General features: G+C 35.3%; 1 non-coding gene across 1 annotated transcript; it reads left to right on the top strand.

The window, feature by feature from the left end:
- Positions 1-34,845: 34,845 nt before the first annotated feature.
- On the top strand, positions 34,846-34,937 carry Trnay-gua. The gene is given in 2 exon segments: positions 34,846-34,882; positions 34,902-34,937. It is a non-coding gene; the product is annotated as a tRNA-Tyr (tRNA).
- Positions 34,938-72,089: the final 37,152 nt, after the last annotated feature.

Here is a 72,089-nt window from a genome sequence, read left to right as displayed (position 1 = left end):
AATATGAAATAGAACAAGCCCCGATTCCAAGGATTTGTTTTATCCAGAGAATTTGAGCGGATTTACTGAATGTACTGAATACATGTTTCAGTAGTGCATATATTGGTAAATGTCAAGTTAAATTTCAGACATCGTACTTTGGAAAGTATTTTATTATATTGAATTAATTCCTAATAATAAGAATTAGTTTTTTATATAGAATCAACATTTGCTTAACCAGATTTGAAATTTATCTGGCCAAAATATTAATAAAATAAGATAAATTATGAAAAAAATTGTAATTAGACCTTTTTAATGATCAAAAACAAGTCTACAGAGTTTGCAGTACAAATTAAGGTATTTTAACCGTTTGAATTAAAATTAGTTTTTAAAATAATTTAAAGAGGTATTTCAATTAAATTTCAATCATTATAAAAATAAAATTTTCTTTCTGATAGCACAGCAATAAAGTTGACAGTCACCAACGTTTTTGGAGCTTCCAATTGTAATGAATGCCTAAGTGATAGGAAAGCCCCTCACTCGAGAGGCTGGACAAATTCATTTTCTGTATGTTTGTCCGCACACTTCAAGAGTGAAAGAATGAGTAAATATTCCTTATAAATAGGAAACAACGAGGTAATGGTGGTGCATTTCATTTGGTGTTACCTTGGCGTTCAAGTTGGCTGGGCGTTAGTGAACATATTTAAAAATATTTGGTCCTATGGGTAAGTATGATGGAATTAGATTGTAGAATAAATATATTTATAAACAAATTAAGTACAATCACATGACTTTTCAATCTTTAAAGTTGCAAGACATGTAACCTAACTAAAAAAACGTATACCTCAATAATTAGTTACGTAGTATGTTTCTTATACTTTTTTATTTAAACATAAAACCTTTATTGAGAGAGAACTTAATAAACAAAATGTAAATTCTACCTCCTACCTTGTTGCGGATTCGTCGCGCCTTCGTTGTTGTACCAATATAACAATATAACATCGAAAGAAAGTATGCGTTTTTTATTTTAGTATGATCAAAATGATAGCCACACATGAGGATCTAAAATGATAACCAAATATCTTCCTTTCAAGTGATATTTCCTTTTCCACTACGTATTCATTTGGTGTTTGGCCTTTTGTTATGACATTTTTTTAAATCCACAGAATAATCATAGTTTTATTATTTGATGTTTCCTATTAATATTGAAATAACTTCGATCCTAATAGGTGGGTTGTTTATATTTTAATCTATCCTATTTCCATAAGCTACAATAAAATAAGTAAAAACAGTCTTGCAATATTTTGTATTCACCTCGTTTCAAAACAATTCTGACACAATTTAATCTTTAACTATTAAAAACAATTATATACAGTGTTCCAAATAGAGTATTTTTCGGTTTACCATCTGTTTTTTTAAAATATTCTTTTACATTCAGGTCGAAAATTTCAAGCAGTTTATTGTGCTGACGATATTTCGATGTTTTGTGACGTGGGAAACTTATATAACAGTCATGAAACCGTCTCTTCTAGCATAAGAAATTTTTCTTTTTTTTAATATAAAAGGAGAGGCCGATCCACTTTTAAGCCTTATTCTGTCCGTCCTCATATGCCACTGGTCTGTGCGAGGATCTTATCAAACAGAATAAAGGGGAGAGTCGATACAGTACGAGGTTGATTGTACTGATAAAAAGTGCAACGGTCACAGACAGGATTTGAACCTGCGCTATCTCTAACTCAGACCCAAAGTCCAACTACTTAGACCGCTCGGCCATCGGAACTCAATTGAATAAAATAAAAGTAATAATAATATGTTTAGGTACACGTTTTGTCTCAAAACGACACATTTAGTACAATGAACCAAATTAAGGAACTAATCATAATAAAATATGAAAAGAACACAATAATGTATAATAATTAAACTGATTTTTAACAACTGATATCTAGTAATTTGACTGTCCATCAGCTAATCATAAAAGTACTCCGGTTCACACAGATTTACAAAGTTTAATGTAACGCCATGGTTAAAAATGTCAATACACGTTAATTTAAGTGAACAACTCGAGTTTTTGACGTTGGAAAGAAATCTTGTATTTAAGATTCCGTAATATGTAGAAAGTATGATAAGTAAAGAATAAAATCCGATGTTTTCTTATATGTTACTTCAACAATATTACACCATGTTGTTGACGGGATAGAGCTACAGCATATCAAACCTCAATATAAATGTAGCAATATATTTAGATCTGAGATGTAATCCACGTCGTCGTTATTTTCTTATAGATGTTAAACTACCATGCTCAAGAATTGTATTGAGTTATCTGGAGGCTCTAAAATAATGGTAAACGATTTTTGCTGCTAGGCAGTGACGTGCGGTGAGTAAATTATTGGGGTAAACACTTATCTCCCTGACAGCGAGGGTGGGTTGGCCTGTGTGTTATGGAGTACTCTTCAATGGAGTGGAGGAGATTGTCTTAGGAAGTGTTTTTACATAAAGTTGTTTTTTAACTCCGTTCATAAATTAGAGAGATACATTTTTATCTCATTTGCCTGAGAAAACTTACAGAACGAATATACTGTACAACCTATATTAATAAAGCGTATATGTTAAATAATGCAGGTTAGAAGGACTCATATTGTAACAATCGCCTGGATGAGCACTAATACTTCCCATCTGTAACATTACAAATAAAGAATCCTTACTGGCAAAAAATTATTTCTACCTATTACTGCTATTTAAAGTAACTACTAACAGGTGATTGTTATACTGGCTGAAAAATATGGGAATTACTGCTACTAGTTATAAATGTTATACTTGTTATGTTGGCCAACAGCAATTATTGTCAACTGATATTTACTGGTAATATTAACAGCTACTTTTTATATTGGCTACATTTATTATCATTATTGATATTTAAAGCTGCGAATTATACCTTGTTACTAATACGTCATTTCTACTTTTTATATTGGCTACCAATTATGATAAAATAGTGGTATAATTGACCACATTTCACGAGAGTTTAAACAATTTATTCTACCTTTACAGAAAGAACAAAAAAAAAAAAAAAAAAAAAAAAAAAAAAACTGAAAATATAACGTAATCTTATATACTGCTTCAGCTTCTTATGCCATGTGTTAAACATTCTTAAACTTCCTCTCTGTGAAGCTTTGTAGGCAGGTTTTGTATTCATAATGTACATGACATGTTTCAGTTATAAAATCACGTTTAAATTCATAAACAACTTTATAATAATTCACAAGTAATATGTATTAGTTTGAAATTTCAGACATAAATTATTATATCAATGATTTCTTTGTATATATTCCAGTTTTGTGTACTGATAACGACTATATAGAATATAAGAAATAATTAAATTTAAATATCTTAGCACATTTTAACGGACGTTATAAGACTTAAAGAGCAAACTAAGTTACACAAATATTTATTCTGATTTTAGTGCCTAGTGGAACGTATCCTCGTCATTCAGGTATTACTGACTTAGTTAGGGACTTAATGAAAAGGCCGAGTAGGGAGGGGAGGGTGTGTAATGGACATGCCAGTAACAGATGATATATGGAGGTAGGAGCAAAGGTAGCCTTGATTAGTACGGGTCATGTGTGAACGTTTAATCTTGCTATTTTTTTAATTCCCTCCCTAGTTTCTAGTTACATACCAGCAAAATATTGTTAAAAAACGGTCTAATAATAAACCTAAAATAGTTTGCTCATATAAAAGAGTTAAAATACATTAAAATTATATCGTGATCAAAACATAAATAACATTTATAACAGAGAGTGTTTTGTGCTGTTTAACTTAAGTAAAGACCTCCACATCCATGGTGGATATAAACCATAATTGCCATCCATTTATCTATTATCGGGGGCAAAGTGCACTGGTTAGGTAGAAACAGGAGATACCGTAATGTAATGGGTCTTACGTGGGCCTGTCCAGAGTTACTCATATAGATATAGACATTTAAAATGCAAAGAAATTAAAAAAAAATGTTGATTAAAATAGTTTGCTATAGCATAAAATGTTTACTCAAAAATGAGCTTAGCTGTCATAGACAGCTTTTTTATGAGCTTAGTTGAAACTATACATTTTTCGGTAGAATTAATATTTTAGCGGATTAACTAACATCAAATGATCGGTCTAAAAAAAAACCAACATCGATTTTAGAATACATCTTAACTAAAAATGTTATTATAAATTGGGTGCGTGCATGAAAAAGGTATAGCCGATCTTTGTATTAAAAAATATGTTTTATATTCAAATATTTACGTTTATATAAATATAAAGTTTTGCTTTGAAACAATATTCAAGGAAGTAGAGATTTTTTTGATACATAATAATACACTTTTAGGACAATTATATCAGCTTGAAAGCAAATTATTTATCTTTGTCTATGTAATTTAAGCCAAATTATATAAACTGAAACGCATTGGTCAAATCCATTTGAAATGTACACTTTATTGAAAATACTAACCTAACTATTCATAGATTATATAAAAGCCAATGGAAATAAAGTATGTAGCAAACACATTATACCTTTGTTTGAAAATCTCTTATTAAACAATTTATAAATTTACGTAATGCATTTTTAAATTTGTATGTCCATTCCTCGCCCCCTTCGCTTTTTGAATTATTACGGGACATTTTATGATTATTTATTGTATTAAAATATTCAGAAAAATAAATATTAGACTATTAACAATACATATCCTTCCTATGCTATAACAATCTTAAAGCATAAAGTGAATACAGCATAATTTTGTAAATCTTTTGCTCTATGTGGGCCAGAAAAAGTATTTTTGTATAAAAAAACTATTCTTATTTACTTAATTCATTGCTCATACGTTTTTACAGTAATTTACGCTAAAACACGTTTTGATGCAATTTGTTTTGAAGCAATACTATAAACATATTCTTTGAAATAATCATGTAAACTTTAAATTTGTTTTTTCTTGTGTTATGAAGGATTATAGGAAACTTTTAGTGTTTACTGACCATTACTTGGTTGGAATTCCCTTGATTATTACATTTGGAATTAAATTTGAATATTAAATAGAACAAGCAGTATCCGTAAATTTCTATTTACTTTTATCATAGTGTAATGTAATTTCTGCTAATTTAGCGCATTTGTTTATCAATCAGACTACAATCCAGAACAAATAAGTTTGCTCCAAATCAACTAAAAGATAACAGATTGTTAATAATCCTATAATTTGATTACTACAACATGTATCATCCTGTAAAAATTTTTTCATAAAGGAATATTAATCTTTATCAATATGCAAGTAATATGAAAGATTATAATATGAATATTCTTATGGATAATTACCAAAGCTTGGATATTAAATTATTTTTAACGATTTGTGGATTTTATAACTTGCTAATAAATTAAAATAAATGGTTCACTTGTTGAAAATAAAGAGTTTATTATTCAAAATAAAACTAAAAATTTAACACTTATCGGTATATATATTTTAGTAATTAAAGTAAAAAAAACAATAAATTAAATTTAAATTCTTTCTCACTCCGTGTAATTTGTAATAAATTTCTGCTCTCTTTAACTTAAGAGGAAAATACTTCGATATTCGTTTACCTTAAGTGTTTATTGATAGATATTTTTTAAAATTTTACTTTCATAATTTTTTATACCTATTTGATTGAAATTTCTTGAAAGTACACACATAAAAAATGACAATTTACCAAAAAATCTTACACGATTTATAGCAGATATTTATAAAATGATACACTGTAACATTTTAAAACTATATAACATCAAATAATGGGGTACTTACAGATACCCAAAAGTAAGACGCAATATACAAAATTAATAATATTAATCAGCAGTTACCTACTCGGTTAATTTTATTATGGTAAAGGTAGGCAGTCCTCAAATGGTGAAAGGCGAAAGCTCCAAATAACACAAACTCCTCATACTGTCGCCTGGGCACGCCTTACACACCGAACAAGTTTTAAGATGGAAACAAAGACTAAAAGAACCTGGACCTAACAGAAAACAGTTTACCGCTTTCAATCAATTTCTCGCCACCCCCCCCGGTCACGAAATAGCAAAGATAACGGCAGCAAACAACTATTAATCATGTAATTTGAATATTTCCTCTTGAGAGCCTTATTTCCTAAGGTAATCGCAGTAAAGCAGGAAATCCTACACACTACAGTTACGTTAACTATACAATCGATACAATATTTTACTTGTTTTCAACACTAACGTTAGAGTTCAGGTGAAAAAAAAACCAAGAAACGATCTTGCTCATATATTGGAATGCTGGTTATATATTGGATATGCCACTAACAGATGATGTATGACAATACAGAAGGAATGGATGGCTATAATATATCTATACTGGTTGGATAGCCTAAGGTGCGCTACATATATTTTGTACAGTTCGTGAAGTGTTTTTTTTTTTGTATGTAGAAAACATTTTGTATTATAAAACCTAATGTGTTAATATAGTAAAATTGTTACTTAAAACTCGTTATTGTATGCAATCTTAAGATTTATGAAGACATCTATATAAGGAATATAGAAAAAGTCAAATTTAAATTTTATTAGTTATTTTTTTAACGGCATTCTAAATATAAATTATTTAATAAATTAAATTTACTTATTTAAAAAGCGAAGAAGATTTTGTATATATTTACTATAAGAAAGTTTTTCAAAGTTTGACGGATATCTGGCAGAAGACACGTAATCTGTAGAGTATAAAAATAAATATTTCAATGCATGGCTAGTAGTACTTTCAGCCAAGAAAGGCCGTCTATATTTGAGCGTAGTATGTGTAATTATTGAGAAAATTATAACTATATAATGATGATAAATAATAATAATTCATTGTCTAAACACACATTGGGTATATTAAAGAAAACTCATCTAACATTTTTCTAAAAATTACAACGAAGTATTTTAGGAAGTGAAGTTACAATCTTATATTTCAAATGGATTAATTTAGTTCTGTCATATACTTATGTATTTCCTTGTGTCGATATAAATTCATAATGTATTAAGTTAAAGTTATATATTCCTTGTATATATTTAGAACACATTATTTTAATTGTTCTAACTCGTATTATTAGACTTTCCTTAATAATTAAATAAGTTTGGATACAAAACACAATATGTATTATTTTATAATTACGATGTTAATTAATGCTTTTATTTATCTGATTCAAAATTTTGTAGGGATGTTAAAATAAAAAAAAAAAAACACAGATTTTCTAACGTTTGGCACGTTATGTGTTAAAAACGTGACTAAACTACCGCTACCAATTCCCCTTATTTTCTGCAAATGATTACTACGGCAGTTAAACTGACAAATTACGTTATTTTGTATTCCGCTGTGCTCTGGCGCCCTTTGAGCTCATTATTCGGTGTATGAATTTCAGATAATGTGAACTTATCACGTTGTGAAATTATTATGTAGGGGAAGTAGGAGCTAAAGTACCTTTGTAACACACACTCTAAGCCAACTGAATTCACATTCAAACTATATCCAGTCCTTTTTAATGAATTTTTAATTTTGTCTGTATATTTTCGAAAATCTTACTAGTACGTGCAGTAATAATGTATATGAAGTCGTACATATACATTATAGTAGTACAATTCCTATAATTCTAAACTGACGCTAGTAATTTAGTGCACGTTATCATGTGATGATGAATTGTTGCTTGACTAGAAATAATAAAATAGTTGTGCATGTAACTTGTTGAGAAATAGGATAGTTAAACGAATTTTCTTTCAATAATATAACTTTGTGTATACTATCCCTTGAAAATTTTAGATAATAGGTTAACTTTTGTTTGATGGAATCATAACCAGGTAATATGTAAACTGATATACGAGTATAATTACAATTATTGGAAAAATTACTATAAATTTATTACTTAATTATTAAGAATCTGCTGTAGTAAGACAACCTATGTGGAGGGAAATAATGAAACACATGTATACTCTTATCCTAGAACTGTGGGAGACATGTCATTTTAAAAGTATAATTAATATACACCAAAACGTTATTAAAAGAAAGCGATCTAGCACATTATACGCCATTCAAATTTCAAATTCATAATTTACTACATGGAAAACAAAAGTTTGACTTCAAAAAAGTAAATTGTAATTTTTATATCATATTACGCAAATAACATCCGTTTTATTAATTAAGTTGGTTAATAAAGTGAATTATTTTTCAGAGAAAACATATGTTTTTTTAGTATGCAAACTTGACAGTATTATCATATTGAGTGTAATAAAAAGTAAATACAATTTTTAAGTTTTAATTTTGTTGTCGCGACCTCGGCTTAGCCTCGTTCGTAAAACACTATTGCGTGTAGAAAACACTACCTCTTTTGCTCCTAGTGATGAAAAATACTATTTTTAGTGTATATTTTGTATGAATTAATATTATATATTTGAAAATTAAGTTCTATTATTTCAACCATATGCCGAAAGTTAAGTATTTTCAAGGATTTTAAATTGTCGTTTAGGCCTCATAGAGTTTGCCCCTACGTGGGAAATCGCAATGAAAAAAAAAAAGAAATAATCATGAAATTAACTACATTTAAAAGCTTTCCATTGTGTGCCTGAACGATAAAACAGTTTCGATCAAACTAGATTCTTGCAATTACTTTAAAATGATTAGGGGTTCTAAAATACCTTGGTTCGCCTCAGGCTAAGAATGAATGAGATAATTATTGAGTAATGAAGCTGCAGTTTCTATAGAGAAGGAAATTTGTTATTACCCAGAAATAGCTATATTTGGTAAGAAGTAACGCCCTAGTTCCACAGCCGTACACAATCACAGCTCTGCCAGAGGTGACAGCTGTCAGCTGTGTAACTCTCATTGCGGTTCCAACTCTCATCGATTATTTCCTCAGTAAATCTCACCGTTCATCGCGACGTCCATTAATATCCATCGTCAAAGGATTTGGGCAATCCAACTTGTCATTAAAATATACTGAACTAAGCATAAACTGTAAATGTCAAGTAGTGAACTGATTAATTTCATTCTTGACGTTAGAGGTTGAGACAATATGATTTCTTATCTTATATAAGAAACCATATTGTCTCAAATGCAAACTATTAATTTAAATTAAAAAAATAGCATATTTAGTAAACTGTTTGTGTGTGCAATCAATTTCTTATTAACTTTCTTTGTTCGGGAGTATAGATGCGTTTCCAGTTTGCTGTTCCATTCTTATGGGGGCGAAGATGGGACCTCAATAAGAGGGGGGCTTTTACGAACTATACCACTGAAGTGGCTTAAATATTGTTTTTTTTTTTTTAATTTTAATTATAATACAAAATATAAATTCATGTACTTTAATCACCTTTAGTGACATGCATCATCATCGAACTTGATTTAATTTTATAAAAAATGAATCTTCATGCAAAAGTTCAACTCTATACATTAGTTAGTTTTCAAGATATTGGCGCAGAGGTAGCCAGAGAGGCAAACAGAGAGAAATTGAAATTGTTGAGTTTCTCTAGTGATAGACTTCACTGACAAACTCTCTCGTTTAACAAGGTTATGTGCCTTGCTCCCCACCTCTCTAGGTGACTGATCTGTCACAGATTTCACTGGTCAAACTGTCTCATTTCACTTTTTTCACATTTATAAAAGTATACATATTCATTTAAAACTATTAAACTGCAGCTCTATTTGTATTAATATAGTAATATTTCACCATACCAAGACTTAATTGACACCTAGTATAATACATATACTTTAAAAGCTATTGTTTTATCTATATTGTCTAACAATATAGATATAGATATAGGATGTCCTTTTTTATTGTTATTATGTACGCAATTATGTAGAAGAACGTCTAATATGTAGATTACAACCAGGAAATTGTGGTGTATTTCACATGGTATAACATTGGGAGTTGGCTGAGCGTCAAGGAACATTGCGTTAGTCTTAAGGGTAACCATGACGGCTACTAGATTGCATAATAAAATATATTTGTAAACAATCCGAATACAATCATATTAAGTTTTTAAAAGTAACATGACAACATATGTAACCTAACTACACCAAGACGTACAATATAAATACTCAGAAACTTGGTTTGAAGTCAATCCTCATTTAAAAAATTGATATGAGACGAAATTAATAATCGTGTCGTAATCAATGTAACATATATCATCTAGCAGGACATTTCTATATCAACTTTAGATTTTGCATGAAACTTCATTTCTACGCAGACAAGAATGAGTTGTATGATTGTGCATGCCACCCATCAGGATTAAGTGATCGTAATAGTAGCCTATTACTAGTATTATACCACAATATTGATTGGAGGTGAGTTGTAAATATTAGTTTTCTATATTTTTTTCTTTATTGCCTCTCTGTCTGCAGGGCAGCTAAAAATGGAATGAGTTATATGGATGTGTGACACACTGCAACATTATTTTGGAGTCGTCTTTTCATCATTTTTGTGCCATCAAAATATATACCGTATACAATAAATATAACCAAAAATATGCCATTTAATGCCAAAATATGTGTTTGGCCATCCAATATGAAATGTTGAAATCCAAAGAAATATTATAGTTTCCTCATTTGATGTTTCTTATGAATATTTAAAGAATTTTAATCTTAAAAGGTGAATAGTTTAGATTTAAATCCATCCTATTTCCATAAGCTACCATATAAGTAGTAGAGACTGACTTAATAAATAATGCTAACACAATTTAATCTCAAACTGAAATGAAATATAATGTTGTCAATAAATCGTTTTTGCTTGCTTTTTTGTTTGGTTAAAGTAATTCTATACAAATTCAATGACATAATTGTGCTGAACATAACTTGATGTGTTTTCTCCAAAGGAACTTATAAAATATTCATGAAACCGTCTCTTCAAGCCTAAGAAGTGAAATAAAAATAAAAAAGTAATAATATGTTTAGGTACAAATTTGGTCTCATGGTCTCAAAATATCACATTTAGTACACTAAACCAAATTAAGCAACTAATCAAAATGAAATAATAATAAATTATGCTGACAGCAGTTCAGTAAAAAAATAGTAATGTGTAATAATCAAACTTATTCTTAACAACTGATATCTGCTTATTGTGACTGGCCAATAAACAAACTACTCAGGTTACTATACATGTAATTATACAATTCTTTTAAGATTGTACTAAAATATCAACACAAGTTAGTTTAAGTAACACCCCGATTTTTTCATTACGAAAGAATCCTTTTATTTAAGATTCTGTAACATGTAGAAAGAATGATTTTAAAAGATATGATGTCATGTTGTTGACGGGATAAAGGTAGAGCATAACAAACCTCAATATAAATGTGACAATATATGTGGATCTGAGATACATTCCACGTCGTCGTTGTAATCTGATCTATGTTAAACCCCCCGCCTCGAGCAATGTATTGAGACATCTGCAGTATCTACTGAAGTGTCTAAAATAATGGTAAACGATTTTTGCTGCTAGGCAGTGACGTGCGGTGAGTAAATTATTGGGGTAAACACTTATCTCCCTGACAGCGAGGGTGGGTTGGCCTGTGTGATATGGAGTACTCTTCAATGGAGTGGAGAAATTTGTTTTAGGAAGTCTTTTAAATAAAGATGTTTTACCTTCTCTCATAAATTTGGCTGATTTAATTTTTAAAACTCATTTGTTTGGGAAAACTTACAACCAAAATGTACATCTTAAACAAATAGAGCATATAATAAACGCTGTGTATATTTTTATTAATGCAGGTAAGAACACATATTGTAACAATCGCCTTGAATGAGCAGTATACCATCTGTAAATGAAAAATACACGGTCTTCAGTTCTATTACTGCCAAAAAACTACTCACTATATCTGCTATTTACTGTAGAAAGTAACAGGTACTTATTATAATGGATGAAAACTATTATTATTAATTGGTATTTCCCGCTAATAGTAACTGCTACTTGTTATATTGGTTAACAAGTTAATATCAATAACTGGTATTTACTGTTACGAGTAACAGCTACTTGTGTATAGCTCCAATCAGTTAAAGTGACTAATCACCCTGGCCGTATGGGTAACTAATTCAATCCTTGAATATTATTTCTATATACGCTTTGGTCTGAATCATGCATAATATATAACAGGTATATTGCTTTCCAAGCAGTTTCACATATGAAACCCTTAACAACCTAGGTTTAGCTTTACGATATTTTAATAGTTAATATACATAATTAACTACATTTCACATTGTATTCTACTTTTCAAGTTGTAAGTTGTTAGAAATGTTTAACAATTTATTCTACGTTTACCCTTAACCAAAACAAATTCTGATGTAAGCTGATATAGCGGTTCTGCTTCAGATACTATTCGTCCACCAATTTATAAATTTTCTCTCTCTGAAGAATAATAAGCTTTTAATCTTAGCTTACTTATTATTAACTAAACAATCATGCCTAATAAATTAAAACTTTATAATAAGTCACATGTAATCTCACATTGTTTCTGTTAGTGATATGCTATTCAAATATCAAGACTATTGGTAATTTAATTATTTAATACAATTTTTGTATACCTATTACAACAAATTTTTTTTTTTAATTAAACCAAATTCTCAGCTAATATTTTGCATGGGTCTGATGAATTTAGTTATTTCGATGGTTTTGAAATACTTCTAGTTTAATAATTGATTTGTCAGGCAAATATTAATTACTGGATGTGTCTCATGTTTGTATACTAGATGCGTGAGCATTAGATTTATTGGACATCTTTACTTCTTTATGAAACAAGCAGTGCCTGTGATTCCTGGATAACATATATATTTGTAAATAGAAAAACGAGGAGACGAGGTGTGTACCAGTTTTTCAGGAACCATTATGGTTTATCCAGTCTGCTGGAATCGGTCCAAGTCGCGGTTAAGCTCCAGACTTGTTCCAAAAAAATAGGAATTTTGATCTTTCACCATCCCTATTATTTAAACCACAAATAGATTATTATATAATTAACTTTTTTGTGTATTCCAGTTTTTACCCATAAAGAGTAATATGTTATAACGAATTATTAAATATGAATATTATTTTAACACCTTTTAAAGCAAAGTAAGATAACATTTATTCTGATTGTAGTGACAAGTAGGTCACGTCCACATCTTTCAGGTATTACTGACTTAGTTAGGGGACTTAATGAAAAGGCCGAGTAGGGAGGGGAGGGTGTGTAATGGACATGCCAGTAACAGATGATATATGGGGGTAGGAGCAAAGGTAGCCTTGATTAGTACGGGTCATGTGTGCACGTTTAATCTTGCTATTTGGTAACTCCCTCTCTAGTTTTTAGTAACCTATTAGGAAAATATTGTTCTAAACTATCTAATAAATCCCAACTAGTATTTACTCCCTTTCATTCATGTCCTTTGTCTGAAATTGAACCCATGCATTGTTTAATTAAATTAAAAGTAACTTTTATTTGAAATCTTAATTCTGTCTTTAATAAGTGCTAATTTTAGAATCACCAGTTCTGACAAAAATACATGTAAAAGATATTTTAGTATCTAATGATCCCACTAAACACCATTCGTAATACTTTAGAGAATGCCATACCTAAGCTTTGCTTTAAAGTAAGGGGGGATATGATCTATTAGGTACATATAAAGAGGCATAATTACGTAATAATTAAATAAATTTTTAAGCGCAGGAAAGTAAAATAGTATATGGTCTGCTTATTTGTAGAACTGCCAAGGCAAAAGTAATATAATAGAAGCTTCTCAAAACTTAGCCGTAGTGGGAAGGCTAAGTTATATAGCCGTAGTATAAATGCAACTAAACTTAGCATTCAATGCGAATGTTAAGTTTAGTTACATTTCACTTCTGGATTAGTGCAACATGAAATTAAATTTGAAGTTCATTTAGTTTTCTAGATATCTTGAGGACAGGCAGAAATTATAATTTTAAAGCCTCACGAGTTACATGCTCAACTAAGCTCAGCCAATACAAATCACACTTAAATTTTGAAATCCTATCTTAATGCTGTGTTGAGACGTCTCTTACACTGCATTCTTTGAATCATTAAAATAAAAGTAGAGAATTTCTAATTTTATTTGGTGAAGTTAGTGCTAAGAAGCCCTCTCTAGCAATTAACCTAAGAACCAACGGCTTAAATGTGACTTCTGAACCACCATTATCGTCCACTCAGCGGTAACTAATCCAAGCATCATCATTATATAAATTCTGTAGAAGTTAGTTATTATATCTGTAATTCCTAGACGGGTGATCAAAAGAGATTTTTGATGCCCTCAGAGAAATTATCTTAACTATGAGTTTAAAATAGAAATATATTTTTCCAACCAAACCAAAAAAAGCCTTCGTATTTATCTCAGCTTAATACACAATTGATAGTATAAGTGTTAAACTTAATTTAAAAGTACAAAAAATGGTGTACACAGGGCAGACATGTAAAACTGCATATAAATAATGTACTATTTAATCCATAAAAAAGGACACATACTTATTTATTATTCTTATTTATCTTCCCCTTGCGATGAAATTCATAGGAACACGTATGTTGGTCCACTGTTTCAAAATTCTGAAAGTGGCGGACACCAGAGCGATTCTAAAAACTATAAATCTGATTTGTAAACAAATTAAGAGCGACCAAATAAAATGAATTAAAACAATCAAACCTATGACTACATAACCACATGCTGAACACACTATATTAGTTCCTTACTAAATCCACCATATTTTGATTTATCGTCTAATAAGTTACGAATATTATGTATTTGTCTTTGAGAACTTTATTTCTATGTTTTTAACACCTGAGGATATAAATTTCTATCGTGGAACATAGTGATGTATATTTTTATAACATGTAAGGATGACAAATGGTCGCAAACCTATTATCCTTTGAATTTTGTTGTAAAATCAGTTAGTAAGAGTGCTAAATAATTAAGACTTTTTAACGAATTTAAAACCGATTGCATTATGGGCAAAAAATCATAATAAGTGTCTTTCAATTTCTAAAAACTCTAATTATTTTGATTACATGACAGAACATTTTTGTCTTCACGTTACGCTACTTAAATAAAGTCATAGTTTAAGAATTGTTTAAGCTCTACTATAAAACATTCTAAAAAGTACAAAAAAAGCGTACGATTACATTTTCTACTTAAAACCATGACAATACATGGTTTTTTTGTAGTAAAAAAGAAATTCGGACACCATATTGCAAACCCCAGTAAATTTTTAATAGTTCAATGGAAATACTTAAACTATTCGTAATGAGCTTGTTTAAAACTTACTCTGTTCTGACTTTTAATAATTGCCATATTGTGTGAAATGCACCACTATAGAATTTAATGTTGCTTCTTTAGAAATGAAGAAAAATTTCAAGTTAGTTTAATCTTATTATTAAGATATCATGCAGACACACAGAAATAAATGTTTTCAGCCTCTCGAGTTAGCTAACGCTCAGCCAACGGCATGGTAATTGAAGTTGGACTGTTAAACTGGTAAAATAGTTTGCGGACAGGACTAGCGTAATAAAGCTGGAATACATTAAAATTATAACGTGGGTGAAAACCTAAGTACTAATTTATAATAGAAAGTTTTTGTGGTGGCGAAAATTAAGTAAAGACCACATCCATCGGACGTTTGGGTGGAGATAAACACTAATTGCAGTCCATTTATCTATTATCGGAGGCTAAGTGGACCGGTTAGGTGGAAACAGCAGATACCATAATGTAATGGGTATTGCGTTGGCCGTTCATATTGCTGTCCAGACTGATATAAATAGATTTACACAACTATTGGTATTCCTAAAGGTATTAAAAATACACAGAAATGTTACATTTTGGTTAAATCCATTTGGATTAACAAGACCTTTAACTCGAAAAATGAACTTGAACTAATAACGACAAAAACTATAACTATAACTATACACTATAACTATAAGCTATAAACTATAACTAGTAAATTGTAAATACTGTATTTACAATACAGTAAATAGCTAATATCAAATTTGAAAAATCACAAAAAACCTGATAAAAATTTAAAATAAAACTAAAATAAAAAAGTGTAATACAAAAATTACATGTATTACATAAAAAGCTATATTAGAGCTATGTCTTCAAATATATGTTGTAAATTAAATGTTTATTTTCAATATGGTTAGAAATGTTTCATTTCAAAAACTTTCAAAGATATAGAGGTTTTTATTTAAATTAACACATTCTTAGAAAAAATAGAATATTAGGTTTAAACATTAAATTTATTATTTTTGTATATAAAATTCAAACCAAGTAATATAAACCAATAAAGTATTGAAGATTCTTGGAGCATTGGTAAGATATCAATTTATTACTAGTAACTAGTAAATTATTCCACATTCTGAAATATACATTTTATTTCTGCGAGGCCTTTCAGAATGAAAAACTCGAACATCAGGCAACTTCGTTTATGGCCCGACAACGATTTTATGAGTCACACCAATCACCGACTATATTCGGTGGGGGGGTGGGGGGGGGGGGGGGTGGGGGGGGGGGGGGGTGGGGGGGGGGGGGGGTGGGGGGGGGGGGGGGTGGGGGGGGGGGGGGGTGGGGGGGGGGGGCGCCTTTTTAGAGATCAGCCTGAGTTATTTTTATGGCTCCGTCAGACCTCAGCTAATTCGCCCCTTAGGAAACAGTAGGCTATTCCATTCTTATAAATTTTTAGGCAGTACGTTACGGAACTTTCCATTGAAGGTAGTTCGTAGTGCCCCATTCTTTCAAATTGAACAGTAACCATGGTGTTTTCACGTAAATTTATAGTGAACGTAAGATAACAATAACTGTAAGTATTTTTTGAAAAACAGGTCACTTTTTGTGATCTTTACTTGGTTTTGTTCTCTTCTGCTATTTTTGCACTCTCTTACGACTCTCGTAACATATTAATTTCAAACTCGGCTTCAAAATCTGTTAATTTTAATTTTTTGAACTTTCCACATGAGTGGTGTTCCTTTTTAATATAAAATCTATTAAATGAGATTTCTCCGTAAATGAAGCAAATAAAATGTGTTATAATAGTATAATAATTTAAGTAAAACTATAGGGAATTTTAATCTTTATGCAACGTATTTTTTCAATAATTTATTATATTTTAAAGATGTCATAAGATGATCTGATGTGCTGGAGGTGTGCATATATTCATACCAAGGTTTGGAAGCATTCCAAAAATATTATAAGATTATATTTATAATTTTTCCACAGATCCAAGAGCTATGTTCAAGTACATAATAAATTCATGTTATATCCGAAATTTCCATGTAATAGATACGTTTAGGTTTAATGATTACCTTAATATGACATAGCCTGCATTTAGAGGACGCTTAGAGCTCTTGTACATTAATGTTTTAATAACAAAAGACTTAATTATATTGTGTACAAAAGTTCAATTGTTATGCAAATTGTCAATTTTTACACAGAGTATATATTGTAATCAGAATATTCAAATCGGTTTTCCCATGTTGGATAACTGAAATTCAATCCACGGACAAAAATCAGGAATAAAAGAGGCCCAAGAATCGAGATCTGGGAGACAACCATGAGATAATTATGTGTATTAGTTTATTAAATTTGTTCTAGACAATATATAACATTTTAAGGATTTTTATTTACGATGGAAAGTTTAAAATGATTAACAGTATTTTCGGATATTTACCATCGTTATAGGTTAAAAAAGGTTTTATACCACAACGTTTTGAGGACTGGAATCTATCCTCTTCGTCCAGGGCGATGTCCACTGCACCAGGATGCAAGTCCCCTGGAGCACAAATCACAAGTTCGGAGGATCACAATCACAGGATCACACTAGCACAGGCTACAGTGGTTACTACTTGCATCTTGTGCAGTGACAAAGCCTCCTAATCATGCTTTCGGGTATGGTTTGACACCATTTCTGTCCCTTTTTTACTTCTTTCAGTTTTTTTAATTTTGTAATTAGATATTGAAAAACTAATTTTACTCAAAACCACGGCAATATCCAGGACTCCTGAGGGACTGGCGAATCGGCTTCTTTCCTCCGTAAAATTTTTCGGGAATTCTTCTTTCAGGACGGATGCTATTGGTTTTCCTGAGAGACTGGAAAGTGATGCGTTGTGACATGAGCTACGTAGTGTCTGTTTTACAATTAATTCCTATCTGTTAAAATACCTTGATATTGTTATGTTTGTTTTTTGTTTTATTTCAATTGTATACTTTATTACCTATTGTTGGTTTCATTTCGGGATCTACTTGTAATGTTTGTAACATTGGTGTAGACCCGTTGAAATAAATAAAATAAATTATCTAAACATCTACACGCACTGGTCTCGATCTCTCACGGTAAAAAGTGGGCCCTAAGAGCGGGAGCCCTTGTATACATCATTCCTCAAACCGATGCAACAAGACAACATGGTGCAAAACAAACAAATGCTTTAGAAAATTCCAGGAATATTCTTAGTACATGTCCTCCCCCTCCATACCCATCAAAAACATCATCAAGAAGATAGATTCACCGCGTAAATTTTATACTTATTTTATCTGAATCTGTATTGTCCGGGATTTATAATTTCATTGTTTTCTAGAACAAATGCAAGATTTTCAACGAAGTTAATGTTGTTGTACGTATAATTAACTACAGTTCACAATCAGAAACGAAATGATTACTGTTTGCCCAAGATTTGCACCAAATATGAGCCAAGTTTTGTTGTGGACTGTACGAGAAGCCAAAATATCAAGGATGGATAAAAGCCTCCCTACTCTTACAATTTACACTATACAAAACAACCACTTTACGTATGATTTGTTGGATTTAGCCCGTTACGTTAGCTAAAGGCTCTAACGACTATTAAAATAAAACAATTATTTATTATTTTTACGCTTAATGATGTTTTAATATTTCTACAGTTCCAAAATAATTTTTGTCAGTATAACCAGTTTCAGTTACTATCAATTTGCAAATTTGTAATCATAAGCTGTTACGTGTTATGTATTTTTATTACCTTTTAAAAATAGTTGTGTTGAGTTGTTTGAAGCATCATAATATTTACAGAATAAGTTTTATTTACATTAATTTTTATACTTGAAATTGAATATTAAATGAATATAAACAATTATTTTTCAAAGATAATATGGTAATATGGTTAAACTTTTATAAAAATCATGTAATGGTAACAATGGTTTATCTAAAAGAACGGCCGACAACAACATTGGTGTATGCTTCTGTCTAAAATAAAAAACGGTTTTACAATTGTTCATTGATAATTTTCAGCAAACAGAAAAGAAAAATCTGGCTATTATTATAAACAGGTTCATCGGTAATTATAAGATGATTAAAAATTATTTAATTAAGTGAACAAAATTAGTAAGTAGTAAGCCGTGTATTCATATTCTTAAGTCCTTGTTTTCAGCAAGATTTAGTTTTAATTACTTTAGTACACTAGTGAATTTTATACAAACAATGAGATACAATCTGAAATAAAAGTTAATAGTTATCCATGAGCTACCTTTGGAATAAAATTATGAAGTAAAATATTTTAAAACCATTACTAAAAACAATTCCCAAATTTTTACATTGGCTGAAGAGTTAGTTTTAATTCATTTACGAATGTACTATGTTAAAACGGGTTCTTCTTAGACCAAGGTATGAGTACATTACTCATCATCTAACAGGCTTCACTCCTAGTACTCTACATCCACTATCAGTTTGTTATGTTATCCTGTGAAAATATAGGACCAGGACTGACAATTAGAAGGTAGTGGTAATCTAGAATTTGGAGAGTAATGTTATATTTTACCGTTTTATTTTATATTTTGATTTTGTGGTATTTATCATTGTTTTTATGTACCTTAAAATACTTTAAAATATAAAATGCCTTATTTGGGCTATTCAAAATAGTCAAAAAAATGAATTTTCTGCATTATAATGACAAATATTTATAAAGGCATTCCTGGCTAATGTTCATGTCATAGATGTATACGTGTCATCTATCGTAGAAGATAATTTTAACGGATAGTTATTTTAAAAACTATTCTTTGTAGGTTGTAGTAATCTTCATCGTGGAAATCCTGAAGTTTACATGTACAAACCTAAACGATGTGGTTTTGTGATTGCCCAATAAAAACCACGGATCTGGCAACCTTCCTCTAAGAGTTATAGCGTTATTAGTCTTATGTTTACGACCCTTGTTTCAGCGGAGCAGTAAAGACGTGGCTTTAGCTATCGTTTTCTTTGTCTATGGTTTTTATAGTAGTAACTGTATTTCCATTAACGGTGCTGTGAATTTTAAAATATGATATTTTGTAATGAGAATATTTTGTATATACAGCACGTGGGCAGGCCTTCTCCCCAATTACCCCCTACCCCCAAACATCGCTATTGTGTCTTTCTTTAGATTAAGTGTCATAGGAAGAGATTCCTGTCTCCCAGTCCCTAACCTCATACAGCACGTTGTGTATGTACATTGTTATTCCTCTTATTCAATTTTCATTTAAATTTCGTTTAGATAAACAATTACAACAATATGCAAAATTAATTGTTTAACCAAAAGGCAGGTTAAGATAAAACATTAAACAACAAACATTAGTTTTAATAATAGCAAGTATAAATTGTAAAAGTGTAATAAAAACTAGCTAAGAAAACAAAATACTACCATGACATTGTTCTTAGTTCGATTAAAGAACTTGTATATCGGCCTTTAAATTTTCCATCATGCTGACCTTTTACTGGATAAACTCAGATATACTTAGCAATGTATTTATACTTGAAAATTTTCCTGTTTTAAGTTATAGCCAATGACAGCCTTTGATTAGATTTTATAGAATGTTGTTGTACTGCGAGACCCTTATTGCTCATGGTTTTTGACATTTGCCATTTTATTGTCTTAATTTTAATAACATTTAAAACTTTTAAACAATTAAATTTCTGTATGGATTTGAAATCGAAAAATATCCTAAATCCTTCATTTTCTCAATTAATCCTTCCGAATTAATTCACAGAAAATATTTTATTATATTAAAGTTTTGGACAATAATTATTTGTTTTTTTGTTGGTTGTGAATTTATTGCAGTAGTTCATTGTTACAATAGCCACTAAATAGATTCTTTTACTACCTCTGTTTGAATTTCTGTGTCCATTGCCGTGGTCAAATAATAGAAAATCTGGAGTAGAAAACACTCAAGGGGAAATAGCATAAATTACACTGTTATTTCTGCTATTATTTTGTCAGTTCTGGTATTGGATGCAGCATCACGATTCTTGAGGGCAACCACTACGAGAAGTTCTGGGGTTACCATTTTCTTACATGATCAGTTGTAGTGGACATCATAGGGGACACCGGCTTCACTGTTCTGTAGGACTTTTCATTATTTAGGCAGTGCCGGAAAAATCGCCGATTGCTGTCATTTCACTCAACATTAAACCTACCGATATCCAAGTAATTAAAGTGCTGTACAACGTATTCCTCATGAGTTGGAAAAATCATGATTTCTTCATTAGAAAATATATCCATACGGGTTGAAATGATGCTGCAATCCAAAAAGCAACTATATTTAGTTTCTAAATTTCAAAATGTCCCACAAAGACGAAATTTGACACCTTCGCATCTTGTTCTCTCAAAAGGACAAATAAAATAGGGCATGAAGGAGTACCCCAACCATAGGGGTTTATATTAGGACAGAAAAAACCCTAAAAAGGTGAAGATTCAAATGACAAGAAGTTACACTTTTGACCAAAGTATGAAGATCTTTTCAGAGCATCTCCCTTGACCGGAAAACAATCATATTGTGTTATACGTAACTTAGACCGGAAGAAGATTATTGTAAACTATTCAGCTTATTGGATGATTTTTAAAGAAGATTCAAGTACCCATTAGAGGTTTTAAAATGAGTTTCATCTCTTAGAGAGAACAATATGTTTATTTTTTACCATAACTTGAAAAAAAGTTTTATCTTATTAATTCCAGATTACTAAAAATCAAATTTAGTAAAACCATTGATTATGAGTAACTACCAATTAGTAACTAAATCTCTAGTTACTTCTGTATATATTTATAATTTTAATATTTGTATACTATGGTGGATGAAATAATCTAAATGTGTTTAAATTACGTCTAAAGTATTCTCTTAAATAACGTTTTTCTTTGCATTAGGATTTTCAATGTAGGATTTTCATTGGTTGGGAATTTAAAGTGAGAACTATTATTTTAATAAAACGTATTTATTCCATTGTTAAAAAGAGCTGCTGACGCTTTAATTTGATGGTTTTTTATCTTGGCATAAATTTAATTTAATAACTTTATTTGGTATTAGTTCTTTATAATTTTGATTCTTCAAATATTTATTAAATTTACCTTAAAACACACACACCTTTAAAAAGCTACAGATTTTACATCGTAATTTTCTAAGTAAGACAGGTCCCTTATGACATTGTCATTCCTAATGTTCTAATTTTAAGCAAAAGCACGCCGCTTACACGAATCCTGCTTTTTTGTTGTAGGAACAAGCCTTCACCATTTACAAAACTCACTTTCGTACACGTTCTACTGACAGCAATAAAGAAAACAAGCATAATTCTGCCATTATTTATTTTTTTTCCTTTGGTTATTTTCACCAATAAACTGTCAAGATATATAATATGTATATATTAATTAGCCCTTCACATTATTATGGCTTTAAATATCAATCAATAGTATAATATTTTGTTATTGTTAATTATATTATTTGAAACATTAACCATGGGGGGGGGGGGGTGGGGGGGGGGGGGGGTGGGGGGGGGGGGGGGTGGGGGGGGGGGGGGGTGGGGGGGGGGGGGGGTGGGGGGGGGGGGGGGTGGGGGGAAACAATATATACAGCTATTTTGTGTAGATTGAATAGTTTAAGGTTGAATTTGTAGCATTGTGTTCTTCTAAACCCTTAATTGTATGTAATTAATTATATGTAATCTCGACCTATTTTTTTACATTTTTTCTGATTCCTTAAGGCCGTATAAAAAATAGCTACCGATTACAAAATGAAATTTTATTTTATTACCTTATAATTAGAAAATTGTTTTCCCGAAGGGTATGTTAGAGGACTTTTGAAAGAAATCCTCTTTATTTGGTAAGTGGGAACACAAATAAATGCAAATGATATGTTTATTTATCTGTTAACGGAAAAGTTTACATTAAAAACTATGTAGGATTTGTTTTCCTCATAATCTCTGGAGAGTGAAACATAAAATTGGAAAAAATGTTAGTATGATTCGCTTAATATATTAAACTCATCAAAGTATTTGATTTGCTTCTATGATTTTGTTATGTGCACGCAACACATCAATGTTTCTAGTGTAGGCCTTATAATACTTTTTGACTATGATAAATGACCATTACATTATTAACCACTTGAGGACGTTGAGGGATATCTCCCTAGCCACCTAAGGACAGGTCTATTGAAACTTACCTTAAGGCCTAATGAATTTAGATCGGTCAAACTAAGAAAGCAAAACTTATTTAAAACTAGCTGTTTCCCGAGGATTACCACACAATTGCGGAAGTTTTGCACCTGTTTAAGCACTTTTTGTAATAGTGAATTATATTTCCGACGCCAATTTCGAGTTTGCCTAGAGCCACGATCAAAAAAATACGTAAAAAGTTTTATATTTATGGCCATTTTAATTAACTTTCTTCTTAAAAATGTTTTGTTCCATACTTCAGTTTTACACATACGCACGCACGTACGCACGCACGTACGCACGCACGCACGTATGCACGCGCGCGCGCGCGCACACACACACACACACACACACACACACACACACACACACACACACACACACACACACACCCATTACAGATCAGAGAAGCCTACGTCTGTTAAAAGTGAAGTAAAACGGATTTTATATTTAGATTTATTAATCTTTCACTAAAAATGTACAACAAAGTACATTAACAATGGACATTACGAGTTTGTTTCTTAATAAACTGAAGAATAACGTTAATATTCTAGGACAATTCGAGCTGTATTTGGTACATAAGTTCAAAAGCATAGTCTAGCGAATTTAAATTTAGCGTAGTTCTCGGCGTAATTCTGATCATCTTGTTTTAGTACATTTTACAAGGTACATGAGTACTTACCTAACGCTGAAATCTAAAATAGCATGAATATTAATGGTTACTTCTTATAGGATATAATCAATATAACGTAAACAAATTTAAAATAATAAGCAATGTTTGCACCGAACAGTTTATTATATATTCATGGTATTTTTTATTAACACTTCTCAACATTAGTGACAAAGATGGGATTTTTCACTAATTTAAATAGCAGTGAGGTGATGCCTGGAGGGAATTTCTAAATAAGAATAATCTTATATACATCCCTGGAACCTTATTAATGTTCATATACAGGGTGATTCATGAAGTTCTCCCCCCACTTCTACAGGACATTGTACTAGTAAAAATAATGAAAAAATGTTATATAAACATAGGTCCGAAAACGCTTCGTTAGCGAGTTACAGCTAGCGAAAGATTTCGCCTGAATTCCTGGGTAAAGAGTAAAATAAAGCCATACTGAACTTTTGGAAAGGTAAATTAAGTAAGAAATATCGTGGATTTTTATGTATTTTTACCTGATAAAGCTAATAAAATAAGTTTCAGAACTGTACCTGTAGTAGTTTTTGAGGGATTGAGGGTTAAATGCAAAAACTTGGGGCACGAAACAATGTTTTTTTAAGTTTGATGTACAATAACTTTGTTAAATTGTTAATAAATACATAAAATCAACAAACATTAATTGTAGAGAATTTAATTTTGAGAAAATTGATATAATCAAAGTCTAAAATAAAACAGAAATAAGTACCAAAAATCGATTTTATTCAGTATAATACATTACTAGCTGTAAAGAAATACCGTACGGTATTTAGTTAAAATAAAACAAAAACAAAATGTTTGTTCCTTAATGATGAGATAAATTGAGAAAACAAGATTAACTGTTAAATAAATTTGTTTGTAAATAAAAATATCATGTTTTATTACGTTGTATTTTTTTTTTATTAAAAATTTACATCAAATGTTCGAAAATAAATGAAGCAAACATTTTCCCATTATTGTTTACTAATCATCGAAATGCAGTTTTTTGTTTTATTAATTTCTAAGTTGGTAACGCACGAATAACAGCTGATCAACTGTATTCTGTATTATTCTGTACTGTTACGTTAGAACTTTGCAAGCTATAGCAGGAGATCGGGTTTTGTGAATCGTGTTATTAAATGCAATTTTTCTGTGAGTTATAATTCGATTGTTTATTCAGCGAAAAAATGCCGTACTTATTTACATCAGAGGAATACGCTGATATGGTTTTTTATTTTGGGTTACTGTAATGGTAATGCTAGAGCTGCTGTAGAAGAATATGAACTACGTTACCCTAATAGGAGGATTCCAGATACCAAAACAATTTCAGGAACTTTTCGTACTCTTCGAGAAACAGGATCACTACCAAGTACTAGAACCAATTATGAACGAGCTGTCCAACTTGAAGATGATATTGTTATTAATGCTGTTAATCGCAGTCCAGGTGTAAGTACACGACGTATTTCTAGGCGGATAGGAGTTTCGCAGTCAACGGTGTGGAGGTCACTTAATCGAAACAAATTTTATCCGTTTCATAAACAAAAGGTTCAACATCTACAGCTAGGGGATGGTCCGCTTCGCTTGGAGTTTTGCAACTTTTTGAATATTAATAATCAACTCTACAAGCGTATTTTGTTTACGGATGAGGCACAATTCACTCGGGATGGTGTCAATAACTTGCACAATGAAAACTCATGGGCAGAAGAAAATCCACATGAGGTAGTGGAACAGAACTTTCAACACCGATTTAGCGTCAATGTCTGGTGTGGCCTTTTGCACAATCGGCTGATTGGACCTTTCATATTACCTGGACGCCTAAATGCTGAGTTCTATTTGCATTTCCTTCAAGAAGAGTTGCCGCAGCTGTTAGAGAATGTTCCTTTACATCTCAGACAAAATTTGTACTTCCAGCATGACGGAGCACCTCCCCACTTTTCACGTGCCGTTTCTGCTTACTTAAATCATCAATTTCCTGGACACTGGATTGGTCGTGGAGGGCCTCACCCTTGGCCATCAAGATCACCAGATCTATCTCCATTGGATTATTGCATCTGGGGATGGATGAAAGACATTGTATACAAGACAAAAAGTGAATTCTCGTGATGAATTAATTGCCCGTATTATGGATTCGGCTGTGCAGCTACAGGGAAGTCCTGAAAAATTAAGAAACGCAACAAAAGCAATACACAAACGTGCTGCAAAATGTATTGATAATTATGGCCTCATTTTCGAACATCTATTATAAAAAGGTGCGTACGGTTGGCCCAACCTGATTAATTTTGCTTAAAACTAGCTCGATTTTTGGTACTTATTTCTGTTTTATTTTAGACTTTGATTATATCAATTTTCTCAGAATTAAATTCTCTACAATTAATGTTTGTTGATTTTATGTATTTATTAACAATTTAACAAAGTTATTGTACATCAAACTTAAAAAAACATTGTTTCGTGCCCCAAGTTTTTGCATTTAACCCTCAATCCCTCAAAAACTACTACAGGTACAGTTCTGAAACCTATTTTATTAGCTTTATCAGGTAAAAATACATAAAAATCTACGATATTTCTTACTTAATTAACCTTTCCAAAAGTTCAGTATGGCTTTATTTTAATCTTTACCCAGGAATTCAGGCGAAATCTTTCGCTAGCTGTAACTCGCTAACGAAGCGTTTTCGGACCTATGTTTATATAACATTTTTTTATTATTTTTACTAGTAAAATGTCCTGTAGAAGTGGGGGGAGAACTTCATGAATCACCCTGTACAATTTCAATACAATGTGTCGAATACTTATTATACAGTTAATAATATTATTAATATATACTCAGTATTACTATTAAAGTGTTATCTCTCTCCTATTTGACTTATTCCTTGTATAATATTCAAGCAAGTTGACTAAATATGTATTAAAATCTCAGTTATATTAATTTTCGTTAATTCTACAAAGAATTCCAGAGGGTATTTTATTAATTTAGAGGAGTGAAGTAATCTAAAAGTTTTAAGCAAGCAGCTAGTTTTTCAAGTTAATTACAAAAGTTTGGTGTATCCTAACTCGATTCTTAGTTTGTCTCATTATTTAAAAGTGAATTAATAAAACTGTAAATATTGTTCAAATGCACAAGATATTTATATATAATTAAGCATATACAGTTAGAAAAAGCATAATTTTAGAATGGAATATTGTGTTTAGTGTTTTTATTTTTATTATAAGTTGGTTATATTTATAAAAAAGTTTTCCAAGTACTAATACTCATATTGGTAATGATTTATAATCTAAATTCAATATAGAGTTTCTTTTCAGAGAAATATACACTTAATAAAAAAACTAAAGCATAAAAAACTATTATTAACAGATAACCATATTACAAAAGGCAAAAATAGTTTTTAACGCATTTTAATCTTAAATTTCAAGTGTAAAGCGAGTATCTAATTACCTCTTAAGTGCACTAATAAGTAATACAAATTAATACTATAAATTAACCTTTAATTAAAATAAAACTATTTCTTCGAATTCTCTGCCCGTCTAAGTATAATTCTTGTTTGTAATTCCCAGCCTTCTTATGAGGGAAAGAAATATTTTAGCACACAAATATTCTAAAGGTTTTCTCAGTACATTTTGTATAAAATCAAGAATTCTTAAGGGAGTTAAGATTTTTTAGTGAATGCCCTTACACATATCTCCGTCTTCAAAAGTGCTTAGGACCGATCCTAAGTTTAAGCCACAGTTTAAAATTCTGTATATAATAAATTTACTGCATTATGTAGACATTTTTGTTGACTTCGTTGCTTAGCCTCTTTTGGTATGATTGATGCTCCACAACGAACTATAACTTGCCATTTACTTGCAGAAAATCCATGACGACGTTGTTAATCATGGTATAAAAATAATATACTTATATTGAGAACTATTCACACAATAAGAATAACAAGTACATCTTGAACTGACCTATAATCTCTTCATATAACACAATGTGTAACTACTGAAATCCCATGTACTAGACATCATAATGCCATTGTTCTATGCATTGTTATTAGTATTACGAGCGTGTCTGGCGTGGGTAATTAAGTGAATCCCCCTCTCTCTGATCTCTTTCATTGCAGTAAATATTACATTACTGAATTCTTTGAAACATCCTAACTAGCTTCAAAAACAGTGAATGTGCCTTTTACATGTTCTATTGATGTGATAGTACCTATCTAACTATCTCCACATTGACCATCAGTTTTATTCTCAGTCAAAAAAAGGTTTGTTTCTGTTTTGAGGATGGAGGATCGTGAATAAAGAATTGCCCTACTCGAGTCAATATGTGTTTGAACATGTACGATGGAGCACGTTCGTAACTATGATACAATTTATAGTTTAGGAGTTATTCATAATCGTACTTGCATTTTCCATTAGTTATTTGTGAACTTTCTTTGATATCTTAAAATATTGATTGATCTCATACTTTGTTTTTACGATTACTACTGATTATTACTACGATTATTTATACTTAGCTGTGATTAATGACCTATTTATTCCATGACAAGTGGATTGTTTAAGACTGATTGGATGAGCATTAGGGAACATTTTTATATTGGTCTTTAGGACAACTATAATGACAACGAGAAAATCGTATAATAAATATATTTTAACTGCGTCATATTAACTAACTGATTACACTAATATTACATTTAAACATTTGACATAGTACCGTATGTTGCCTAATTATTTACAGGTTATATGGAGCCAGAGTTAATCGTAGACTTTAAATTTGCGTGAAACTGCTTTTCTAATTATAAAACATTGTATCCATGCCTGTGCATGTGCGCCTGTGGGATTAGGCTGGGTGAAATTGAAATCTAATCACTCAGTTGACTGGCAAAGGTTTCTTTATTTTTTTAAATATGGCTTTCGTTTAAGATATCAAAGTCTTTTATGTGTGCCTGTCTGTATACCTGATCATAAGAATAAAACAAGCGATAGACTGAAAATATTGCATGCAACCTATGCGACGTCTTTTATTTGACACGTGATGCGATGAACTTGTAAGCTGAGATAGAGTTAATAGGATAATGGATTAGCCTATATTATGCCTAGAAATTACCTTGATAGAAATATTGTCAGATACAGATATATATCGGCTTGATCTTTTCTTATATTGGCATGTAATGTATAGCAATAACATTATATTTAACAGATATGTGTTTACATGGAGCTCACGAGGTAGTTTATTTGTATTGATTTTGAATTAAGAGAGCAGATAATTTCATAGCCAATATCTTTTGAAATACTTGATCTTTTATAATATTATCCGTGGTTACGTGAATTTAATTTGCCATATTTAAGGTAAATTTTCTAAGAGCAAAAGTATATAAATAGAAAACGTTAGGCTGCATTGAAAGATTGTGGATGTATAATAATAATCAGTGGTGTATGGAACTGTTTCTGGACGTGACAGAGCAGTAAGTCCTGTAGAGCCGTCCTGTAATCCTCACTTGTCTTTGACCTCTGATGAGGAGTGCTGAGTCTAGATAGATTACTACACGTAGTAGAGTCTTGCTTGCTCTCAGGAGTTTTACAGGTAAACACTTCTGATATATCTGAGGCGTTGCCTGGAATGTCATTCCTAAATATATATTTTGTTTGTTACAGGTGAGTGAATTTCAAAACAGTTTGGAGTTAGATACATGTAAGTGTTTGTTCCTTGTATTTATTTAACGTTTTTTTGCTGATTGTTAACTTGATAAGTTACGAATATTCCTGCTCATGCACTATATTGTCTGTTTGGAAAACTGTTACCTGTTGTATTCTTTAGCCCAAGGGATTAAAACATTGGGTTACATATGCATACATTTAACAAAAATGAATCATAAAGCAACATACTACAATATTTTAATCAAGAAAAAGGCCAATTTCATAAACATAACCCAACATCCAGGAAGGAAGAATCACAAAAAATAACTTCTATACAGTGCAGAAAACAGATACAACCACGTACATACTATTAGGATTAATCATGAAGGAAACAAGATTTTTACCGGACATTTGCCATCGTTCAGTGAAAAAAAATCAGTAACACTTAGTTTCGAGATCTGCAATCTGATATCTTCTTCAGGAAAATAACTAACCTAACACATAATTGCAGATCTCGAAACGTAGTGTAACTGATTTTTTGTTTCACTGAACAAAGTTAAATGTCCGGAAAAAATCCTGTTTCCTTCACAATCCTTCCATCGTAAAATACAAACAAAGAACAGGATTATTCATGTTTTTACGAATATAGAACAATGACAATTGTATTTGTTATATAATATCTAAGTGTTCAGTTATATTTAAATACTTAAACCCAACATTTAATTGTAGTACAATGTATTTTTACTAATTTATTTAACACTTTTTAAGGAGATAAACTTGATGGGTTATAGTGTCATAATTTTGTAAAAGAATGTATTTTTTTTTGCTTTTTTTAATACAGTTATTTTATATCTAATGTAAAGTTGGTTGATGGGCCTGAAAAATGGCATAATCATAGATATATGGTTTAAATTTCATATATTTTGGGACAGCTGGATGTTTAAAAAAAGTATATATTTTAGAGTTTTTTATCCCCATTTCAATTACTAGGGATTTTAGATATATATGAAAAATATTTTATTTGAATATTGAGAACGTAAGGACTGTGGGGGGTAAATGTCATCATTGAATTGCAACAGGGAGTTAAATAAAATATAGTTCGTCATGGGTGTTGAACTCAACTTTGACCCCTGTTGATGTTTGATTTTTATAGAATTACTTACGATGTACTTTTTAAGCAATGAGGCATGTGTATTTTAAATTCCATTCCTCTTAAATTTTGAGAAAAAGAAAAGTACAATTATTCTATGAGTGAAACCCCATTGTAACCCGTTTGAGTGGCTGATTTCATGAAACATTTTGTATTTGTCTGTTGAGACCATAAAAAAGTGTTTTTCAAATATCGTTGTATTTTAGTCGTATATAACACTACTTAAAAGTTCAGTTAGAAATCAGTTAACATCTGTTGAATATAACTCTTTATATTCAACGATGTAGTTCGATTGTTTACAACAAACTATGCTGAAGGTGTTTTGAAAGTAAATATAGGTCACACTAAGAAGAGAGAAGTTGAAGGAATGCCATTTAAATGTCACATAGCGGAAAGAAACACTCGGAATAAAGGAAGAGCTGTCGTCAGTTGTCGTGACAGCATCTCGCCTCGTCTGGGCTTTCCATTCCAGATATCCTTCTAAAACCGCCGCTGTTTATGTTTATTTAAATGAAAACAGACATGTAATGCTATGTGTAGACATTTTAGTGATTATTCTTATTACACATTGTATGAAGTATGCAATTTTGGATGTAATGGAGAAATCTTTTTATTTGGTCCATATAAGACTAGCCAATGAGTATAACAACGATTCCACTGCAGATTTATTAACATCACAACAATGTTCAATAACTCTTTAAATAATGTTGAACTGCCACATGTTCTCTTACAAAACAGAAAATTCTACCTGAATAAATGTTTTATTATTGAAAAAGTATTTTACTTATCAATAAATTAGCAAAATTTTACTTAGATTATCATAAAAATGCAGAATAATAGTCCTATTTTACTATATCATATTGGATTTTACACCTATAAATTTTTTACATGTCTAAAAAATTATACATGCTGAAGAATTTCTTATAAGAGAGAATTTACGCCAGTGTTATCTTAATGCAAATAAAGAATGCTTGTATTTTCAAGATGTGTTACAATATAACGCAAAATTTCAGCAATAAACTGTAATAAGACTGTAATGTTTAAGATATCCCAGAAATATTATTTTGAATTACAGCTTTATAAATGTAATTTAATTAGCTGAGCTTGTTTAATAAGTTTTTATATTTCCTTAATATAAGTATTTGAAATGTATCGTTAAGGTCTATATAGACGATTGGTTGAGGTAAAACGTTTTGCACTAATTAAAATTTAAAGTATCCAATATGTTCTATACACAAAAAGTTAGGAGTTTTATTATTCCGTTAGATTTTACTAGGACAGATATTCATTCAAAACTGGAACATTTTAACTTAAAAAGTTGTTTTCATCTTTTAACTTTCAGAGAGACAGACCGAAAGCCAAGCAAGGTGTAAAATACAAGTAATTAAACCAATCATCTGATTAGAATTTATTGGGCACGTAAAATACTAAACAGGACACCTCCACTAATTCTACTCATTGCTTATTCCCAAGTCAATCATGACTTTACATCTGTTGTGTTGAAAAAATAAATGAAATTCAATTAAATGAACATTATTATTTTTATTAGTATCTTGTTGTGTAAACTTTTAAAGTTTAAAAGTTACAGAAATTAGATTAGTATTTGTTTGTAGCTCTAATCTCTAATTCTTGAATTATAATCTTAGACTAATGATAAACTTAAACTTAATGGTAATTAATGTTTTACAAAGCTTAGGATAACCTTGGTAACGGATAAGCTTCCATCAACTTTGGTGGAGTGATATAGACTCAAATTATTACTTTTCAGTTGTAAACTTTTAATTTGAATTTCATTGCAATAATTTGTACAACGGAGTTGCTGAAAGAAGAAAGAGTCTGGTAGAGACAGAAAAAATTATCTATATTTAAAATTACACTGCAAAGTCTAAATTTAATTCTATTCAAAATGTATTTGTATGTCTAAAATAATACAAAATGTAACTTTGCAGCTTAAATCCAAGTATTTGGTCACCCCACTTCAAAAAGTAGTTAATTGCAGTTGACTCTGATGCCGTTTTTCTTCTAAGGTTCGAAAATAGTTTTGTTGCTTCGGATACGTTTCAGTTACACAAATTTTAAAGAACTGCAGTTATATTATTACTAAATTTAAAGCGCATTTTGCACGAAATTTTGTATATATCCGTTGAATCAAAGATAAAGACTTTACAAAGCACTCAGATAGAAATATGGTAATTGAAAGATATTACATCATGGAAACCACTGTCAAATAATTGTAATTGCTTAGAGGATATTGTATAGGCGTTTTACAAAAAGAGAACGAGTTTATATTAGTTCCAAAGAGATTCTATTTATTTAAAAAATTATATGGTATTTGGTTAAATTTTCCGAGCGTTAGTGAAGCCTATCTCTCGTGGGAGTGTAAAAAATCATCCTGACTGTCTACCTACCTGTATGTCCGCAAGATATCTAGGAAAAGAACTGAACTACGACTTGCAACTGTGCATAAACCTTCGTTTTCATATAAGGAACACTGACTTCTATGATGGTACATGTCACTCTATGGGATTCAGCTGAGCGTTAGAGTATTTTTACATAGGTCTTACGAGTAACCATGATGGCAACGAGAAAATAGCAGAATAAAATACATTCGAAAACAAACTCAATAAACCCCTAAGATATTCAAATATGTTAACATATTAACGCGTGTAGAATAGCTATCCTAATATACGATAAAACATCGTTTTACAGTGAATTATTGTGTAGACGTGTATTATTTAAACATACGAAACCCAATTTAAAGGAAAAATTGAAATTATATATCGAGAAAACTTTATCTAAGAATGAGGCCTATAATAAATCATTTTTGTGTCTAATTCTCTTTTATGATTACTTGAAGAACATCTAGGTAACGAAATAAGTATAGATTTAAAAACCGTGCATGTAGCCACACGTACATATAATTATTTCTGCCTTCTGAGCGAGCTTTAGTGAAGTCTAAGACTCGTGGTACTGGAAAATTCTATTTCTGTTTGTCTGTCTTTATACTTGTCTGTCCTCACGTTTATATCGAAAACGAACTGACCTTTAGACTCGAAAGTGTATGAAGCTACATTTATGTATGAGGTACACTGGGATTTGTCTGAGCGTTAGCGAATGTCATTATATTGATGTTTTATGTATCCATTATGGTAAGGAGAAATTAGTATAATAAATAAATATGTAAATAAACACAATACACAAGTTTAAATTACTTACTTAAAACACTGATATGAAACCCAATTTATAAAAACATTCATTTCATATCTTGTATGCTGAGAACAATCTCATATTTATACTTTAAATTTTACTAGAAACTACCTTACTACAAGAATGAATTGATTTGCGTAATTTTTGTGTCTAATTATTTTTGTAATGGTCTGTCTGTCTACCTGTCCACAGGACATCTAAAGAATGAAATAAGTTGAAATTTGACATGCAAACTTTGCGTAGCCTTTTATGATACGTGTTGTGGTGTAATTACACTTTGTAATAAAACACGATCATACTAACTGTTTAAATCGATCTGTAAAATAAGGTTTTTATGTTTGAGTTTGTCATAGTTGTCTTTGACTATCTAAGCTTAACAAAAGTAACTTTCACCTAACTTGCCACTCTTTCCATAAATAGCAGTAGAGCTTTCCCAACTTACTAATAGCCTCTTAATTAACTTAGTACAAGTCCAACTCTAAGGGTTTAAAGGGCATTATTATTACTGAGTTAAACAAACGTTAAAGTAATAAACACAACTCGTTTAGTTACGTTAAGCAGATCATAAAAAATGCCTCTTTCTTGCTTTTAATTTTTATTTATTATTATATTTTAATTAATTACAATTTATATAATGTTATTATATTATTGAAAATGATTGTATTTAAAAGTGAAAACTTTTAATCCTACAGTATAAAAGAAATGTACTCTTTTCTCAATTCAATTTGTAAATGTACCTAATTACTCATATAAATTCAATTTATTAGCATACATAAGTACAATGATTCACTCTATATCAGCTCCTTCGATAGCTCAGTTGGTAGAGCGATGGACTGTAGAGTGAAAGTTGAGACTGAAATCCTTAGGCCGCTGGTTCAAATCCGGCTCGAAGGAAATAATGTTTTGAAACTGATTTGCTCATTTTTATTTTGTAACTAAGTGATTTATTGAATAAATTAATATATATCCGATTATAGCGCCATATCGTTTAATTTTACATTTTAAGTGCCGATTTGAACTGTTATACCAGTTCAAACTCTATGGTGGTTTGCTTTTTATTATATTCATTACATGCAACTAACTAAAAATATTATGTCATCTATGTTAATTTTATTTGTTTCGAAGGAATTATAAAGGGTACTATACGTTAGCAGGCTCAAATAGTTTCAAAAATACTATGGAACAACCATTTATTTAAGTTAGGTTTGTAAGGGGGTTTTCCTCTCTCTCACTAAACACTTCTATCCCGCGGGAAAACCCACCTCCGCACTTGTCTTTTGTAAGGGGATTCTATCCTGGGTGCCTAAAGTAAAATGAGAAACACAGTTTAAGTGAAACACTGGTCTGCTTTATTACATCTATCCCCAGTCTATGTACACTATATACAAATGAGCTCTGATTCCTTAATTCTAATATTTACAACTTGGTGTTCCCTTGAGAACTCCCGCACTGGACCTGGAGCTGGATGGCCGAGCTGGGTATCGAACCACGATCTCGTCAGGTGCAGTCCTGAGATCGACTGGTAGCCCCCGTAAGCTCCTTAACCTCCGTTGAAGTCCTCGAGGTCTAGTAGCAGGTTTCGGAGATCAGCATAGCTGTCATGACTCTATGGTCCCCGGTTGAAACAGCGGCGTATGATGTCCCCTAGCTCCGTGTCCTCTCGACTGGCTGGCAGACCATCACATCCAAAATCACGACTCCTACGAGTACTTCTGATCAGGTAGCGATCCTGCATCAGAATGAATCTGAGAACATACAAACTTTCTTTATATGTATCAGATAACATGTGGAAGGAGTGGGGGGCCATCCCCATCCAACCACATCTGTTATTAATGACATCGGTGGCTCAACACGCCCTTCCGATGTTCCGCGGGCTCAACACGCCCCTGCGGAGATGCTGGTGGCTCAACACGCCCGTCCGACGAGGTACCGGTGGCTCAACACGCCCGTCCGGTGTCCCGCGGGCTCAACACGCCCATATAGGGGTGTCGGGGGCTCAACACGCCCGTCCGACGAGGTACCGGGGGCTCAACACGCCCGTCCGGTGTCCCGCGGGCTCAACACGCCCATGCGGGGGTGTCGGGGGCTCAACACGCCCGTCCGACGAGGTACCGGGGGCTCAACACGCCCGTCCGGTGTCCCGCGGGCTCAACACGCCCATACGGGGGTGTGTCGGGGGCTCAACACGCCCATCCGACGAGGTACCGGTGGCTTAACACGCCCGTCCGGTGTCCCGCGGGCTCAACACGCCCATGCGGGGGTGTCGGGGGCTCAACACGCCCGTCCGACGAGGTACCGGGGGCTCAACACGCCCATCCGGTGTCCCGCGGGCTCAACACGCCCATGCGGGGGTGTCGGGGGCTCAACACGCCCGTCCGACGAGGTACCGGGGGCTCAACACGCCCATCCGATGACCCGCGGGCTCAACACGCCCATGCGGGGGTGTCGGGGGCTCAACACGCCCGTCCGACGAGGTACCGGGGGCTCAACACGCCCGTCCGGTGTCCCGCGGGCTCAACACGCCCATACGGGGGTGTCGGGGGCTCAACACGCCCGTCCGACGAGGTACCGGGGGCTCAACACGCCCATCCGATGACCCGCGGGCTCAACACGCCCATGCGGGGGTGTCGGGGGCTCAACACGCCCGTCCGACAAGGTACCGGGGGCTCAACACGCCCGTCCGGTGTCCCGCGGGCTCAACACGCCCATGCGGGGGTGTTGGGGGCTCAACACGCCCGTCCGACGAGGTACCGGGGGCTCAACACGCCCGTCCGGTGTCCCGCGGGCTCAACACGCCCATGCGGGGGTGTCGGGGGCTCAACACGCCCGTCCGACTGGTCAGGCCAGGCCGCTAGGGCCCGACTGCCTTGCCAGCTCCACGCCTCCTGCTTATCTAGTGAAAGAGTTGTGGTGGGGGTTGCCTGTTATGGTGGGGGCTGGCTAGCAGTAGGGCATTGCTTGATTTATTATTCATTTCTAATCCCACCCATACAAATTGTCTCATCTCTTTCGACCTTCCACGTCCAAGTACGGCCTTTCCCCCCGTTACTACTTGGGGACTCAAACACTTCGTTACACTCTCCCATTTCTTTCTAAAAAAATTAAAAGGATAATAAAGAACTCAAAAATACTTTTTCTCTTTATAAAACTTTTTCCCTTTTTTATTTCTTTTTATACACACACAATCTAAGAACTTTTTGTCTGTCTAAGAAAAATAGAAACCAACATAAGATACATAAATTAACCAACTTTTGCTTAACAATATCAAAGAATAAAAATAAACATCTTAATAGTAATAAAAATCAACAACTTCTTAATAATAATAATAAAAATCAATAATAACTTTTTAATACTATAAACACAAAATAATAACCAAGAATGTAAGGTTATTTCTTCCAGTACTTGGATCCTGTTTGTCGGTCCCTGTACTTCCTAGTACCTTTCCCCAGCCGCTTCACTTTTCTGGTCCGCTGCTTCCTGTCTCTTAGCCTCTTCTTCGTTGTTTTCTCCGTTGAAGATGGATCTCTGGGTTGGGTTGCGTTGGGTACCGTGATGGTCATTGTATCCTCGTCCAAACGTCCTGCCTCTCCTGAGAAGGTTACCTCTCTGGGATCGAGCGATGTTTGCTGAATTACGGTTGGTCTGTTTGAGGATGCCGTATGTCCCCCGAGCACTTCAATTGGCTTCCCCAGTTGAATAACTGTTGCTCGGTGTTGTGGGTTGACCTGGTCTTCTGCTTCCTTGAGGTCAAGGGACTCACTGTCGTGTATTGATAGGACGTCCCAGTCTGTCCCCAGTTCTTCCTGGATGTTGGAGGGTTGATGTTTGGGTTCTCCCGTGGTCACTTCCTCTATGATTTCCTCTAGGTCCTTTAGAGTCAGAAGTCTATCCTCTTCCTGAAGACACAATTCCAATGTTGCGGCGGCATTGTTTCCTTCCTCCTCATCTCCTGACGATGAGACTTCCATATAACGTTCCTCCATTTTAATCATCGGTTTTCTTGGAGATGGCCCTTCTGTATTTTTTATTTTTATTACCTGTAACTCCGGTTTGGGTGGATCGGCGTCTGTCGGAGTCTGGGAGGGATTGGGCACGAACATCGGTGAGGTGCTGCGTACTATTTTCTTTCGACCCTTCTTCACTGGTGGGGCTTTAACTCCAGGGATATGGGGAGGTGGTTTTTGGTGAGATTGCAGTTTGCCGCTCTTCAGCTCCTCCGCAATTACTCCCCTTAACCAGGGGATGTCACTTTGTGTGAAAGTGATTGTGCGGTCAGCTGTGTAGGCCTCAGCGGTTATACACAAAAATACTCCGCAGTCCACTGTGTTATATTGTTTGGGGCCTGCCTTCCCCAGCAGTTTCCACTTCTTGGTTAGTAGAATTTCGTTTCTTTTGTTCAGTGCTTCCGCACTTAAGTATTCTGTCAATTTCTCTATGGCTGCGATGTGGTCCCCATGAATGCTGTCGAAAACGGTTAATTTGTTTTGTTCGCATGTCTATTGTTATTAATACCCAGTGTCGAATGTTCTCTACAAAATAGGGCACCAAGAGCATCTCGAAACGAAAAATGTCTACCTTCTTAGTCCACCTGGCGACTGCACTGTACTTCTCGGAGGGAACTTTCTTCATGAAGTTGGTGTTGTACACAAAGACGGTGGGCCATTGGGACCTGGTTCCCCTCACTTGTAGTAAGTTAAGGTAAGCCGTAATTACCTTATCGCTAATTCTCTCGTTGTTAACGATCGCCGCATAATCCTCACTGGTTAGCTCCATTGATGGTACTTGTAGTAGCTCCAGACTTAGACTGACTGTATTTCGTCTATGCTAGTTTTAATCAATCCTAGATTATCAGTTTCAGGTCTGGACAGGAATGTTCTTATCTGTTAATGCCATGATAAACCAGATGCCACTAGTTAAACAAAGTTTATACTTAAAATTGATTTGAATACTTTCTGTTTTCTTTTTGCACCATTTTTTTTTGTTTTTGTTTTTTTTTTGTTTTTGTTTTTTTTTTTTTACGTGGATTTCAAATCTTTGACATGTATTTTCACATGCTTGCTATTTTTATTGACTTCGACGACTACCGGTGAGAGGATTTTGGTAATAATGTGGGGACCTGTATATTTTGGTAGGAGTTTGGCATTAATTGACTGTTCCGCTGAGGACAGGTGTCTTTCTCTACAATAGACTGGGTCTCCGACTTTCGGTTTGTACGGACGTCGGCGTAGGTTGTAATAGTGTCTTTGGTTATCATAGGACCTTTCGAGATTCCTTCTTACCAACCCATAGATGGTTTTCATTTCCGGTGGTAGTGATGTAGGCTCCGTAGATTCCCCGTAAAATTCTGGTAGCGTCAACATTTTTGGAGTCCTTAGTTCTCGACCGAAGTTCAAATAGGCGGGTGAGAATCCTGTAGATGAATGTGTGGCTGTGTTCATAGCGAACATAAACTCCGGGAGTAAAACATCCCATTTCTTCTGTGATTCTTCCAGGTATTGTGCTATCATTGTTTCTATAACTTTGTTTGCCCGTTCTACGGGATTTGCCTGCGGTGTATAGGGGGGAGTGAACTTATGTCTTATTCCTAGTTCATCTGATAGCTGAGAAAACAATTGGCTAGTGTATTGGGTGCCGTTATCGGAAATTAAAATTTCAGGGGTCCCAAAGCGTAAGATAACCCTTTCCTTAAAACGCTTGCCCCACTGTTTTGGCGGTGGGTGATCTAACTGCAACACATTCGATCCATTTAGTAAATGAGTCCTGGAACATCACTAGGTACTTGTTGCCTTTGGTCGATCTTGGAAAGGGACCAACGAGGTCCGTGCTTACCGTTGTCCATGGACCGGAAATATTTCTAAACTGCATTTCCCCTTGTTTTAAATGTGTCGGATGCTTGAACATTTGACACTTGTGACATTTCCGGACGTATTTTGAAATGTCTCTAAACATTCCCGGCCAGTAATACACTCGGTTGACTCTCTCTATTGTTTTAGCTATGCCTAGGTGTCCTGCTGTTGCCTTATCATGATTGTCTATGAGGATTTCCTGTATCTTTTCCCGTGGTATACAGAGTTTCCAAGGTGAAGTGGTAGTTTGGTTATTCCTTCCCACACTATTCCAAATGTGCTTATACAATTTTTCATCTTCAATTTTATATCGTAAGTATTTATCAGGCCACTTTTTAACTTTTTGTATTGTATGATAGTAACAATCCTTTTGTACTCCGTCTTCTGATGTTTTTGGGATATTGTCTGTGGTAGAGAGGGCTTCGATTACAGTCTGTGAATATGGAATACGTGGCAGGGCGTCTGCCACTTTGTTTAATGAACCTTTACGATATTCTACCTCAAAATCAAATTGTTGTAATTCGAGAACCCACCTGGCTATTCTTCCGGAGGGACTTTTTGAGATTATGTAACCATTTTAAGGCTTGGTGATCGGTAATTACAACAACATGATAACCTTCGATATATGGCCGGTATTTTCTCAAGGCGTATAGTACAGCGAGACATTCTTTTTCTGTAGTAGAATATGGGCACTCATGAGGCTGAAGATTCCTACTGGAAAAAGCTATTACATGTTCCTGATTTCCGTACTTCTGAAATAAAGTTGCCCCTAACCCGAAGTCTGAAGCATCAGTTTGTATATAAAACTGTTTGGAGAAATCTGGACAGGATAAAATTGGTGATTTCGCTAAGAGGGACTTGATTACTTCAAAAGATTTATTTTCCTTTTCAGACCAATTCCACTTAACGTTCTTTCTAAGTAGACGATTTATTGGTGCTGCCAGTTTAGAGTATTCAGGGACGAACCTCTTATACCATCCGGCAAGTCCCAAGAAACTTCTCAATTTCTCTTATCGTGGTTGGAGCAGGGAAATCTATAATAGACTTGACTTTATCTGGATCTGTTAATATTCCTTCGGAGTTTACCACATGGCCTAAGTACTTTAATTCTGTTTGTCCAAATTTACATTTTTCTAGGTTGAGACGAAGATTTGCCTTCCTAAGTTTTTTAAACACTTTGGCCAAATTTTCTAGGTGTTCCTTAAGAGTTTTTCCCAAAACAATGATGTCATCCGGATATGCAAATGCTATTTGCTCTAAATCTGGGCCCAGGACTGTGTCGAGGAGACGCTGAAAGGTTGCGGGAGCAGAGTGTAGTCCAAAGGGCATAACCCTAAACTGGAAGAGTCCTCTTGAGGGGGCGGTAAATGCGGTTAAAGGACGGCTTTCTTCTTTTAACGGAACTTGCCAGTAACCATCTTTGAGGTCAATGCTAGAAATATAATTGGCTTCCTTTAATCTGTCGAGGATAGCGAGGACCTGTGGCAAGGGATAAGCGTCTTTGACGGTGCACATATTTACCGCTCGTAAGTCTACACAAAAACGGTATTTTCCTGATGGTTTCTTTACCAAAACCACTGGAGAGCTCCAGGGACTTACAGATGGCTCAATGACTCGAGCTTCAAGCATTTTGTCTATTTCTTCGTTTATGATTTTCTGCATTGCTGGGTTCTTAGGACCATACCGATGTTTTATGGGCTGAGCCCCAGGTTTTAATTGTAGCACATGTTCTACAAGGTGAGTTGGGCCCGTAATTCCTTAGAATTTTGGTAATTCTTGAGCGAGAAACTCATTGATTTCCTGTTCGTCTCTATCTGATAATGGTTTTATTGCTGAGAGGTGTTTTTCTCTTTTCTCCTCTTTGGTTTATGGGTTCGTCTGATCCCCAGCTCACTTCGTTTTTGAGGATATCTATTTTTAATCCCCAATTCCTCATGGCCTCTAATCCAATAACTAACTCGGACGTGAGACCTGGTAACACATATACTTCTAGAGGGAATTTATGCCCATTTATTTTACAGTCTATACGATATGACTTTTTTACTGGTATACGAGTCCCATTGGCTACTCTTGCATAATGTTCACCTTCTTCTCTTGACTGTAGTCCCATTTTTAAAAAGTTACTTGCGGTTTTGTTACTTATATAACTTTTACTAGCACCAGTGTCCAGGAGCGCCTTAATGGAGATATTACCTATTTCTATATTAACATATATTCTGTTATCACCTTCAGTGCTTGTTTCTGCGGGTATTGATAATTTATCTGGTAAAGCCTGACAGGGGTCCAAGTATTGGTTAATCACGGACTCGGGGTGCCCCCTTTTCTCCAAGTCCTTTGGTAGTTTACCGCTTCCGTACAAGTACATGTATTAGTTGGTCCGTCTTCCCTGCAAAACCTGCACGTGATCTTTTTTGGTAGTCTACAGTCTCGAGCAAAATGACCTGTTTTACCGCAATTCCAACAGGTACCATTGGTTTCTCGGTCTGTACTTTCCTGGGGACGCGGATTTTTCTTTCTTGTAGGAGGATAATTCCCTTGTGGTCTGGGTAAAGGGACTCTTCTCTGTTGATTTCTTTGATACGCTACTTCTGGGTACATAGCCTGAGCTGGATCATTAGGTGGTCTATAGCTAGCTGCGGCCTGTTTTATAGCCTCATAGTCACTTGCTGCTTGGATCAGCTCTGGAAGTGTAGTTATGTTATTCCTTAACCCGTATAGCTTATATTCCGGTAACATATTCTCAAATATTTGGTTAAACTGTTGGACCGGGGAATACCTTCCATGCCGTTCGCATTAGTGTCTGAATAGCCACCGTATAATCTTTGAAACTTTCATTTTGACCCTGGGTCCTACCTCTAATCTCGATATCTAATTTTTCTCTGAACCTCCTCGGTAGGAACTGTAGTTCAAAGCACTTCAAAAATTCGTCCCAAGTATTCCACATGGATTTAGAATTACGGTACCACAGGAGTGCTTTCCCTTTTAATAGTTCAGGTAAAGCTACAAGGAGATGTTCCGAATTAGTATTATATGCTTCTTTGAGCTCATTCAGTCTTTCAAGGAATAGCATTACATCTCTATCGCCATCATAATTCAAGTTCCATTTCCGTACCATATTGCATATACTCGTGCTATCACTGGAGGGCAAAGAGCTTGAGTTTTGTTCCGAAGTGCTTGGATAATTCACTCTAGGTGCTGGAGTAATGTTTAATTGATATTCTCCTTTTAGGAATTGACTAAGGATCTTTCGTTGTTCCTTTACGGTGTCAGCGGAGGGAAGGCGAAATTTTTTCAATTCTTCAATTAGTTCGTCTTTCTTTAACTGATAAATCCACGAGATCCGTGGATTCTTTTTATTTTGGGCGGTCGCGACACTCTCAGAGTCCGAGTCACAGTCTGACATTTTTGAAACAAGTTTCAGAAATTTCACAATTTTCATATAACTAGCAGAAACAAATCTTAAAGTTCTTAAGTTTATGTGTGTTAATATTATAGGGGCAATATCCTATAATGTTCTTACGTACCAATAATAATGTTCTTATATGTACAGCCAGTGTTTCATTATAAATCTAATATATACAACTAATCACAATTCAAACCAGTGTTTCAACAAATTTTTAACAGTTTTTTTTTTTTTTTTTTATAAATTTAGCAAACACAATGTCTCACAAACTGCACCCAAAATACTTTAAACAGTCCCTGTTCGGGCGCCAAAATATGTAAGGGGGTTTTCCTCTCTCTCACTAAACACTTCTATCCCGCGGGAAAACCCACCTCCGCACTAGTCTTTTGTAAGGGGATTCTATCCTGGGTCACTAAAGTAAAATGAGAAACACAGTTTAAGTGAAACACTGGTCTGCTTTATTACATCTATCCCCAGTCTATGTACACTATATACAAATGAGCTCTGATTCCTTAATTCTAATATTTACAACTTGGTGTTCCCTTGAGAACTCCCGCACTGGACCTGGAGCTGGATGGCCGAGCTGGGTATCGAACCACGATCTCGTCAGGTGCAGTCCTGAGATCGACTGGTAGCCCCCGTAAGCTCCTTAACCTCCGTTGAAGTCCTCGAGGTCTAGTAGCAGGCTTCGGAGATCAGCATAGCTGTCATGACTCTATGGTCCCCGGTTGAAACAGCGGCGTATGATGTCCCCTAGCTCCGTGTCCTCTCGACTGGCTGGCAGACCATCACATCCAAAATCACGACTCCTACGAGTACTTCTGATCAGGTAGCGATCCTGCATCAGAATGAATCTGAGAACATACAAACTTTCTTTATATGTATCAGATAACATGTGGAAGGAGTGGGGGGCCATCCCCATCCAACCACATCTGTTATTAATGACATCGGTGGCTCAACACGCCCTTCCGATGTTCCACGGGCTCAACACGCCCCTGCGGAGATGCCGGTGGCTCAACACGCCCGTCCGACGAGAGTCGGTACCGGTGGCTCAACACGCCCGTCCGGTGTCCCGCGGGCTCAACACGCCCATACAGGGGTGTCGGGGGCTCAACACGCCCGTCCGACGAGGTACCGGGGGCTCAACACGCCCGTCCGGTGTCCCGCGGGCTCAACACGCCCATGCGGGGGTGTCGGGGGCTCAAAACGCCCGTCCGACGAGGTACCGGGGGCTCAACACGCCCGTCCGGTGTCCCGCGGGCTCAACACGCCCATACGGGGGTGTCGGGGGCTGAACACGCCCGTCCGACGAGGTACCGGTGGCTCAACACGCCCGTCCGGTGTCCCGCGGGCTCAACACGCCCATGCGGGGGTGTCGGGGGCTCAACACGCCCGTCCGACGAGGTACCGGGGGCTCAACACGCCCATCCGGTTGTCCCGCGGGCTCAACACGCCCATGCGGGGGTGTCGGGGGCTCAACACGCCCGTCCGACGAGGTACCGGGGGCTCAACACGCCCATCCGATGACCCCGCGGGCTCAACACGCCCATGCGGGGGTGTCGGGGGCTCAACACGCCCGTCCGACGAGGACGAGGTACCGGTGGGCTCAACACGCCCATCCGGTGTCCCGCGGGCTCAACACGCCCATGCGGGGGTTGTCGGGGGCTCAACACGCCCGTCCGACGAGGTACCGGGGGCTCAACACGCCCATCCGGTGACCCGCGGGCTCAACACGCCCATGCGGGGGTGTCGGGGGCTCAACACGCCCATCCGACGAGGTACCGGGGGCTCAACACGCCCATCCGGTGACCCGCGGGCTCAACACGCCCATGCGGGGGTGTCGGGGGGCTCAACACGCCCGTCCGACAAGGTACCGGGGGCTCAACACGCCCGTCCGGTGTCCCGCGGTCTCAACACGCCCATGCGGGGGTGTCGGGGGCTCAACACGCCCGTCCGACGACGGGGTACCGGGGGCTCAACACGCCCGTCCGGTGTCCCGCGGGCTCAACACGCCCATGCGGGGGTGTCGGGGGCTCAACACGCCCGTCCGACTGGTCAGGCCGCTAGGGCCCGACTGCCTTGCCAGCTCCACGCCTCCTGCTTATCTAGTGAAAGAGTTGTGGTGGGGGTTGCCTGTTATGGTGGGGGCTGGCTAGCAGTAGGGCATTGCTTGATTTATTATACATTTCTAATCCCACCCATACAAATTGTCTCATCTCTTTCGACCTTCCACGTCCAAGTACGGCCTTTCCCCCCGTTACTACTTGGGGACTCAAACACTTCGTTACAGGTTAATTATAAAAATGGGCTGTATCCTAGCTTATTCTTTTAATTTTACAAAAGACATAATAAATATTTCCTGCAGTATACGCTTGAAAATTATTATATTAAATTTAAAAAGAAAAAAATGAAATTTTGATATAAGAAGTAATGAAATATTTGAGTTTTGTATTTCTCCTAATTTTTAAAAGACAATTGATTTATGGGTGTGTAATAAACTAGAATTGTCCAGCAGGATATTGTATATTCCTTCAATTTATTAGCCAGTGAAGCATATATGAGGGCAATGACTCACTGAACACCAGATTCTTCGAGAGCTCAGTTGGTAGAACCAGTGGCTTGTATAGTGAAGGTGAAAGCTCACATCCATAGGTCGAAATCCTTATTTGATCATTACCATTCACTAAATGAAGTGTTTAACTATTTTAATCCCTCTTAATTGACCACCTTTAAATGCAGACCTATTGTGGCTGTATTCTTGAATAAATCTTCTATACTATTAGTGGTTTGATTTCATTAGTTTATATTTTAGTCAGTTAGTTGAAAGATTGGACAGAAATAATGTTTGCTGTGATTAGTAAGATATACGTATCACAATGATTTGTAATGATGTAGTGATTGGTGTAATGAGTTTTTTTAACCTAGATTGCAGTTATGAGTTTATATTAGTTAACCACGTGAGGAGGAGACCAGATTGTAGATCTCATAATGTAGATCTACTGATATTTGTATCACTGTAAGATGTCAAATGTCCGAAAAACCCCTTTTATCCTTCAATGATATGTTAGCAATGAAATGGATAGTACCCTTGCTTAAATTTGTACACAGTGGTGTATTGTTAGAGTCAAGCAAAGCTGGTCTATCTCGTTTTCTTTAAACGTTTTGATACATAATGAAAACAAAATAAGTTTGTTTTTAACAAAATAATGCCTCTTTCCGTTCAAACACTTAAGCTAAATGAATGTTATAAATTGCTATAAAGACGCGATTTTCTTTATTACATCCGCTTTATGTAACAATAATTGTATGAATTGAGTAGTATTCTTTTCACTCTTTATACGATGAGTTTTCAATAATGTGGGAACTTGTATAGTGCACATATGTATAGTGTATAAAAGTTGGTTGTCGCAATCTGGTAACGTAATTCACTTTAGAACCTCGTCTCTAGAAGCAGATCCAACTGCTCATAACTTGGATTTTCAACATGTGAAATGAAAACAAAATATAATACTGAAAACAATAGAAAACTGGACTAAAATATTATTATTTTACAAGAAGACTTTTGGTATTACATATATCTAGACTTTATATATCTATTACAGATTTTAAATTTTAATTTTACGTATTCCGGTTCAGACCACGTACAAAAATTGCTCACAACAATTCAATCATACAATATTTTAGCCCTGTTTCCAAGGGCCGTCTTCAGTAAACATGTTGTGTTTCATTGAACTGATTCATCTACATAAATATTTCAAGAATTGTGTATTTAAGGTTTTGAACAGGAAAAATGTGCATCTATTTTACATAATTCCAAAGGAAATAGTCCTTCCGGCTCAGTCGGAAGTAGTAGTGACATTTTTTACATTTTAACAAATAATAATTTATATATTTTATGGCAATTACACGTTACAGCAATGCATAGAAAAACGCATTGTAACCTATGATAAATCCGATCAACTTAAACTAGTACTGATAATAATTTAAATTATATTTCAACAGTTTGATCCCTGAAAATATCTCTTTTCAACATTTTTGGATAAAATAGGACAGGTAATTATATATATATTGTGATTCAATGTTTATTGAAATTAAATAAGGCTATTGCCATTTATACAATTTAATGTAAATAAAAGTCGTTTGACAGGTATTTGGTCTTCCGATCATATGTTAGTTTGCTTATTTAAACGCATATGTGACAGATACGGGCAAATACAAAATAATTGAATCGGAAAAAGTAAGCGCTCTGTGGTGTAATGGTAGCACATTCACCCGGCAAGTGAGAGATCCGGGTTCGACTCCCGGCGGAGCAAGTACTTTTTGTGATTCAATGTTTATTGAAATTATATATATATATATATATATATATATATATATATATATATACTTAATGTATTTTTTTTTGTATTTCGCAATTTAAAATTTTCCAAAGAAAATTATTTTATTTCAACAAGAACTTTAAATTGATTTAGTCTATATGGTGAAGATAGTCTTTAGCGCACTGAACTATAAAGCAGGCAGCGGGCAGCTCGGCGCTAATGATTTACGATGCAGTTTTACGATTTTGGTCGCTCGTACCGGATACTGCAACCCGGCGTGGGTAATTACCTGGCGAGACGGAGGAACTGACTTTTTGAGGTCGGATATAATGTTTGTGCATCAAAAACCTGTAGATCTAGAATAATACTTAAGTGATGCAGAATTAAATATACAACAGATAAATCCATGTTCTCTAACTTGTAGATCGTTGGCATTACTTCGGCTCGTTACATAATTACGTTTTAGAGTAAAACGTTTTAAAATATAGTGTTGTTCAATACTCTTATACAACTCATTTTAAAATCTCACACAACCACGGGGTTTATAAAGGAAAAATACCCCATAGTGTTTTCGCATACGCCTTAAAAAAACCTCTCTTTTTTATACTAAATCTTTTTATTAAAATATTCCATTTTTTGTGATTTAAAGAAATAATTGAGATTCCTCAGCAATCATTAAAGATTGTCTTTTCAAGTTTTAGTGAAACCTTGTCATTATGTAAATGCTGCTTGTGAAAATTAGCTCAGTGAAATGAATTTAGATTTTAATGAGTTAAAACATTACATATTTGTTTTAGTATTAGGTACTTTAAAAGTATTTGTATCAGTTTTTTATTTGAAGAGTTTCTGAATGTATAAAGCTAATTTTAAAAGTATTTCGACTCTTCAACACTAAACCTCGTCTATTTACCTATTAGTTTAGCTTAATATTTTAAATAACAAGCATATTTATTTTTTTCATAGTTTAAACAAAGCTTAAAATTCAGGCAGAGCAGCAATATTATAAAGGTAGTTTTATTAAATATTATTTGAAAGTTGAATTGGAAGTAAAATCGATACAAAGATTAAGAAAACTAATTAAGCGAGATAATTTGCTTTTCAAAAACCGAGTACTATCGTTACATGATAGCACTATTTATTTGAGTCAAAACAATCAGCTGTTTGAATTTAAGCTGCTCTAATCACCTTATTATAACATTACGCTCTAGGATTAGGATTATACTATCCTTATCCATTTGCGGAATTTGATTAAGGTTTCTTTTGAGTAAAAATATAACAGAATAGAAAAAACTAATACTCTTAAAAAATAACAAAATTATGTGGATGGAATGTATTTTACATAGGGTTCTACAATGAAACAGAGTACAAAATAATATGTAATTTAAAGAAACGTCAGCTGCTAAACAGTTTGTATAAATCATAAAGTATATACTAACTCCAGTTTGATTGTACATCTTGATCTGTATCACTAGAGTTACCCGAATATTTCAAAATAAAATTTTATGCTTTGCGGTAAACTAAGAACTTACAGTACATTAGTAGATTCCACACTATTTTCATTTATATTTTGAACATCATAAACTATTGAACAAATAATAATACAATATTATATGAACTCAATCCAGCAAAAAATGCTACAAAACAACTGGTTTAAATCAACTAAAATTAAAACAGCTGATTGTTGTGTCTCACACGCAGTGCCGTCACATAATTACTGCTAATACACGCCTTTCAAAAGCGAATTATCCCTCTTATTACTTACCCAATTGTTTTATACCTGGTACCACTCCATGTTTAATTAAATTGTCCAACTAAAACTTAATAATGATGAATATTTATAGTTTTAAAAGCCACAATTTTTAAATTTACGTTGAAAAATTTTCCTATAAGAAGGCCTTTAAACTATATAAATCTATATATCAAATTTTAACGAAACATTGTTACTAAATGAAAGTCATAAAGACAATGTCGACTAATTGGGTAGTTGGTGAGTTATAGAAAGTTTTAATATTTTATTTTAATTAGGCTTAGGTCCTGGAATAATATTTGAAAAGATAAACTTTTCTTTCCATCTCTTCATACCAACATTGTAACCCTGACCTTTTATGAGTTAATAAATACCTTTGTTGTGGCGTACGTTATAGGTGGCCTATTGTGATAGATGATAAAGCCTCGGCCAGCAAATTAGAACTGGTAGTATGTCTTCGTTAAGAGGGCAGAATAAAGCTAAAAACTGAGTCCGGTCACTTCTTAAACAAATAAATAAATAACTAATTAGATAAGTATATTTGCACTGGAAAATGAAGGCATTAATGTCTTGTCAATGAAATATTAAAAACTGAAAGGCAATTTTAAAAGTAATAAGCATTCGAGCTGTTACTCTTTCAGCCCAACATTTTTGAAATTATTTTCATATATTTACAAAGTTTCTGCTTGACACAATGAGCGCAATTTTATAACATAGTTTTTATTCTATTCGAATATTCTTTGCTATAGTTAAATTATTAAAAATAGAAAACGTTAACAAGAGTCAGGACAAATTGCAACTGTTATGGACAGCGAGAGTGATGGCTTGCTGGCTGTGCCACTTCCATGAAAAGCGCCGTGGCTCGATTGATGCACGTACTGTATGCAAAAAAAAGAAACCCATTCATAAAGTAATAGTTTTCCATCAAAAAACTAGAACTTTTATTCAAATTTTAGTTTGTTTGGCTGTACATTCAGATTGTTAAAATACAATATTACGATCTGAATCCAACAATATAATATTATAAATTAGCTGGTTGTAACAAATTATATTAAAACAGCTGATTGGTGTGTCTCACAAGCAGTGCTGTCACATATTACTGCTAATTTGGTTTGTTACTTGCCTTTTCAGAAGAGAATTATCTCTCTTATTACTTAAACAATATTGTCCTATATCATTTGGTTTTTAATTACATTTTCCAACTAAAATTTAATAATAATGAATATTTATCGTTTTAAAAAAGCCACCATTTTGAAATATATGTTGAAAACTTTTTCTATAAGAAGGCCTTTAGACAATATAAATCTATATATAAACTTTCAACAAAACATTGTTCTCATATTAAAGGTAGGTATGATTTATAGAAAGTTTGAATATTTTATTTGATTTGGCTTGGGTCTTGGAAGAATATTTGAAAAGATACAGCCAATATCTGTATTCTCACCCCGTGACAAAATGCAAATAAGGAAGTCTTTTATTTTAATCAGTTATAAAGACATACCAACATTGTAACCCCGACATTTTACGAGTTAATTAATACTTCTGTTGTGCCTTAAGTTATAGATGACCTATTTTGGTAAATGGTAAAGCCTCGGTCAGCAAATTAGAACTGGTAGTATGTTTTCGTTAAAGAGGGCAGAATAGAGCTAAAAACTGAGTCCGAGCCCTTCTTAAACAAATACAAATAAATAACTAATTAGCTAAGTATATTTGCACTGGAACAGGAAGGGATTAATGTCTTGCCAATTAAATATAAAAAAATGTAAGACAATTTTATTCTATTCGAATGTCCTTTGATAAAGTTAAATGATTAAAAATAGTAACCTTTAAAAATAGTCAGGGCAAAGAGCAACTGTTACGGACAGCGAGATTGGTGGCTCGATGGCTGTGCCACTTCCATGAAAAGCGCCGTGGCTCGATTGTTATACGTACCATATTTATAAAAGAATCCCATTCAGAAAGTAACTTGCTTGAATTAAAACTTAATAGCTAGAACTTTTTATTCCATTTTTAGTTTGTTTGGCTATACACCGAGATTTAAATAAATCTTAAATCAAATCAGTTTTACACAACTCAAATAGTTATTATTTCCAATATTATAAAAAAAATACTTTGCATGTTTATTATTTGGCTACTTAATACTAATTATATCTATGTATCTTGTATTTAATGATTTTATCTGGCAATAATACGTTGGAGGAACATACTTAACTTCTATTTTACTTTGGCACACACATTTTCAAGATTTCCTCGTTGCAAATTTTATAAGAGAATGGCTGATAGACTGTTTTATTTTTAAATATCATTAACATTTCAGGGAATGAGATGATTATTTAATCCTAGAAATGCAACTGAAAATATAATGATCGTAAATAGAATAATTAATAGTAATAGTAGTCTTATCATAAATTATAAATACTGTTGGGACCCAAGATCCCTCACTTGCCCGGTGAAAATAAAAAAGCTTATAAATATTCAAACCAAATATTTTGTATAGGCGTGCTTATATTTTGGCAGTGTATTGACACAATAATCCTGAGTAAATGAAGGTTTTTTTTATTGATGTGAGTGAAATATCAGCCAAAAGTGAGTTTGTAAATGGTGAAGGCTTGAATCTACACAAAAAAGCAGGAACCGTGTATGAGGCGTGCTCTTGCTTAATATTAGAGCATTAGGAATGGCAAGGGATTAATTTCAAGTGTAATAACATTTCATAGCAACCCTTTTACTTAGAAATTAAGTATGTAAAAGCTACATGTATTTAAAAGTGTGTATTTCTGATTAACTTTAATAAATATTGCTGAATAAAGTTTTTTCTAAATTTATAAAGATCCTCTTTAATGAAATTAAATCTTAATAGCTCTTTATAAAGCTGAATTATATACGTTTAGATGCCATGAATGTCTATCATGAGGAATGTGTATGGCAAATTTCATCTCTCTAGGAGATCAAAATTATCATTACAATTAAAAGAATAGAAGCAAATAGTTTTCCAAAAGTTTAAATCCCTTCTAAAACTGTATGGATGGTTGTTATTCTTTAAAAATGTTCCATTTGTCCGTTTAGAACATAACACGCGCTTATGTAAAATTGCGTATTTACAGCATATCGAGAATAAGAAATATATATATATATATATATATATATATATATTATATATATATATATATATTTATCCTGGGAACATGTGCCAAATTTGAAATTATTGCAATAATAAAGTAGAAAAGTAGTGATGAGTGCTTGATAGCTTTTCCTTGTATACATATCTTATATATATATATATATATATATATATATATATATATATATATATATATATATATATAAATCTTGAGTCACGATGTATGTTGCCAATAAACTCCAAAACGACTGAACCAATTTCAATCAAATTTCACATGTATCCGTAATTTAGTCTAACTTAGAAGGTAGGATAGTTATTATCTGAATTATTCGCTTATGTCGTGAATATAAACGAATAAAATGAAGAAAAGTTTTCAAAGCGCCTGCACATTATAACCTGCAATTACGAGATAGATACGTATATTAAACAGTGAAACACTATTTAAAGGCGCTAATTTATGATGTATAATTGTCTAAACTAAATTTTTGGTTGAACTTAAAGGTTGAGTGGTAGACCACTTTGTAATAAAATACATTATGCATGTACAATACATTTTTGACATATTTTCTTGATCGTGACATCAAGGTAAAAATCTACATCGGGGTTGGAAATATAATTTACTTCAACCAGAAATGCTCATACGCGGGCAAAACTTACGAAAAGCGTGCGAAGCCGCGGGAAACAGCTAGTATATATATATATATATATATTATATATATATATATATATATATATATATATATATATATATTGATCATTGCGTCGGTAATATTCGGTACTGTTTAAATTCACAAAATATCTACAGTAAAGTCGAGCCGATGCTCGTGTGATGGTTACTACAATTCATCATGTATGGTAATGTCACGACAGAACTACACGTAGTGCCTGCAAGAAGCATGATGCTGCATCCAATACGAGAACTATGAGTGTGCTATTCCCCTTAAGTGCAGCATACTCAACATGTTCCATTATTGAACACAGCAATGGACATAGAAATTCAAATAGAGGTAGTGAAAGAGTACATTACTTATCAGTAGTATTGTGACGAATTGACATCTGTGGATCGGAAGCCATGAGACAAAATGTAAATTATTTTAAGTACTCTATGTAATTAAATTATATTTTTATTATATTTGTTTAAATGTACTTTTTATTTGTTTATATTTATTTAAATTGACAAGGGATGAGTTAAATACGGTTATCTGCCGTTCCAATCTAACATGAACTATACTTATATTCTTTATTTGTTATAGCATTAGGAAATTACGTTTTAAGGATTTGAGTCTAAAATCTTCTTCAGATGTTAAAAACTATGAATAAAATAATAAACAAGTGCACAGCAGCAAAACAGTCTGCTCATAGTATGTCAGTGGCTAACGTTCAACAGTAAAAGTTTCACGTATAATAATACCAAATATCAATCTGTTTATTCATAAAGGTCAGCATGAAGGAACTTCAGTGGCCGACACAACCAAGTTCTCGGCGGAACAATGAACAACTTCATAGTTGGATTTTGTTTTCTTAGCTAAGTTTATTACACTTTTAACTTTTTATTTGTTGTTATTATACTTTCTTGTATTTATATATCCATTTTTTATATCTATCATCATTTCTTGTTGCCATTTTATTTATTCAATCATTTTTGCTACATCTTTACTAAGCAGCTATTTGTAAAAATGATTTAGTTTAGCACTGTACATAACAGGCACACTGTATACCCACATTTGCAGCAAAACTCTAGAAGATGAGGGATTAGGGCACATGAATTTCGGGTTTTACCGAGACACTTAATCTAAAAATGTCATAAAAGTGAATGGAATTGGGGGGTTGAGTAATGAGCAGACGCATTCTCGCCACATTTTTATCATACAAGTACCATATTTGGAAAATCAAAGCTACGGTAGTAATGATATACAGTTACCAATATTAACCACTAGACAATAAAACGATAGAAATTGCCAAGTCTTTACTGCTCCACGATAACAATGTCGTGAACATAACAACTCTTAGGGGTCCCATTGACAGCTCCGTAGTGTTTATTGGCCATCGACACTCCATCGTTCGGTTTGTACAATAATCTTTAGGATTTCCACTTACGACGAAGATACTACATCTGTAATAAATTTATGAAAAACTATCTGCTAATAGTATTTGCTACATTTGACAAAACGTAAGCGTTGATAACATTGCAATAGTCCAATAGTTATATAAAAATATTATACATTTTTTTGAATGCTGTTTTTTTAGGTATTTAATCATTTGTTTGTATTAAATAGAATGTTTTTAATTCTTTATTTAATATTTTAAAATAGCCTATAATAGACATTTTTTAGTTTTAATGGTGTGATAAATATTAAGTGTGTAAAAAATATAGACAGACATTATGCCAAAGCAAAATAGAAATTTAAATACAGCAAAATATTGTTTTCCTCCTACATGGACTATTATATAAATTGCTCACCGTATAAGGATGAAGGCTTGTTTCAGGGCCCAAACTTCCTGCGATAATATCTTTCCAAAGATTCCATTCCCCCATACAAAAAGACATACAACTTAACTTAGCCAATGCTTTGTATTTACTTTATATAGACCTAATATGGCTTGAATTGCTCCCTTTTTCTCAACGTGTGGCCTTAAAATGTATAGGCTTATTTCAGGTTGTACAGATTAGAATTTTAAAATATTAATGTATTCGGACTCGTAGATAATTTTAATTCTATATTTATTATTAAAAAAAACCAGTATGCATTAAAGTTTTTTAAAACGCTGTGAATATCACATTATTGTTATACACTAGCTGATTTTAAAAAGTATTGTGCCTGAATTGACGATAAAACACCTTGAATATCGGTGATAGTAACCAAGTACACGTTACGAGTGTATTCATAATTTATGTATACCTTTTCTAATTCTAAAGTTATAAAATTAAACTTGGTTCAAGTAGATAAAAACTATTTTAATGAACCGCCTTAGAGTAAAAAACTAAATATTACAAATTTATAATATTCAATTTGTTTCAGTAAAGGCTAAACGTTATTAGTTTTATAGAAACCATTCTTTATATGAACTGCAAGGTTTTGTATTTATTCGTGTTTACGCTAACTAAAACTTTGTGCTTACATTTCCAGTTTGCCCTAATATTTTAGTACCTTTCTGTGTAATGTAATTATTATTCCAATAATAAGCACCATCACTTTTATTGTGTATACTAACTTAGGTCACAGTCCACAGTCGACGTCAAATCCTCATTATAATGGTGATTTAGATTCATTTCCTTAGTAACAACTCTTCCGATGATTTGTAACATGGAATTAAATCCGAAATTCCGATCTTATTCAGTTATCACAAGGGCGTACTAGAAGGACTTTTCTCCATTTCCTACCCACGAGCACATCTATTTTAATTGGCTGAACGTTAGCTGCTTGTGTTTTGCAGGAATGGGGGAACTTTTAATATCCTGATATTTGGCTCTCGTAGATTTCAACAAGAATATTCTTGTACTTGGTTAAAAATGTCGGTGCACAGTTTTCCATTTTTATTATCTCTGTATTACTAGTACTTACCAAACATTAACTTTCATTAATAAGATTTATATAAGATATTACTATTGGATGATGCAAATGAGGAAATACTAACTTAAGTTAAATTACGGAAGACTAATCTACCTTTAGAAAATATACAAACAAATGTTGCTTTACAAAAATAACTATGTATCCGCTTCATACCGCAATAAAAACTTTGTTAAACATGTTACAATATTTCAATCTCACTACGGAAGAATCTGTCCAGAAATGTCACATTGTAATCCAATATAAGCAAACTGAATTAAAGTTAAATTTTGTCATAATATATCTAATATATATACAACCGCATGTGTAACTGACTGACTGACTGACTGACTCACTCACTCACGTATACTAATTCTAACCTACTTCCAGATGAGTTAGAGACTTGAAATTTGGTACACAGATAGCTTTCCACGTGTAACCACCAGGAAAAATCCCGAAAAGTGAGAATTTTTCATTTTCAACCCCTCAAAAAAATTCCCAAAAAATCGCGCATTCTTCACCCCTGCAGGCATTTTTTGTAAGCCCGATAGCGGGCGAACCGTTGGAGCTAGCTCGGATCTGACGGAAAAATTCATGGTCAGGAATGAAGTGAACTACAAAAAAGGTCTAATGACTTTTTGCTCTATCTTCCATGGTTTAAGCGACAAAACGCTCGAACATTTGAAATTCCAGAGATTTTTTTCGATAAAAAATAATGTTTCAAGCCCGATAGCGGCCGAACCGTTGGTCGTAGCTCAAATCTGATTGACCCATCAAATTAGCAAATTGCGCGATCTACAGAAAAGGTCTAGTAATCTTTTGCCCTATCTCGATTGGTTTGGCCGAAAAACGTGATTATGTACAATTTTGTTGTAACTTTTACGCGAAACTTTTGTTTTTGGGGTCGATAGCGGCGAAACCATTGGTCGGAGGGTCAAAATAAGACTAACGTTTTTATTTAGGAAATAAGATGACCTACAAAAAAAGGTCAAGTGACTTTTTACTATATTTCCCTTAGTTTGACCGCAAAAACGCGATTAAGTGAAAATATTGGACCATTTTCGCCTAAAAATTTACATTCCGGGCTTGATAGCGCTAAACGGTTGGTCGTAACTCAAAACAAATTTTTAAACGGGATTTAGGAAATCACGTGATCTACAGAAAAGGTTCAGTGACTTCGGGAGTTGGCTGAGCGTTAGCTAAGCGTCAATAGTAGATAGGGACAGAGGAATATTTATTATGTTCACAGACACAATACCCTCTAAAAAAGGCCCAAGTGTGTCATTAACCCCCGGTAATATTAACCCCCCCCCGGGGATTTCCTGGTATGACCTGATAACCTCCTGTACATTCAACCCCCTGATGTGTTAACCCCCCTGGTAACATTAAACCCCCCCCAGGGAATTTCCTGCCATGACCTCATGTCCGAATTTTACCAATCACCAAATCTCTTAACCCCCCCCCCTGGGAAGATCCTGGTATGACCAGATAACCCCCTGGAGACTTATCCCCCGGTAACGTTAACCCCCCCTTGGGAATTTGTTCATATGACCAGGACAATATCCTGACGAAATTAAACCCCCTCTTGTCTTAACCTCCTTAACATTAATCACCCACCCAGGGAATTTCTCGCCTTGACTAGATAGTCTCCTGGTGATATTAAACCCCCTGTTCGACTTAAAATACTGCCTTGAGGTCGGTTTTTATTATGTTTATACTAAAACAATTCAAGATAGCTGACCCGTGCAGACTTTTCTCCCGAGCTCATTTCTGGCTAAACCATAGGTCGTAGATCAGATCTGAGGGCACAATCGAAAGACAAAATTAAATTTCCGACAAGAAAGGTCCAGTCACTTTTTGTCATATCTCTAACGGTTATCTAATATATATACAACCGCATGTGTAACTGACTGACTGACTGACTGACTCACTCACTCACGTATACTAATTCTAACCTACTTCCAGATGAGTTAGAGACTTGAAATTTGGTACACAGATAGCTTTCCACGTGTAACCACCAGGAAAATCCCGAAAAGTGAGAATTTTTCATTTTTCAACCCCTCAAAAAAAATTCCCAAAAAATCGCGCATTCTTCACCCCTGCAGGCATTTTTTGTAAGCCCGATAGCGGGCGAACCGTTGGAGCTAGCTCGGATCTGACGGAAAATTCATGGTCAGGAATGAAGTGAACTACAAAAAAGGTCTAATGACTTTTTGCTCTATCTTCCATGGTTAAGCGACAAAACGCTCGAACATTTGAAATTCCAGAGATTTTTTTCGATAAAAATAATGTTTCAAGCCCGGATAGCGGCCGAACCGTTGGTCGTAGCTCAAATCTGATTGACCCATCAAATTAGCAAATTGCGCGATCTACAGAAAAGGTCTAGTAATCTTTTGCCCTATCTCGATTGGTTTGGCCGAAAAACGTGATTATGTACAATTTTGTTGTAACTTTTACGCGAAACTTTTGTTTTTGGGGTCGATAGCGGCGAAACCATTGGTCGGAGGTCAAAATAAGACTAACGTTTTATTTAGGAAATAAGATGACCTACAAAAAAGGTCCAGTGACTTTTTACTATATTTCCCTTAGTTTGACCGCAAAACGCGATTAAGTGAAAATATTGGACATTTTCGCCTAAAAATTTACATTCCGGGCTTGATAGCGGCTAAACGGTTGGTCGTAACTCAAAACAAATTTTAAACGGGATTTAGGAAATCACGTGATCTACAGAAAAGGTTCAGTGACTTCGGGAGTTGGCTGAGCGTTAGCTAAGCGTCAATAGTAGATAGGGACAGAGGAATATTTATTATGTTCACAGACACAATACCCTCTAAAAAAGGGCCCCAAGTGTGTCATTAACCCCCCGGTAATATTAACCTCCCCCCCGGGGATTTCCTGGTATGACCTGAAACCTCCTGTACATTCAACCCCCTGATGTGTTAACCCCCCCTGGTAACATTAAACCCCCCCCAGGGAATTTCCTGCCATGGACCTCATGTCCGAATTTTACCAGTCACCAAATCTCTTAACCCCCCCCCCTGGGAAGATCCTGGTATGACCAGATAACCCCCTGGAGACTTATCCCCCGGTAACGTTAACCCCCCCTGGGAATTTGTTCATATGACCAGACAATATCCTGACGAAATTAAACCCCCTCTTGTCTTAACCTCCCTTAACATTAATCACCCACCCAGGGAATTTCTCGCCTTGACTAGATAGTCTCCTGGTGATATTAAACCCCCTGTTCGACTTAAAATACTGCCTTGAGGTCGGTTTTTATTATGTTTATACTAAACAATTCAAGATAGCTGACCCGTGCAGACTTTTCTCCCGAGCTCATTTCTGGCTAAACCATAGGTCGTAGATCAGATCTGAGGGCACAATCGAAAGACAAAATTAAATTTCCGACAAGAAAGGTCCAGTCACTTTTTGTCATATCTCTAACGGTTATCTAATATATATACAACCGCATGTGTAACTGACTGACTGACTGACTGACTCACTCACTCACGTATACTAATTCTAACCTACTTCCAGATGAGTTAGAGACTTGAAATTTGGTACACAGATAGCTTTCCACGTGTAACCACCAGGAAAATCCCGAAAAGTGAGAATTTTTCATTTTCAACCCCTCAAAAAAATTCCCAAAAAATCGCGCATTCTTCACCCCTGCAGGCATTTTTTGTAAGCCCGATAGCGGGCGAACCGTTGGAGCTAGCTCGGATCTGACGGAAAATTCATGGTCAGGAATGAAGTGAACTACAAAAAAGGTCTAATGACTTTTTGCTCTATCTTCCATGGTTAAGCGACAAAACGCTCGAACATTTGAAAATTCCAGAGATTTTTTTCGATAAAAATTAATGTTTCAAGCCCGATAGCGGCCGAACCGTTGGTCGTAGCTCAAATCTGATTGACCCATCAAATTAGCAAATTGCGCGATCTACAGAAAAGGTCCAGTAATCTTTTGCCCTATCTCGATTGGTTTGGCCGAAAAAAAAAACGTGATTATGTACAATTTTGTTGTAACTTTTACGCGAAACTTTTGTTTTTGGGGTCGATAGCGGCGAAACCATTGGTCCGGAGGTCAAAATAAGACTAACGTTTTATTTAGGAAAATAAGATGACCTACAAAAAAGGTCAAGTGACTTTTTACTATATTTCCCCTTAGTTTGACCGCCAAAACGCGATTAAGTGAAAATATTGGACATTTTCGCCTAAAAATTTACATTCCGGGCTTGATAGCGGCTAAACGGTTGGTCGTAACTCAAAACAAATTTTAAACGGGATTTAGGAAATCACGTGATCTACAGAAAAGGTTCAGTGACTTCGGGAGTTGGCTGAGCGTTAGCTAAGCGTCAATAGTAGATAGGGACAGAGGAATATTTATTATGTTCACAGACACAATACCCTCTAAAAAAAGGCCCAAGTGTGTCATTAACCCCCGGTAATATTAACCCCCCCCCCGGGGATTTCCTGGTATGACCTGATAACCTCCTGTACATTCAACCCCCTGATGTGTTAACCCCCCTGGTAACATTAAACCCCCCCCAGGGAATTTTCCTGCCATGACCTCATGTCCGAATTTTACCAATCACCAAATCTCTTAACCCCCCCCCTGGGAAGATCCTGGTATGACCAGATAACCCCCTGGAGACTTATCCCCCGGTAACGTTAACCCCCCCTTGGGAATTTGTTCATATGACCAGACAATATCCTGACGAAATTAAACCCCCTCTTGTCTTAACCTCCTTAACATTAATCACCCACCCAGGGAATTTCTCGCCTTGACTAGATAGTCTCCTGGTGATATTAAACCCCCTGTTCGACTTAAAATACTGCCTTGAGGTCGGTTTTTATTATGTTTATACTAAACAATTCAAGATAGCTGACCCGTGCAGACTTTTCTCCCGAGCTCATTTCTGGCTAAACCATAGGTCGTAGATCAGATCTGAGGGCACAATCGAAAGACAAAATTAAATTTCCGACAAGAAAGGTCCAGTCACTTTTTGTCATATCTCTAACGGTTATCTAATATATATACAACCGCATGTGTAACTGACTGACTGACTGACTGACTCACTCACTCACGTATACTAATTCTAACCTACTTCCAGATGAGTTTAGAGACTTGAAATTTGGTACACAGATAGCTTTCCACGTGTAACCACCAGGAAAATCCCGAAAAGTGAGAATTTTTCATTTTCAACCCCTCAAAAAAATTCCCAAAAAATCGCGCATTCTTCACCCCTGCAGGCATTTTTTGTAAGCCCGATAGCGGGCGAACCGTTTGGAGCTAGCTCGGATCTGACGGAAAATTCATGGTCAGGAATGAAGTGAACTACAAAAAAGGTTCTAATGACTTTTTGCTCTATCTTCCATGGTTAAGCGACAAAACGCTCGAACATTTGAAATTCCAGAGATTTTTTTCGATAAAAATAATGTTTCAAGCCCGATAGCGGCCGACCGAACCGTTGGTCGTAGCTCAAATCTGATTGACCCATCAAATTAGCAAATTGCGCGATCTACAGAAAAGGTCTAGTAATCTTTTGCCCTATCTCGATTGGTTTTGGCCGAAAAAACGTGATTATGTACAATTTTGTTGTAACTTTTACGCGAAACTTTTGTTTTTGGGGTCGATAGCGGCGAAACCATTGGTCGGAGGTCAAAATAAGACTAACGTTTTATTTAGGAAATAAGATGACCTACAAAAAAGGTCCAGTGACTTTTTACTATATTTCCCTTAGTTTGACCGCAAAACGCGATTAAGTGAAAATATTGGACATTTTCGCCTAAAAATTTACATTCCGGGCTTGATAGCGGCCTAAACGGTTGGTCGTAAACTCAAAACAAATTTTAAACGGGATTTAGGAAATCCACGTGATCTACAGAAAAGGTTCAGTGACTTCGGGAGTTGGCTGAGCGTTAGCTAAGCGTCAATAGTAGATAGGGACAGAGGAATATTTTATTATGTTCACAGACACAATACCCTCTAAAAAAGGCCCAAGTGTGTCATTAACCCCCGGTAATATTAACCCCCCCCCCGGGGATTTTCCTGGTATGACCTGATAACCTCCTGTACATTCAACCCCCTGATGTGTTAACCCCCCTGGTAACATTAAACCCCCCCAGGGAATTTCCTGCCATGACCTCATGTCCGAATTTTACCAGTCACCAAATCTCTTAACCCCCCCCCCTGGGAAGATCCTGGTATGACCAGATAACCCCCTGGAGACTTATCCCCCGGTAACGTTAACCCCCCCTGGGAATTTGTTCATATGACCAGACAATATCCTGACGAAATTAAACCCCCTCTTGTCTTTAACCTCCTTAACATTAATCACCCACCCAGGGAATTTCTCGCCTTGACTAGATAGTCTCCTGGTGATATTAAACCCCCTGTTTCGACTTAAAATACTGCCTTGAGGTCGGTTTTTATTATGTTTATACTAAACAATTCAAGATAGCTGACCCGTGCAGACTTTTTCTCCCGAGCTCATTTCTGGCTAAACCATAGGTCGTAGATCAGATCTGAGGGCACAATCGAAAGACAAAATTAAATTTCCGACAAGAAAGGTCCAGTCACTTTTTGTCATATCTCTAACGGTTATCTAATATATATACAACCGCATGTGTAACTGACTGACTGACTGACTGACTCACTCACTCACGTATACTAATTCTAACCTACTTCCAGATGAGTTAGAGACTTGAAATTTGGTACACAGATAGCTTTCCACGTGTAACCACCAGGAAAATCCCGAAAAGTGAGAATTTTTCATTTTCAACCCCTCAAAAAAATTCCCAAAAAAATCGCGCATTCTTCACCCCTGCAGGCATTTTTTGTAAGCCCGATAGCGGGCGAACCGTTGGAGCTAGCTCGGATCTGACGGAAAATTCATGGTCAGGAATGAAGTGAACTACAAAAAAGGTCTAATGACTTTTTGCTCTATCTTCCATGGTTTAAGCGACCAAAAAACGCTCGAACATTTGAAATTCCAGAGATTTTTTTCGATAAAAATAATGTTTCAAGCCCGATAGCGGCCGAACCGTTGGTCGTAGCTCAAATCTGATTGACCCATCAAATTAGCAAATTGCGCGATCTACAGAAAAGGTCTAGTAATCTTTTGCCCTATCTCGATTGGTTTGGCCGAAAAACGTGATTATGTACAATTTTGTTGTAACTTTTACGCGAAACTTTTGTTTTTGGGGTCGATAGCGGCGAAACCATTGGTCGGAGGTCAAAATAAGACTAACGTTTTATTTAGGAAATAAGATGACCTACAAAAAAAGGTCCAGTGACTTTTTACTATATTTCCCTTAGTTTGACCGCAAAACGCGATTAAGTGAAAATATTGGACATTTTCGCCTAAAAATTTACATTCCGGGCTTGATAGCGGCTAAACGGTTGGTCGTAACTCAAAACAAATTTTAAACGGGATTTAGGAAATCACGTGATCTACAGAAAAGGTTCAGTGACTTCGGGAGTTGGCTGAGCGTTAGCTAAGCGTCAATAGTAGATAGGGACAGAGGAATATTTATTATGTTCACAGACACAATACCCTCTAAAAAAGGCCCAAGTGTGTCATTAACCCCCGGTAATATTAACCCCCCCCCGGGGATTTCCTGGTATGACCTGATAACCTCCTGTACATTCAACCCCCTGATGTGTTAACCCCCCTGGTAACATTAAACCCCCCCAGGGAATTTCCTGCCATGACCTCATGTCCGAATTTTACCAATCACCAAATCTCTTAAACCCCCCCCCCTGGGAAGATCCTGGTATGACCAGATAACCCCCTGGAGACTTATCCCCCGGTAACGTTAACCCCCCCTTGGGAATTTGTTCATATGACCAGACAATATCCTGACGAAATTAAACCCCCTCTTGTCTTAACCTCCTTAACATTAATCACCCACCCAGGGAATTTCTCGCCTTGACTAGATAGTCTCCTGGTGATATTAAACCCCCTGTTCGACTTAAAATACTGCCTTGAGGTCGGTTTTTATTATGTTTATACTAAACAATTCAAGATAGCTGACCCGTGCAGACTTTTCTCCCGAGCTCATTTCTGGCTAAACCATAGGTCGTAGATCAGATCTGAGGGCACAATCGAAAGACAAAATTAAATTTCCGACAAGAAAGGTCCAGTCACTTTTTGTCATATCTCTAACGGTTATCTAATATATATACAACCGCATGTGTAACTGACTGACTGACTGACTGACTCACTCACTCACGTATACTAATTCTAACCTACTTCCAGATGAGTTAGAGACTTGAAATTTGGTACACAGATAGCTTTCCACGTGTAACCACCAGGAAAATCCCGAAAAGTGAGAATTTTTCATTTTCAACCCCTCAAAAAAATTCCCAAAAAATCGCGCATTCTTCACCCCTGCAGGCATTTTTTGTAAGCCCGATAGCGGGCGAACCGTTGGAGCTAGCTCGGATCTGACGGAAAATTCATGGTCAGGAATGAAGTGAACTACAAAAAAGGTCTAATGACTTTTTGCTCTATCTTCCATGGTTAAGCGACAAAACGCTCGAACATTTGAAATTCCAGAGATTTTTTTTCGATAAAAATAATGTTTCAAGCCCGATAGCGGCCGAACCGTTGGTCGTAGCTCAAATCTGATTGACCCATCAAATTAGCAAATTGCGCGATCTACAGAAAAGGTCTAGTAATCTTTTGCCCTATCTCGATTGGTTTGGCCGAAAAACGTGATTATGTACAATTTTGTTGTAACTTTTACGCGAAACTTTTGTTTTTGGGGTCGATAGCGGCGACGAAACCATTGGTCGGAGGTCAAAATAAGACTAACGTTTTATTTAGGAAATAAGATGACCTACAAAAAAGGTCCAGTGACTTTTTACTATATTTCCCTTAGTTTGACCGCAAAAACGCGATTAAGTGAAAATATTGGACATTTTCGCCTAAAAATTTACATTCCGGGCTTGATAGCGGCTAAACGGTTGGTCGTAACTCAAAACAAATTTTAAACGGGATTTAGGAAATCACGTGATCTACAGAAAAGGTTCAGTGACTTCGGGAGTTGGCTGAGCGTTAGCTAAGCGTCAATAGTAGATAGGGACAGAGGAATATTTATTATGTTCACAGACACAATACCCTCTAAAAAAGGCCCAAGTGTGTCATTAACCCCCGGTAATATTAACCCCCCCCCCGGGGATTTCCTGGTATGACCTGATAACCTCCTGTACATTCAACCCCCTGATGTGTTAACCCCCCTGGTAACATTAAACCCCCCCAGGGAATTTCCTGCCATGACCTCATGTCCGAATTTTACCAATCACCAAATCTCTTAACCCCCCCCCCTGGGAAGATCCTGGTATGACCAGATAACCCCCTGGAGACTTATCCCCCGGTAACGTTAACCCCCCCTGGGAATTTGTTCATATGACCAGACAATATCCTGACGAAATTAAACCCCCTCTTGTCTTAACCTCCTTAACATTAATCACCCACCCAGGGAATTTCTCGCCTTGACTAGATAGTCTCCTGGTGATATTAAACCCCCTGTTCGACTTAAAATACTGCCTTGAGGTCGGTTTTTATTATGTTTATACTAAACAATTCAAGATAGCTGACCCGTGCAGACTTTTCTCCCGAGCTCATTTCTGGCTAAACCATAGGTCGTAGATCAGATCTGAGGGCACAATCGAAAGACAAAATTAAATTTCCGACAAGAAAGGTCCAGTCACTTTTTGTCATATCTCTAACGGTTATCTAATATATATACAACCGCATGTGTAACTGACTGACTGACTGACTGACTCACTCACTCACGTATACTAATTCTAACCTACTTCCAGATGAGTTAGAGACTTGAAATTTGGTACACAGATAGCTTTCCACGTGTAACCACCAGGAAAATCCCGAAAAGTGAGAATTTTTCATTTTCAACCCCTCAAAAAAATTCCCAAAAAATCGCGCATTCTTCACCCCTGCAGGCATTTTTTGTAAGCCCGATAGCGGGCGAACCGTTGGAGCTAGCTCGGATCTGACGGAAAATTCATGGTCAGGAATGAAGTGAACTACAAAAAAGGTCTAATGACTTTTTGCTCTATCTTCCATGGTTTAAGCGACAAAACGCTCGAACATTTGAAATTCCAGAGATTTTTTTCGATAAAAATAATGTTTCAAGCCCGATAGCGGCCGAACCGTTGGTCGTAGCTCAAATCTGATTGACCCATCAAATTAGCAAATTGCGCGATCTACAGAAAAGGTCTAGTAATCTTTTGCCCTATCTCGATTGGTTTGGCCGAAAAACGTGATTATGTACAATTTTGTTGTAACTTTTACGCGAAACTTTTGTTTTTGGGGTCGATAGCGGCGAAACCATTGGTCGGAGGTCAAAATAAGACTAACGTTTTATTTAGGAAATAAGATGACCTACAAAAAAGGTCCAGTGACTTTTTACTATATTTCCCTTAGTTTGACCGCAAAACGCGATTAAGTGAAAATATTGGACATTTTCGCCTAAAAATTTACATTCCGGGCTTGATAGCGGCCTAAAACGGTTGGTCGTAACTCAAAACAAATTTTAAACGGGATTTAGGAAATCACGTGATCTACAGAAAAGGTTCAGTGACTTCGGGAGTTGGCTGGAGCGTTAGCTAAGCGTCAATAGTAGATAGGGACAGAGGAATATTTATTATGTTCACAGACACAATACCCTCTAAAAAAGGCCCAAGTGTGTCATTAACCCCCGGTAATATTAACCTCCCCCCCGGGGATTTCCTGGTATGACCTGATAACCTCCTGTACATTCAACCCCCTGATGTGTTAACCCCCCTGGTAACATTAAACCCCCCCAGGGAATTTCCTGCCATGACCTCATGTCCGAATTTTACCAGTCACCAAATCTCTTAACCCCCCCCCCTGGGAAGATCCTGGTATGACCAGATAACCCCCTGGAGACTTATCCCCCGGTAACGTTAACCCCCCCTGGGAATTTGTTCATATGACCAGACAATATCCTGACGAAATTAAACCCCCTCTTGTCTTAACCTCCTTAACATTAATCACCCACCCAGGGAATTTCTCGCCTTGACTAGATAGTCTCCTGGTGATATTAAACCCCCTGTTCGACTTAAAATACTGCCTTGAGGTCGGTTTTTATTATGTTTATACTAAACAATTCAAGATAGCTGACCCGTGCAGACTTTTCTCCCGAGCTCATTTCTGGCTAAACCATAGGTCGTAGATCAGATCTGAGGGCACAATCGAAAGACAAAATTAAATTTCCGACAAGAAAGGTCCAGTCACTTTTTGTCATATCTCTAACGGTTATCCCATATATATACAGCCGCATATGTAACTGACTGACTCACTCACTGATAGGGTATACAAATTCTAACCCACTTCTAGAAGTGCTGGAAACACCGAATTTTGCACACACCTAGCTGGAGTCTTCAAACCACCGGGAAAAGTCTGAAAACCGGAATTTTTTAATTTTGAACCCCTCAAAAAAATTCGCGAAGTGACCCCTTTTTGCCCTTGCGGGCTTTTCTTTAAAACCCGATAGCGGGCGAACCGTTGGAGCTAGCTTCGATCTGACGAAAAATTCATGGTCAGGAATGAAGTGAACTACAAAAAAGGTCCAGTGACTTTTTGCTATATCTCCATCGGTTTGGCCGCAAAACGAGATTGGATTAAAATATTTAGAAATTTTCGCCCAAAAATTTACCTTTCGGGCTCGATAGCGGCTAAACGGTTGGTCGTAGCTCAAAACAAATTTTCAATGGGATTTAGTAAATTGCGTGATCTACAAAAAAGGTCATGTAACTTTTTGCCCTACCCTCAATGGTTTGGCCGCATAACGCGTTTTAAAGTTTTGATTTGTTAAGTTTTACGTGAGATTTTGTTTTCTGGGTTTTATTACGGTAAAACTCCTAATTGTAGCACAGAATAAAAATTTTATTTTATTACTAATCAATGGGATCTACAAAAAAGGTCCAGTGACATTTTCCTCTATCTCCAATGTTTCTGCTAATAAATGTAAATATTTCGTAATTTCTTTTTAATAACTTTGTTTCTTGAGTCGATAGCGACCAAACGGTTAGTTGTAGCTTAAATGTAAAAACTTTTAAACGGGATTTAAAAATTGATGGGATCTACAAAAAAGGTAATGTAACTATTTGTTGTATGTCCTTTAATAAGCCAGGAAAACGCTATAAATAGCTAAATATTTGTCGTAGATTGGCAATTTTTGGAGTTTTTAAATTATTATGTGACTAATATTTGTGTAATTCTTCCAGATTCAGTTTGCACTTGCTTTGCTACGTTAAAGAGTGAATACAACTCCACATTATAAACTGGCTGAGCGTTAGCTAAGCGTCAATAGTAGATAGGGACAGAGGAATTTTTATTATGTTCACAGACACAATCGCCTCTAAAATAGGCCCAAGTGTGTCATTAACCCCCGGTAATTTTAACCCCCCCGGGGATTTCCTGGTATGACCTGATAACCTCCTCAGTACATTAAACCCCCTGATGTGTTAACCCCCCTGGTATACTTAAACCCCCCCAGGGAATTTTCTGGTATGACCACATGTCCGAATTTTACAAATCACTAAATCTCTTAACCCCCCTTGGGAAGTTCCTGGTATGACCAGATAACCCCTGGAGACTTATCCCCCGGTAACATTAACCCCCCCCGGAATTTGTTCATATGACCAGACAATATCCTGACGAAATTAAACACCCTGATTTCTTAACCCCCTTTAACATTAATCTCCCCCTCCCGGGAATTTCCTGGCATGACAAGATAAATCTCTGAGCAAATTAAACCCCCTAAACAACATTAAAATAATGACTCGGGGTGGGGGTTTTGTTATACTTACACTAAACAATTCACAATAGCCCACCAGTGCAGTCCTTTTCTCCACAGCTCCGTACTGGCTAAACCAGGCGTCGTAGCTAAAATCGGACACCAGAATCGAAACATAAAATTAAATTTCCGACAAGAAAGGTCCAGTCACTTTTTCTCGTATCTCTAACGGTTAAGCCGCAAAACCCCCTCAAAGTCAAAAGTTTGGGTAAATCCGGAAAATGAACCTATGGTATACATACGTCCTCTGACTTTGGTTAAAACCAAATTCTTCTAGTCTCCAAATTCCGCGAACACATAACTTAACTCTTCTACCACATCAATTGATTAATATTGTACACCACACATCTTTTGGCCGAGCGTTAGCGAAGCTTTAGGACCCGTAAGATTCTCGAGAACGGATACATAAAATTTAGAAACATCACGTCTGAATTTAACCAATCAACGAATTACGCTTATCCCCGAAATTAGCCAACACCCAAATGGGGGCCTGGGGGCGTAGCCCCCAGCGAGCCGAAGGCGAGTCTAATATATATACAACCGCATGTGTAACTGACTGACTGACTGACTGACTCACTCACTCACGTATACTAATTCTAACCTACTTCCAGATGAGTTAGAGACTTGAAATTTGGTACACAGATAGCTTTCCACGTGTAACCACCAGGAAAATCCCGAAAAGTGAGAATTTTTCATTTTCAACCCCTCAAAAAAATTCCCAAAAAATCGCGCATTCTTCACCCCTGCAGGCATTTTTTGTAAGCCCGATAGCGGGCGAACCGTTGGAGCTAGCTCGGATCTGACGGAAAATTCATGGTCAGGAATGAAGTGAACTACAAAAAAGGTCTAATGACATTTTGCTCTATCTTCCATGGTTAAGCGACAAAACGCTCGAACATTTGAAATTCCAGAGATTTTTTTCGATAAAAATAATGTTTCAAGCCCGATAGCGGCCGAACCGTTGGTCGTAGCTCAAATCTGATTGACCCATCAAATTAGCAAATTGCGCGATCTACAGAAAAGGTCTAGTAATCTTTTGCCCTATCTCGATTGGTTTGGCCGAAAAACGTGATTATGTACAATTTTGTTGTAACTTTTACGCGAAACTTTTGTTTTTGGGGTCGATAGCGGCGAAACCATTGGTCGGAGGTCAAAATAAGACTAACGTTTTATTTAGGAAATAAGATGACCTACAAAAAAGGTCCAGTGACTTTTTACTATATTTCCCTTAGTTTGACCGCAAAACGCGATTAAGTGAAAATATTGGACATTTTCGCCTAAAAATTTACATTCCGGGCTTGATAGCGGCTAAACGGTTGGTCGTAACTCAAAACAAATTTTAAACGGGATTTAGGAAATCACGTGATCTACAGAAAAGGTTCAGTGACTTCGGGAGTTGGCTGAGCGTTAGCTAAGCGTCAATAGTAGATAGGGACAGAGGAATATTTATTATGTTCACAGACACAATACCCTCTAAAAAAGGCCCAAGTGTGTCATTAACCCCCGGTAATATTAACCTCCCCCCCGGGGATTTCCTGGTATGACCTGACATTCAACCCCCTGATGTGTTAACCCCCCTGGTAACATTAAACCCCCCCAGGGAATTTCCTGCCATGACCTCATGTCCGAATTTTACCAGTCACCAAATCTCTTAAACCCCCCCCCCCTGGGAAGATCCTGGTATGACCAGATAACCCCCTGGAGACTTATCCCCCGGTAACGTTAACCCCCCCTGGGAATTTGTTCATATGACCAGACAATATCCTGACGAAATTAAACCCCCTCTTGTCTTAACCTCCTTAACATTAATCACCCACCCAGGGAATTTCTCGCCTTGACTAGATAGTCTCCTGGTGATATTAAACCCCCTGTTCGACTTAAAATACTGCCTTGAGGTCGGTTTTTATTATGTTTATACTAAACAATTCAAGATAGCTGACCCGTGCAGACTTTTCTCCCGAGCTCATTTCTGGCTAAACCATAGGTCGTAGATCAGATCTGAGGGCACAATCGAAAGACAAAATTAAATTTCCAACAAGAAAGGTCCAGTCACTTTTTCACGTATCTCTAACGGTTAAGCCGCAAAACGCCCTCAAATTCAAAAGTTTGGGTAAATCCGGAAAATTAAAACTGTGGTATAAATACGTCCTCTGACTTTGGTTAAAACCAAATTCTTCTTGTCTCCAAATTTCACGAACACATAACTTAACTCTTCTACCACATCAATTGATTAATATTATACACCACACATCTTTTGGCTGAGCGTTAGCGAAGCATTACGACCCGTAAGATTCTCGAGAACGGATACATAAAATTTGGAAACTTCACGTCTGAATTTAACCAATCACCGAACTACGCTTATCCCCGAATTTAGCCAACACCCAAATGGGGGCCTGGGGGCGTAGCCCCCAGCGAGCCGAAGGCGAGTCTCTCTATATTACGATATTGTAATATTTCAAGATTTTATAACAATCTTTTATAATCTTCATATACAGTGCTTGATGAAGTGAACCAAAAAAATATAATTAGCGATAACACTTATAACATAAGCCTTAGAAGTATAGTTCGGAAAACACATGGTAAATGTTCAGTTGCAAATAAACTACCTTCAATGGAAAGTTCAATAATGTGTTCTCCATAAACTTGGTATTTATATTAAGTTGTATAAATACTCTAAACTTGTATAAGAAAGAAATATTGTTCCTACGGAGCGAATGTGCTGAGTACTGGTGAAACATAACAATAACTCAAGCTCATCTCTCAAGAAGGTTTATTTTATAAAGTGCGTTTTTAATTTTCTGTAAAATTTCACATTTTTCGCAACAAAATTAAGTTTTAAGTGTAACGCTAAAATTAATTTCAGGAATTTGTTAATCCTCATGATCTGTTCACACTTTTACGTACCGTAAGTTTTATATACTTTTAAGCCAAATATTATATACTGGATGAGGAAGTAGAATTAAAATTTCAGACATAATCAGCTTTAAATTATTTACATTGTAGTTAAAATTATAAATAGCAAGGATAAAATGAAAAATTGTGATTGAGGTCGCCTTCCCTCACGATATGTCCTTGCTCAATTATTTGTTCTTATCCTGTCATAACATTAACGCAATTATTTGTACTTCTTTTCTGTAAGTGGTCATTGATAAATATAAACAAAAGGTACTTAACTTTAAACTTGTCAAAATTCGAGGGTGACAGAATGGG

This window comes from Homalodisca vitripennis, chromosome 5 (genome assembly GCF_021130785.1).
Source record: "Homalodisca vitripennis isolate AUS2020 chromosome 5, UT_GWSS_2.1, whole genome shotgun sequence".
In the NCBI taxonomy this organism is placed as follows: Eukaryota; Metazoa; Arthropoda; class Insecta; order Hemiptera; family Cicadellidae; genus Homalodisca; species Homalodisca vitripennis.
Note: the sequence above shows the minus strand (reverse complement) of the source record. Positions and strands in the feature narration are given on the sequence as shown.